The sequence below is a fragment of the Urocitellus parryii genome, chromosome 1 (genome assembly GCF_045843805.1).
Source record: "Urocitellus parryii isolate mUroPar1 chromosome 1, mUroPar1.hap1, whole genome shotgun sequence".
In the NCBI taxonomy this organism is placed as follows: domain Eukaryota; kingdom Metazoa; phylum Chordata; class Mammalia; order Rodentia; family Sciuridae; genus Urocitellus; species Urocitellus parryii.
Genome location: NC_135531.1, coordinates 283,088,756 through 283,157,320, shown reverse-complemented (window position 1 = coordinate 283,157,320; position 68,565 = coordinate 283,088,756). Strand labels below are relative to the sequence as shown.

The window sequence follows — 68,565 nt, the reverse complement described above, 5'->3', positions numbered from 1 at the left end:
AGACACGTTGACGTCCCTGAGAGAGATGGTGCTACTGGGGGCCTCGTCGCCAAGCAGCAGGGCTGCCGAGTCGGACCCTGCCTCTGCCCCAGCTCTGGCCAGCTCAGCATTGGGCGCAGTGCTGGCCTCGGCACTGGGGCCCAGGCCCTGGGACAGGATCTGCTGGATGGTTCTGCGCAGATTGGGGTGCAGCCGGCCCTGCGTCTGATAGAAGACCTCCAGCGCAAAGGACTTGAGGGCGCCCGTGCAGAGGTCCTCATACAGTGGGATGGTGTACATGCGCGACATCTGTGGGGACACCAGGTCACCTCGTGGGCTCCTCGGGCCTCTCCCACCAACCCCACCTGGCTGGAGCTTTCCAATCCCTGGACCTGCTCCAGCTACTTCACCAGCCCAGACCCCCACCAGCCAGTCACCCTGACCTCACATTCCCTGCTGGCTGGGTGTGGGGCTGGAGGGGTGCCCCAGAAGTCAGGTGCCACAGGCTGGAACCTGCCACTGTTGGGGAACTTGGTTGCCCCCGTGCCCACCTGGGAGCTGAACACCACAGGCTGGAGGCCCAGTCAGGTCCAGGCTGTGAGCGGAGACCCTTGGACACCGACTCCTCCCATCTTGGGCCTCCATGGTCTCTCCAAGGACTGGTACAGTCCAGGCTGCCTCTGAGCTTTGACTTATCCCCGTCTCCCCCGACTCAGGCTGGTTCCCAGCCCAGACCCCCAGACCTTCCCACCCAGCTCTCTGGTGTGCCTCCTGCCTGAGAATCAGGCTGGAGACAGAGGGTGGTGGGGCCCCTGAGGTGAGCCACCCCCAGCCACGACCCCAGGCAGGTGGCTGCACCTGGCTCTCCAGGAAGCGCCGCACCCGGTGGAGGTCTGGGTAGTAGTCGTTGCGCACGACGATCTGCAGCCAGCGGATGCGGATCTCGGCATTCATGGAGTCCAGGAGTGAGGAGTAGCACTTGGACAGGCTCATCACCACCTCTGTGGGGCAGCGGCAAGTTAGGCCAGGCCAGTGCCACTCCCCCCAGGGCCACCTGCTGGCAGAGGGACCCACCCTGAGGCAGCGGGGACCCATCCAGGAGCCGGTCCAGGAAGAGTGCGGTCTGGAAGGTCCTCCACTTGGAGATGTCGATGGCACTGGCTGACGCTGCCGCCTGATCGAGGGGCTCCGCCGTCCACAGCTGGAACAGGGCCTCCACAGGCCGGGTCAGGCTGGACCCCTGAGATAGGTCCGGCTCGGCCAGCGGTGGGCCCGTGGCATTGAGCCAGCGCTCAAACTCCAGCCCTGCCAGGAACAGCGGTCCTGTGGTCCCACCCCGCCTGCCCAGAAGACCCAGCTTGAAGGGGCTGGTTCCAGGGACTGAGGCTCCCAGGGACATGGGTGATTTGGGAAGGGTCATCTCCAGCCAGTGCCTGCCTCTTTAAGCCCCCGGAGAGACTCCTGTGAAGGTCACAGGGAAGCCAGAAGGACTCAGATCAGTGGCCATGTGACCTCCACCCTCTCCAGGCCCAGCCTGAGCACAAGACAATTGAGTCCTTTAAAGGTGACTTCACTGTGAGAGGTGATGACACATGCTCTAAAGCAGTGGTACCAGGCTGGCCACGCCCCTACCCCCCAAAACACTTGATGTACTTAGGGACCTTCCAGAATTTAGGGTCACCATGCCCAGATCTCCCAGCTGTGCCTAATTGCCTTCCAGCCAATTCTGGCCTCTCCAGTTCCTTCCTTGACCCCCCCACACCCTCAGACCCTCTGGGAAGTCCTCGAGGGTGTGGTGTAGTGGAGCCAGCAGGGCCAACAGGGCCCCTAGGATCCCGCTGGGCCCTGGTCCCCTGGCTCCTAACTTGGCCTGCTCCACCTAAGGGCCGCCTCCTCCAGGAGGCCCCCTCAGGCTGGGAGGCACAGTCTCCTTTGTTCTCATGGCCCAGGCTGGGGGTCCACGGGGGTCCGTGAGGGCTGGCTAAAGGAAAGATGTGACAGATGGGGCTTTTCTCCAGGTAGGGCCAGCAGCTCGGGCAGACAGGTCCCCACTCTCACCTGCCCGGCAGTCCACGCTCTGCTCCTTCAGCTCTGGGAAGAAGCTCAGGAAGGAGTCCAGCAGGTCCTGGGCCACCACGCTGGTGAACTTGTACTTCTCCACATAGGCCTGTGTGAGGAGGGGTGGCGCCTGAGCAGGCCTGGAGGGCTGGGCACGCCTGGCCCCTTCAGAGCTGGGGCCTTCACAGCAACTCGGGGTGTGTGCCATGGACGTGAGCAGCCCAGGGCCTGTCGAGCGGCCCACTGGGGTGGACAGGAGAGGAAGGACGTGGTGTCTCAGCAGGCCAGGTCCTGGGAGGGCTCTGGGTGTCCCGACCGACTCCACCCTCCCCCCAAGACAGGCAGCCCTGTGTGCTGGGGCGGGGCTCAGGCAGGGGGCGCAGGTGCAGTCTGCTTACGCGGAGAAAGTCGTCGAAGCGCTGGGGGTCTCCACAGAGCTGGGACAGGTAGTACACGAAGCAGTAGCCCTTCTCATAGGTGAACAGGTTCATCAGGTGGCTGGGGTTCACGCCTGCAGGGAATACCTTGTCTGGGCTGTGGCCTGCACTGAGGAGCAGGATGGGCAGAGGGCCACTGTCCCCCATAAGGTCAGGGTCCCACTAGCACCCTGGGTGTGCAGGGGTGGGCCTGGCCCTTCCCTGCCTGGGGGTTCGGGCACCTGAGGGTCGACATCTCAGGGATGGGCACTTGAAGGCATGAGACAGTGGCAGCCCAGGGTGGCCCAGAAGGTGTTCCCTGGGCTGGGAACACCCCTCCTGACCTCGGTGGGGACTCAGCCTGCCCTGAGCCAGCCAGAGGCAGGGAAGGAGGCCTGAGGGGTGGGTGGCATCCACAGGGCCCCAGGCACAGGCCTGGTGGGAGCAGGCACCTGGCTCCAGCTTGACCTGCAGCTTGCTGACTGGACTGTCCTCTCCAAGGAGCCTCATCTGCCTGTGTAGGGCGTCTAGGCGGAAGGCTGTCTCCAGGCAGGTGAAGGCGGCACCTGGGTAGGGAGGGCCAGGCAGGCGAGAGGAGGTGGTGGAGTTGGGAGAGCTGCCACAGTGGAGCCACGCTGGCCCTTTAGCTCCCTGCCCTGAGCCGGTGGGCCAGACCCCAGAGGAGAGCAGGACACAGAACACAGGAGGCTGGGCCAGCTCTAGCCCCCAGCACAGGGCAGTGCCCCATCTGCCCGAGGCGGCTCCAGACTCCTCCCCAGGTGGTACCGTAGGTCTCTGTGGTGATGCGGCGCTGTGCGTAGGTGGCCAGGCCCTCGCTGAGCCACATCTCCTCCCACGTGGCGTTGGTGACGGCATTGCCAAACCAGCTGTGGGCCACCTCATGGATGACATCAATGACCAGAAACTCGTCACTCTCCAGGATGGAGGAGATGATGAAGGTGAGGCAGGGGTTCTCCATGGCCACGATGGGGAAGGAGGGTGGCAGGAAGACGATGTCGTACCTGTGCCGTGAGTGCAGGTGACGGAGGGCGTTAGCAGGCCTCACGGGCCCTCCATCAGGGGCAGCACTCCAGCCCTGCAGGGAGCTCCCTTCTTCCCAGGAGATGGGGGACAGGGCCTCGGGCATGCCCCTTCTTCCTCCAGAGGGCAGGGACGTGGCCTCCCTCACGTGGTGGCAGGCCGCCAGGGGACAGGACGTACCTGCCCCACATGTACGGCCCGTAGAGCCGCTCTGCCGCACTCAGCCACTGCTCCACCACCCCTGACAGCTTGCTGGTGGCCGTGGGGAGGAGACATGGTTCTGCCCACACGCGGCTCCTGCAGAGGGTGCAGAGGGTGGGCTGAGGCCTTCCTTCTGCCTCCTTTGGCCGGGCTGACTGCCTTAGCCCACCACCCTGGACAGGGGCTACAGTGGCCCTTCCCTCCGGAGTGCAGGGGTGGCCCCGCACTCTGCGACCATTTGATCTGCTCTGTCTCTGGGTAAAGGAACCTGCGAGAGCATGTGGCTGCATGTGGCCTTGGAAGTTCAGGCTGATAGAGCACTGGACAGGTCAGGCTGTCTGGTCTGAGAATGTGTGGATGAGCAGGGCCTGGCAGCAGGCCACATACCTGCAGCCCAGGGGCCTGGGCAGGGCAGCTGTGGGTGCAGGGTGCAGACCCAGGCTGTGGGGGCTCTGCCTGAGGCCTGGACCACCTTGCGTGGGAGCAGCAGGACCGGAGGCCTACCTGGGTCCGATGTCTGCTGGCTTGAGGTCTCCAGCCACAAGGGCCACGAGGTAGGCGGGCACAGGGTGCTCCATGTGGAAGCGGTAGACACCTTCCTCCTCCAGGTACACACTCTGGGTGGCACTCATTAGCACCTGTACCCCTGATGGGGCCTGCAAGGGGGCCAGCTGAGGATAGGCAGTCTACCAGGCAGGGCACTCACCCCCAGGGCAGGAGACCCATATCTGTGATAGGGACCCAGGTCTTCACCAGGGAGCCCTATACCTTCCAGTGGGGGGGCCTGCACTGCCCACCTGGTGTCCCCACCTCTCCCCTGGGTGGGGGTCCCACAATCTCGGTCAAGGAGCTCCCCATCCATGAGAGGGAACCCAACATCCCATCAGACAGCCCTACAAGCCATGCTCCTGACAGAAGGCTTCTTGTCCAGGCAGGGCCTCACTGTGGTCTAGGAAGGGCTCTCATCAGGAATGCAACCTGGCCACCCTCCCTGCAGAGCTGTCCTTCTGCACAGTGGGGAGGTGGATTTCTCTAGGACAGTGGCCTAGTGGCATCTGGGGCCACAGCCCAAACAGGCAACAGAGAAGAAGAGGTAGGCAAGCTCCCTAGTGACTAGCCAGGCCAGTGGCCTCGGCCCTTCATGCAGCCTCTGAAGGAGGCACGGGTGGGCCCCGACCTTGACCACAGCTGAGTAGGTGCACTTGACGGCAGGTGTGTCGAAGCACGGGAAGAAGGAGCGGTTGCACACGGAGTGGCCCTGGGTGAAGACGAAGGGCTTGGCATTGCCGTAGGTCAGCTCTGGGTCCAGCCACCAGATCTGCAGGCGGGGTTGAGTGTCAGCAGTCACCTGGCCTGAGGCTGTAGGCCAGAGCCTGGGGCCCAAGGAAGGGGCAGCGGCAGGGGAGGAAGGCAGTCGGGGTCTGGAAGGGGACCACTGCTGGGCTTGTCACAGACCGCAGCTCCTGTCCATAGCCTGCACTGCCTACCTGGTGTCCTCACCTCTCCCTGGGTGGGGGGAACAGCAAGAGTCATTAGCTGGAGCATGGCCTGTGGCCTGCCCTAGTCCCCATAGCCAGGCCTTGCTAGGAAGGAGGCCATGTGTCTGGGTCCAGCCCAGTCCTAACAGGGAGGAGAGAAGAAAGCCCTTCCTGGCATTACCTGAGCTTTAAGGGGAGCCAAGGCACAGCAGAACCTGGTCCAAACCCCCACAGCTAGCAGCCAACATGGTCTCAGCCAGGATCACAGAAAGCGGGAGAACCAGAGGTTCCTGTGACCAACACTGCCAAGGAGTCAGCCTGTGCCCAGGGCCAGCATTCAGGCCAGGGCAGCCTGCCAGGAAACAAAGGCCAGACACCAAGTGCCAAGAGGACAGGAGTGGCCCTGGAGGGCTTCTGGCTGTGCCTGGAGGCAGGGCTGGAGCAGGTGGCTTGGTTTGCTCTTCTGGCCCACCCTCGGGGCCAAGCCTCCCTCCCACCCCATTGCTGCTGAGACTTTCTGTACCCCAGAGGAGGAGGCCAGGCCCACCCTGAGAGCTGCCACTATGCTGCCTGGTCCTGCACCCACCCTGCCAGCGACTGGGGCAGTTTGATTGCCGAAACAAAGTCAAACAAACAGGCCACAACTGGAAGACATCTCCAACTCTCCTCTAAGAGTGGGCAGATCTGCAATTGAAAGTGGCCACTATCATAGGGGGTAGTAGAGGCCAGACCTGGGAGTAGCCACCCCCAGACCAGGGGGCTGGCTGCCTGCCCTGCAGACCCCACGCTCAGGCGGGTCCCAGGTCCGGAAGTGCTGCCTTCCACACAGATCTGACTCCTGTCTGTTGGCAGATTTCTTCCTTCTGGCTGTCCTGTCCCTGTCTCCTCACCATAGCAAGCCTGCGGAGGTTCTGTTTCTGGTGGCCCAGGGCTGCCCTAGAGACCTGTCTCGGGACCTTGTGCAGCCTCCTGGTCCTGCCCCAGAGCTCTGGGGTCTGCAGGCCCAGAACCTAGGGACCTATGTGGCGGAGTGTCCCTGCAGTGCGTGAAGCCCTCTGCAGGTGTTCCCTGACCGTTCTCCACGTGCCTTTAGCCCCCTTCCTCCTCTGCACTGTCTCCACTCCTGGAGTGCCCTCCCTCCCTCCCCAGGGGCCCCTCAGGCTCTCCCCAGCTCTCACCCCTTAACCTCGGCTATCTGCTCTCCATTGAGAGGCTGGCCCCTACCCCAGAGGTGGGTCACTGAGCCCCAGCAGGGCAACCTGTTCAGCCGCTGAACATCTATCTGGTAGGCAAGGAACAGACACTGCGGGTCAGGAAAAAAGCTGTTCTTGCTGGGGTGTGAGGGCATGGACCAGAGTATGCAGCCCCTCTGGAGGGCCTACTGGCAGGGAGTGGGACAACCCAGCTGTCCCCCTGCTTGGCAGAAGGACAGGCTTAGTGGCATGACCCTGAGCTCTGCAGTGCTCACATGCAACAGTGAATGCCCAAAGCTAGAGGCCACTCTGCTTCTGCAAATAGACTAGCTCACACATCAAGCCTGGTCCCCAGCCACCACTCCTGGATCCACTCAGACTGAGGGGACTACATCACCATTCCCTGTCTGAAACAATCAAGGGACACCCTGCAGGGCAAGGGAAGCCCAGAAACAATGGCCACACTTTACGCACTGGCCCTGTCTGCACAGCCTGGCAAAAGCCCTGGCCCTCCACTTGGCTGGCACTGGTAGAACAGACACATGGGGTCCAAGTTCAAGATGAGGTCCAGGGAAGGAAGTTGTTCCTCAGTTCTCACTTGTCGTGCAGAGAGGCACACCTGACACCAGAGAGCCCTGGACTGCACATGCAGGGTCCAGTCCTGCGGGCCAGCAGCTGGCAGACCCACAGGGCTCTGGGAGGACAATGAAGTGGCAGGCTCTGCTCAGAGCTCCTGGGAAAGTGCAGGAGGCCCACAGGTGTACCTCCAATCTGGGCTTTTCCTGCCCAGTTGTCACCTTGGCCCATCCTGATTTCTGACCTGTCCATTTGGGTGTCCCAGGCAGTGAAAAAACAGACCCTCCAAGACTTCCAGAACTGTGAACATGCTGTGTATGCACACTGGATGTCATATGTGTGCTTTATGTGCTTCCTGGGGACCTGGCATGAACTACCATGCTTTCGAACTGAAAGGCTCTGCTCCATCCTGCAAGCCCCACCATTGGCCATGCAGTCACAATGCCTGACTTGGATCACGTGGCTTTTCTGGCAGGTCCTCTGGAGTGGTGGGGTGCCTTGTGCCAAAAGCCCTGCAGAGCCTAGTGCATCTGTGCTGGGAGTATGAGGCCCACCCACCTCAGCAGACTGCCGGCCCAGTGCTGGAGCCCAGAGCCAAGCCCCATGGTCCACGAGCCTCTCCTCTGCCTCCCACTGGGACTGGCCTTCCCTCAGCCCACCTCCAAAGAACAGATGTGGGTGTTTGAGCCCTCTGAAGGCTAGGTCACTAGGAGGCCCTTCTGCATCTTACATCCCCAGCCCCTCAATGCCAGGCTCCAGTATGGCTTGGCAGGTGCCCATCAGAAGCTGCTCTTGAGCCCAGACATGGACAGAACATCTGAACAGGGACCTCACTGGGTGACATGCTGTCACGGTCCCCACTGCCAACGGGCCTGGACCTGGAGCTCTATCCAAAGTTCCTAAGTGTTCACAGGAAGCAGCTGGGAATTGCAGAAGGCACTAGGGCAGGACTCCAGAGCCAAGCTGCCCCCACGTTCTCTGCAGGTGCCCCATGTGCAGGGTGCAGATTAAGGTCTCCTGGCCTGGCAGCGCGGCAAGAAGCCACCTGGAGAGCCCTGCGGACCACCACTACCACCCTGCCTTGTAGCCCCTGCGCGCACCGGGAGGGACTCACGGCGGGGGCGTCGGTCGAGGTGTAGCGCAGGATGACCTGGAAGGGATGGTGCGCCTGCAGTTCAGGCGGCAGAGTGACCGTGAGCGAGGAGCCATAGTCGGTGAACGGGTCCAGCCTGAAGGCCAGAGGGCAGGAGGCGGGCTCGGTGCCTGGACCCTCGGGGAAGGCGGGCAGCGGGGGCGGCGGGGGCCCCGGCCCCGGGGCGGGGAAGGCGAAGGCGCAGGGCGTCTCGGCGGCGGCGGGGGCGCGGCGGAAGGCTGCCGAGTGCAGGCGCAGGGCCGGGTGCGCGTCGAGCACGAGCGCGCGGGGCGCGGGCCGCAGCGCGCACAGCTCGAGCACCAGGCAGCCAGCCAGCTCGCGCGCCTCGGGCCGCAGCTCCAGGCCCAGCTGCAGGTGGCGGAGGCGGAAGAGCTGCGCGCTGGAGGCCGAGGCCACGTCCAGGGCGGGCGGCGGCTCGGGCGGCGGACGGGCGGGTGCGGCCTCCGCGCCAGGCGCCTTGCGGCAGCAGCACTGTGCCGCCATGGCCGCTGGCGCTAAGTGAAATCCATGTGCTGCGGCCACGCCGGGCCGCGGGCGGCGGGCAAGGGGCGCCGGGCTGCGGCGGCGGCGGCGGCGGCGGCGGCGGCGGGGCGCGGGCACAACAGGAAGTCGCGCCGGGAGCCGCCCGGCCCGGCCCCGCGCCGTGCGCCGCCCCGCTCGGGCTCCGCTCGGCCGCCGCCGGGGGCGCTGTGCGCGGGGCCCGGGCCTGTGCGCCAGCGGGGCGGGCCGGGCATCGGGCGCCGAGCGATGAGTGGAGAGGGCGCAGGAACCAGGACGCTGTGATCCCGGGCACTGTGTTGTGGGCTAGGGGCCCCGGCGCGTGGGGTACCTGTGCGCGCTCTCCAGCCCTGCTCTCTTCACTTTCCACCTGGCCGCGCAGGGGAGACTCCGGAGGCGGGGTCACCGCTCTTTCAGTTTGTAGCCGGCCAGCTACTGCAGCGGCGGCTACTGAGCCAGGCAACACCTGGGGTACCGGGAGGGTTGTAGCTTGTGTGGTCTGTGTCCGGGGAGTGCAATGTCGGGAACTCGGCGCTGACTGTCTGTTCTGGGTGCAGGCCCTGGGAGTGATTCTCGTGGTCCGCGACCCACCTACTCGCGAATCAGACAGTTGGCCTGTGTCTGGCACGCGGTGTTAATAGAGACCAGGAGCTTCAAGGATGAGCTAGCAAGTACCACAGCCCTTGCGTGTGTGGCTGTTTATATTTAAATTAAGTACAGCTGTCACTTACACAGCCGTATTTCGGAGTCTACCTGTGTGTTGCAGTCAGGGAATGGACAGCAGACGGGAAATGCTCCCATGGTTAGGGAAAGTTCTCTTAAGCCGGGCTGCCTTAAAAACTGGCCTGGCTGGAGGGCAGACTGTTTTGAAACTGCATTCTGTGCTGCTCAGCCACTTTTCCCAGGGCCTGCTTGTACTAGGCCTGGACTCAAGAGACCTTCTCACCTGGCGGGGTCTGCCTGGTGCCCAGCACTGGCTGTGGACAAGGGTGTGAGAACGCAGGTTCTTGGAGTGTCTTTTCTCTCCTGCTGGATCAAGGTGTGCCTGTTCATTCCTAGGTAGTGCTCAAGCTGTCTGGACCCAGTCTTTCAACCTGTAACCAACGTGGCCCTTCCTGCCGCTCTGGTGGAAAGACCCCTTCCCAGATGTGGCGTGTGAGTGCTGAGGCATCCCTTCACATTTCCTGTGGCTCCTCAGGTCTCCATGTGGCCTCTTAGCTGGGGAGCACTCCAAACTCCAGGAACCCCAAGGCTCTGTCAATGAGACACAGAGGTCAGCCCTGATCCAAGACAAGAGGGAAGAGAACTGAGGTGGGATCACTCTTGGCTGCCTTTCAGGGATCAGTTACCTGGGGTCCCAATACCCTGCCCAGGTGACAGCCCTGGATTAGACTGTTTTAGATGGCACTGTCAGTTCGGCTCATCTTCCAGACCCCACCCTGGCTAGTTGGCCTGGGTCTGGAAGTCTTCAGGCCCTTGTTGCCCTTCTTGCCATCAATGGAGCATGGGATCCTGCCACCCTAGTCTCCCCAGTTGGACTGGCAGGGGGCAGGGGTTGGGGACTCATCCCTTCCCTCCTGGAGAGCCCTGGTCACCTCCCCACAACTGGTTCTGCATGTTGGGAGGGTGGAGTGGGGCAACCCTGCCAATCCAAAGGAGCTGTTCTTTCTCTTCCCTAGCTGGGCAGGGCCGTGCCTCCATACCACATTTATAAGGTGCTAACACAGGAAGTCTTTTGAGACAAAACACTGTGATTATTGAAGTCAGCCCACCAGGACACCTTGCAGGTGCTGGAAGCTCTATGTGACTTGGGAAACCAGTAGGCTGCAGAGGCAAGCCCATAGGTGCCTCCAGTAGCGTCCCTCCCAACCTGAAACCCCACCCCCACCAGGGCGACTGCCTGGATTGCCCCCTGGCTGCTGGACTCAGCATTGCACCCTAGGTCCCCTGCGGTTTCATCCTGACTCAAGAGAAACCTGAAATCAGGACTGCCCCTGGTTTCTCCCAGAGGAACTCCAGCCTTTTGGTGATCAGGGTCAGTGAAGCAGCTCTGACAAGCATGCACCCAGGCATTCTAATGTACAGATGTTCTGCCCCCTCTTAACCTGGGCGGGCACCCAGGGGACCAAGTGGGTCCCTGGTCTCACTAGGAGGTGGGTACCAAGATGGGCAGGGCTCCAGCTCGCTGGCAGGACAGCAAAGGCCTCCAGAAGGAAGCAGTATTCATTCAGAAGGGCCTTACTATGCTTGGGACAGGTGCTGGGAGTCTGATAGGAGTAGCAGCTGGATAGCTCTGCAAATGGAACTGTTGGGATAATGTCTGAAGTGACCTATAAATATTCAGCCTTGCCTGAGCCTGTGGCTCTTCTACCCTTGTCACCTAGAGCAGGTCAGGGGGTGTGTCTAGCCCTGATGAGAGGGTGCTGGAGGCCTCACTGAAGGTGTCATGTGCAAGGATCATCCAGGCACACTAGGTAAAACCCCGGGCCAGGTTCCCCTTCCCAGCAAGCACTGCAGCTGAGCCAGCCAAATGGAGACAGGTCAGTAGCAACTACAGGGTTGATGGGAGGGTGGAATGGCTATGAGAGACCAGGGGACGCAAGCCTGGACACAGGGATGGACATTGCTGACAAGTAACAATGAGCAGGGTTGGGTGGCACCCTACACAGCAAGAAATCTAGGTCCAGGTGTACAGGGGCAAGGAGGGGTGGGTCCCTCAGTACTACCACAATAATTTTCACAAATTATTGTGAAACTGCTTCCTGTCCTTCAGTTCATTCCGTGGGTGGAAAGCTGTAGACAAGTGTCCTCTTTGCAGGAGGTTGACACCACCCAGCTATTTGGACTCCTCAGAGGCAAACCCAGGGCTGCTCTGCAGGGCGGGGACTGATTCTGACCTTCAGGGAGTGGTGCAGCTTTGTGCTGATCATGAGGCAGGAGGAAGATCTCCAGTGCCCAGGCTGTGTGATACAGGTGTGGAGGCCACTGCGCCCCAACAGAAGAGCAGAGCCAGGAGGAGCTGAGGCTCTGGACGAGGGTAGAACAGTGAAGGAATGGAGAGGCACACAAACACCAACTACAGCACTTTACTCTTTGCTTTATACATATTAGCCAAAGACTGCAGTATCTGTAATTCATGGAATCACCGAGTGCTGTTCTCCTTCCCCACTATCTTATTTAAGGAGTGTGGACTGTGACTAATTTCCTAGGAGTTTAAAGGCCAAAGAACATCAGATGGCCTATCTGAACTAGGGAGTCCATCCTCCACAAGGAGGCCGCAGAGGGCTGCCTGCTGCTGGGTCAGGCGCCACCTTGACAGGCGGAGGAGGCTTATCCAGCCTCCCTAAGCACTGAGGCTCCAGCAAGTCCAGCCTCCCTAAGCACTGAGGCTCCAGCAGGCCTGAGCAGCGCATGCCCTCAGCTGTGGGTCCTGCGCTCAGCCCTGGGAAAGGGCAGGAGGAGTTCTGGCAGCTGGGACCCGGTCCCCGTCCCCACCTCTGGTTTAGATTTGACCAAAATCTACGAACAAACGAAGCTGACCAAGGGTGAGAGGAAGAGATGGTCGGTCTTGGCAGCGGCTTCCCAGTCCCCTCCTTTGAACTGCACTTCAGGAAGACGCGGCTTGGGGGAAGTGGAGCCCGGCCGCGGCGGTGACCAGGGCACGTCCCGCCTCTCGTTAGCAAACGCCCTTCCCGCCCGGCTTCAGGAGAAGGCTACCGCGCGGCTGGCTGGGGTCCATGTCGCGCGCTTCCGGGGTCAGCGGGCTCCAGGGCCTGGCGGGGCTGGCGGGGCTGGTGTGCCTGGTGGACCTCGCGGGCCTGGTGTGCCTCGCGGGCCTGGTGTGCCTGGTGGACCTCGCGGGCCTGGTGTGCCTCGCGGGCCTGGTGGGCCTCGTGGGCCTGGTGTGCCTCGCGGGCCTGGTGTGCCTCGTGGGCCTGGCGGGCCTGGGCCTGGATGATCTGCTCGTACTTCTCGAGCTGACACCAGAAACCCGGATTGGGTTCGGCTACCGGGCGGGCGATCTTGACAGTCTGCGAACAAAAGAGGAACCCAACGTCAGCCCGCGGGGGTTTCGCAGAACTCCGGCCCGGGCCACGCCAGGCGAGACCAGCCGCGCGGAAGGCCCGCCCCTGAGAGCAGGCCCCGCCCAGCTAGAAGGCCCGCCCCCGAGTCGACCCCGCCCCGGCCGGGGAGGCCACGCCCAGTCAAGCCAGAGGGCTTTCTCTGGGTGGGCCCCGCCCCCGCCCCCTACCGGAAGACGCACCCTCGAAGCGGGCCCCGCCCCGGAAGCCCCAACCTGAAAGGCCCGTTCCAGGGAGAGGCCGCGGTATCGCATGAGGTAGGCAGTGCAGACCGCGGCTGAGCGGCTGCGACCGTTCTTGCAGTAGACCAGGCAGGCGCCACCGGCGCGCACCGCGGCCTCCATGGCGGCACAGGTGGGTTCCAGATGCACCAGCAGGTCCTCGTGCGGGTCGTCGAAAACGGGCACCCGCAGCTCGGCCACTCCGGGCGCGCTTGGGCCGGGCTGCAGGCGGGAGACGTTGACACATAACGTGATGCCCGAGCGCTGCAGCAGTTCCGTGGCGCCCGCGGCGCGCGCGTTTCCGAGGAAGAGCGCGGGGGCCACGAGCGTGAACGTCGGCGGCGCGACCTCGGGGGACCTGCTCTGGGCAGCTCTTTCCGGGCCCATCGCGGTGACCGCCCCGAGGGTCTACTTAGGGCCGATGTCCCGCCCGCGCCTGGGCCCGCCGGGCGGGGTTAAGGTTAGGGTCAGCTGCGGGTGGCTAGGGCGGGACCTAGCATTGGCCCTCTGATTGGGCGTGGCTTGGGCGTGGCCTGGCATTGACTCCGATTGGCCGTGGCGTGGGTGGGGCCTCGCTCCCGCTTTCTGATTGGCGGAAGGCAGGCGTCTCAGGACCCCACAGTGTTCCCTACTAGCTTGAGCCATGCGGCCCTGTGCTGGAAGGGTGGTTGGTAGACGTGGACATGGACTGGATCGAGTAGCAGCTAATCCAACACTGACCGGCGTCCTTCTGGCTTTCATAAGGACCTCTTGGTTGTCCTATGGGCTATTGACAGAAGGCCACTTGGTTTCCTGTGGGTTTTTTTTTTTTTTTTAATTCTCATCAGGTATACATGACAGCAGAATGCTCTTTGATTCATTGTATACAAATGGAGCACATTTTTTCACTTCACTGGTTGTACACGAAGTAGGGTTACCTTCATGCAATCATACATGTTTCTACGGTAATGATGTCCTCCTGTGGGTTTTTGTTATTGTTGCAGAGTTATACCTTTATCTATTTCCTAATAAATTGTCCTTTGTCATCTTTGAGTTTATTTCCCTTTTTATTGCAAAACATGGTTCATATAAAGTAAAACTATTTACCATTAGCTTTTTGTCATTTCTTCATAGTGATATACCTAGCCTAGTTATCTCATTAGATTAGAAGCCAGCTTGTCACAAGTTATGAAGGATTCATTTCTGTTTTCTGTAAAAATATCAGGATGTCTGTATGGCCTGGCCATTAGTTGATGTTGTAAAGCTGATTGGAATGCCTGCCCGTGCCCTGAACTCACCCAGGTCCGGTTTTCCCTGACCAGATAACCACCCTTTCCTAAACCTTAGTGACGCCTCATAAATTCTGGCCTTCCCTGGCCAGACAATGACCCTCTCTGAGTCTCTAAGATCTCCATAAATTCTGATGCCGGGGCCAGCAAAAATGTAAACTTGTGTTATGCTCCTCAGAGTGTTGTTATCTGTAACCCCCCCTTTGTGTAACTTTTTGGGCTATAAAACTGGGCCACAAAGAAGCCTCGGGGCTGTCTTGTTCCCGCCGTTTTGGGAGGGAAAGGCAGCCCGGCCGGTCGAAATAATAACCTTGCTTTAATTTGAATTTAATTGGAGTCAGTGGTCTTTTCTTGCGTCCTGGTCTAACATTTTGGAGTTCCCCAGCGAGATGACCCTGCCCGGCCAGACCACAAGAGCAGACTGCTGGAAATTCTGAAGCCGGCCTTCGCTCCAGGGCTCCGGGCTGGAGAGCCACTCTAGGGGGTGCGCAACTTGAGACGTTCCAAGGCCTCGGAGTGAGCCTTCGTCCCCGGAGCACTGCAGTGAACTGCCGCACTAAAACTCTCAGCAAGCACCTGGGGGAGGAGGCCTCCATAGGTAAGTGGCGCCTTTATAACATCTGGTATCCGGTTAAGGGAGATCTCTTCTGATGACAGAGAGGTGGCCTGGCGAGGCTCACATATACTCCTGTCCGGACAGTAACGAGAAATCGTTCTGTCTTCTGTTCTGTTCTGTAGGGAATTCCTCTGGAAGGGTAGAGAGGTGCCGACGGGCACGCACGCACTCCTACCCCGGAGCTTTGGCAAGACGTTGCATTGCTCTTCTGTTTTTCTGTTTCGGCGCTGGGTTTCTGTTTTCTTGTATTTTGTTCTGTGTTCTATATGTTTTTTGTTTGTTTGTTTTTGTGCGTTCTGTTGTGTGATTTCTGTGTTAAAAACTTAAGGATATTGGATGTGAAAATGGGTAATAAAGCAAGTCAGCCTGACACCCCTTTGGACTGTGTTTTAAGGAACTGCGATGAACTTTACCCCCCTTTGTTAAGCAGGAGGAGAGAAGCCCCTAGCTGGCTGCTTGAAGCACCTCCAGTGCAGAGGGCAATGCCTGCTGGGGACCTAAGAACTGAGTATCTCCCAGGTTAACAAGTGAAACTCCTTTAAAACCCCTTGTCCCTCCAGATCAAGAGAGTCCCCTGTGTTTCTCCTTTGTTAGCAAAGCAATAAACCTCCCTTTTTCTTTTTCTCAAAACCCTGTCCTCATTATTAAATTGGCATTAATTGGCTCTAAGGTCAGGAACCAAACTTTCAGTTACAAATTTTGATACCCCCCCACCCCCAGAACTGACTACTGAAATGTTAAGAGATGGAGTGTGCTTGGGGTGGAATCCTGTAAGTAAAAGGAGGGACTGAGGGACTCCCAGCAGCTGCCGAAGCCCTGTTGCTTCGGGGATTCCCTCCTTCCTTCCCTGTACTGTAAGGATTATGCCACCTTTGTCTTCTTGAAAAGAGAAAAAGAAAAAGGAGACACTTAATGCAGTAAAGTCGCCATGGAGACCCTTGATTTTATATTTCAGGTTGCCCCTCTGTGAAAACATCTGGTCCCCTTGTGGGGACATCTATGGTGCCACTGGTGTAGGAGATTTTTCTCTTATCTGCTCTGTTTTAAATGGTTTCTGTCTGTCAGCCATAGTCTGGAGCTCCTGTCTGTCCTGTGTCTTTGTTTCTGGCCCTTTAAGACATGTGCAATAGTGTGTTGATATTATAAATTGTTTCTTGGGAATGATCTTGGCTGAATGTGTGTCTAAAAGATGATGTTTTATTGTAACAATCTGGTATCTGAATGGGTTTTTAATGCATTGCACAATGCTGCAGTTAAAAGTTGGGTTTAGGTAATTGTTTAGTTTATGATTTCAGATAATTCATGCCAGAGAACTTAAATACTTAGGATGGAAAACTAAAGAACTCTACTTCCAAGTTGGCAAGTAACTTCCTAATCATTCAGTCTTTTTTTTTCACCAATTTTGAATTGGGTAGCCTGGGAAAATGTTACTGTGTGTACCAGTGCATTAATTTGGACAAGGATAGTAAATCATAGTATGGTATCTGTTGACAAAACAAGATGTAAAGATATAAAATTTTGTGAATTGTATCTTAAACTTGTATCATAATTTTCAACATCGGAACCTGAAAATTATGACTTATGGTTAAATTGCATTAGGCCTGAGGTGTCTGTTCAAAATAGCAGTTTTTCCCTGCTCCTTCAGACCTCAGCCAGGACTTATGTTGAAATGCAAATGAAAGAAGCCTGCAAGCTCAGTAGGAGACTGATCTGAGACCTAAGGAAAAAATGTAAATTGTATGGTATTTACTAATTACTGGCCAGTCATTTTTACTAGGACTCTTGTTTTTTCCTTAGATTCTGTATTTTTTGAGCTCATGATTTTGACCCTACAGACCTAGGTTAATGTTTTTCTGATCAGTTCTATCTTTGACCAACTGTGGAGTTTTTGAAACATTGCAATGGAGATTTCACCTGCGAAAATCTACTAAGGCCTTTACTATTGTTATGTGTGCACACTTTTGTTATGTGTTGTATGTCTATATATACATATGTCCGTATATCATATATATGATATACAAATTAACATATATAAGGAGCGCTCATAAAAACAAATTTAAAAAAAGGATCCAAAGATCTTTAATTCATGTGATTTAAATGGTTCAATTTAAATTGGATAAACAGATAAAAATAAATGTCTTTAAAATTTAAGCTTACAAGTTTTTCTAGGTGTTCAAAACCCTCATAAAATATTAATGTCTATAAAATGTCTAATATGCCTTGGTTCTAGGACTTTTCCTTCAACAAAAAATGGTTTACACTGTTCAATACATTTGTCTAATATTTTGATAAATAAGTAAAGTAAATTTGATATGGGATTATTCATTCATGGGTACTTTTGTTAGATATCTGATTGATTTACTATGGTCTGTATAAGTTTGTACTAAAGTCTGTATAAGATTGTAAAAATCAGTCATGTGTTAAAGAGACAAAAATTTCTTAAAACATAAGTTTACCCATAACATTGTGTTTATTAAGTTTTATTTTTTTCCTAGAGCAAGCAACCATAAAAATTAAACAACTGGTTAAATAAGAACTGTTATTTTAGAGCACTGTACTGCCATTTCTTTAAAAGTTAAACTTGGTTAATGTAGAAACATCAATGTAATTGTGATGCTATTAATGTGCTCATATTTTCCAGGTATACAAGTCTGTAAGGTAGAAACTTTGAAAGAGCATTATATCAAGCTGGTGTTCAGAAGTTGTATGGTAAAAAATATATTGGGGATTTATTTACCTGTTATCAATAAGATATGTAAAGTTTTGTTACTTCTTACATTGGGGAACAATTTAAATGTATTCTTAAGTTAATGAGAGCCTAATCTATGTAAAGGTTAAAAACTTTCAGCCTTTCTTTAATTCATGTTTTAAATGTGATATCATATGGTGTTAGCTAATGTTCATGTGACCTCAAACAATTTATGTAAAATTTGTAAAATGATAATTAAAAATACAAAGATCAGCTTTAGAACTAAAACACTTAAGATTTATAAAGAGCCCTGCCTTACCTGAGATGAGGCTCTGTGTCCCATCTTACTACATGTGAGAATGACTATGAAAACAGTAGGCCAGATTTTAGTTCATTTAAAGTTATGTTCAAAAGTTGTTTTTTTTTTTTTTTTTTTGTTGTTGTTGTTGTTTTTTCTGTCAAGATTACTAGGATCTCAAACAGGGGATATAATGTATAACTCAGCCAAAAATTCAGGGAAGCTGTTACACGAACTAAGTGTTTTTACTCTTGTTAATTTTATTTTGTAATTTCCTTATAAGTGATCTAAAGATTCCCTGTTAGTGTTTTACAGAAGTGTTGCTTTAAGAACACAACATGGGTTAGTTCGAGATAGTAAGCCATCACCTACAAGACAGATAGGATAATACAGATCCCAATTAATAAAAAGATGAATAATTATAAAGTTATAGACATTAAAGCCCAGTACCCTTAATATAAGGCTGTTAAAATTTATTTGCTGGATGTTTAAGATTAAGTTTTTAAATTAAAGTTAAATTAAAAGGGCCAGAAAAACCAATATTTGGCTCTTGCCCTCTAAGTCAGTCTGAATCCAGGGAACAGGGGACTTCTCTAAAGAGCTTTGCAACTCTGGGCCACATAACCTCCCGATCAGGGAGACTAATGAGACCACTGGAGAACAGAAAGCCAATCAGTGCATTTGCTATGAAGAGGAGAGTCATCAGAGAAGGGAGATATCCCTGGTGCTTCCGAGGGAAGCCACATGGTCAAGCAAGACCTAGACCCATCCTAGCGCAAATGGCACTAGCAGAACTGAGAAGTTTCCCCAGGAATGACTCCCATAAAAGCTCAGCTGACTGTTAACAATAGATAGAAACAAAAGTCAGTTTGACTGCTTCATCTTAAACACTTAGCAAAGACATTAAAACCAAAATACAGCCATTCCTGGGCATTTTGAATAATAATAATAATAATAATAATAATAATATTTTAAGGTATACACTTTATGTTAGCCTTCCAAAATAAGTAAGACTGGAGGCTACAAAGAAGGATTCTCAGACAGAAATGCCTGATAACTATAGAAAGAGACTATCAAGAGGAGCTGCCAGAGACAGAAGTTTTTAGTTTAAGGCCTACAGATATTCCTAACCTACACAGGTAGGCTTCGTGTTTGCTAGTATGATTATCCAGCCCTGAGTAACAGAATTAAAGGTTTCTCTATTAGACACAGAGCTCATACTAGTAGAAGAATTTTGCAAGATCAGATGAAATTAAATTATTAAACTGTATCTTATGGGGAGGGACAACTGTAACACTAAAGGTTAAATGTCATGCTTACAATCCTGATAACTGGGAATGTTAAAGCCTGGTGAGGGAACTTCTATACAGTGACACGTTCCGGCTGCTGCAACATTACTCAGTACTCAGTACTCATGGTTTTTGTTTCTCTCATAGAAGCACTCATCCCCAGATGTGACTTTACAACCTGTTCCTCCCCAACCAGACTTCAAACCGAACTGACTTCTAAAAGGCAACTCATGTCCCTCACGCCGTGCCCCCTCACGTCACCCTCTCTCAGCTCAGAAGAAGCCAAAATGAGTGACGCCTCTCTTCTTACAACAATGGAGCCAAAAATAAATAGATTATCAATATAAGTAATTAATTAAATCAGGTAAAATCAGGGAGACCAGTTTTGGGTGAGTTCTAAAAATTTAGAGACTGTTGCCTGAGGGATTAAAATTCCCTCAGTGCTCTTCCCCTCCCTATCAAAGATTTGAAAGGGACACATCAGAAAAGGGGGGAATGATATACCTAGCCTAGTTATCTCATTAGATTAGAAGCCAGCTTGTCACAAGTTATGAAGGATTCATTTCTGTTTTCTGTAAAAATATCAGGATGTCTGTATGGCCTGGCCATTAGTTGATGTTGTAAAGCTGATTGGAATGCCTGCCCGTGCCCTGAACTCACCCAGGTCCGGTTTTCCCTGACCAGATAACCACCCTTTCCTAAACCTTAGTGACGCCTCATAAATTCTGGCCTTCCCTGGCCAGACAATGACCCTCTCTGAGTCTCTAAGATCTCCATAAATTCTGATGCCGGGGCCAGCAAAAATGTAAACTTGTGTTATGCTCCTCAGAGTGTTGTTATCTGTAACCCCCCCTTTGTGTAACTTTTTGGGCTATAAAACTGGGCCACAAAGAAGCCTCGGGGCTGTCTTGTTCCCGCCGTTTTGGGAGGGAAAGGCAGCCCGGCCGGTCGAAATAATAACCTTGCTTTAATTTGAATTTAATTGGAGTCAGTGGTCTTTTCTTGCGTCCTGGTCTAACAATAGGACGGGATTATTTCTGTTTTTCTTAATAACTTTAGGCGTTAGCCCTGTGACTTTTTAAATTTATTTAGAGTCTTTTAGGATTTCTTCATCCCAGCGTTGTGGCACATGAATGTAATCCCAGCAATACGGGAGGCCAGACAGGAGCATTGCAAATTCAAAGCCAACCTCAGCAACTTAGTGAAACACTGTCTCAAAAAGAACTGTTGATATTGCTCAGTGGTTAAGCATTCCTGCTGGGTTTAATCCTCAGTATGGAAAAAACAAGAAAGAGAAGATCTCTTGAGTCGATTTTTCTGATATTTAGTATTTCTCAGGGAACAGTCACAGCGAAGAGCAACTCGTAGCCTCACAGACATTTAGTTAATTGTAGTTTCAATTTTATTGTAATAATAGTAAAAATAGTTCCTCTTCCTCTCTGTGCTTTGCTTAAGATTTGAAATCATTCTGCCAGAAATCATTCTTCATCCTTCCCCCAACCTAGTCTTACATATATCACACAAAATGTGTCTGTACAGTCTTCTGGTGGTCTGCATTCTCTCCTGCAGGTACCAATTGTGGATAACTGGTCAGATCGTTATGGCAACCTGGGTCCCTTTTGAGCTAAATACTCAAATATCTTGAAGCCAGTCTTCACTGGCTGCAGTCTCATTCCCTGGAGGCCTTACCAGCATCCATTTCCCTCTTCTCCATCCCAAGGAAGGGGCCTGCTTTCCTGGGATGAGAAGGGAATGGTATCCCCCTAGAGTTCATGGGATTCATCAAATGAGATGGAGATTCCCCGTCTACCAGCTCCAGGAGAGGTTCTGATTGCTCCTGCAAATCAGTGAAGGCCATACTCTCTTCACTGCTGCAGGATTAGGTCTGGTCTCTGATATGGGCCAATAGGAGGGAGGAATTGGGAAGGCACCTCTGTTCTTAAGGCCAAAAGGGGAAGTCAGCTTTAGGGGAAAGCAAAGGAAATGGGGAAAATTGGATCACAGCATCCAACCAAACCTGAAAGCCCCTCAGCTCCTTACTGGAGGGTGTTTGAGGTGGGTTTTCTGTTCTAAAATCTCCTATGTCAGACTTCATTCCTGTACCCCACTGAACTAACAGACTGGTCCCCAAATTGTCCCAAGTGCCACCACCTCCATTGCCATGCTGTAGTCTAAGTCACTGGAGATCTGGCTCTGGAGCCCCCTCCTGGCTGCTGAGGTACAGCTGGAACATGCCTTCTGTGGTGACATTCCTGGAGATTTGTTCCCACTTAGCAAGTCACGGTGATTCACAGGATTCATTTCCTAAGTTATTAGTCTGCTAAATTTGCCAGGCTTGCCAATTTACCACAAACTTTAATATCCCTAAATATTTTCAGTATATTAATATTATGAAAACATTCCTTTTGAACATATTTGTAGTGATATTTGTATCAATTTGTGGAAATAGAGCTCTTCAATCTTGCTATGCCTAGTTTTAAAAGGCATTGGTGCATATACTTTATGAATATAAGCAAAATCTCAGCATTTCATCTTGAATTATCCTCATTGTGTAGAAGTTTCCAGAACACCTTTTCTTTTTTTGCCACATTGTACTTTTCAGACCCTTTCTAATCTGACCAAATTGTCAAATTCTTTCTAATCTGACCAAATTGTCAGGCTAGAAAGTTTGCCACGAAGTTTTTTTTTTTTTCCCCTCCACACTTTTTTCCTCCTATTGAGTAGTGTATTCAATCCCTAGAGCTGCTGTGGCCACACCAGATGGTTGTCTCACAACAGAAATGTCCTCCCATTGTGTCTGTGTCTCTGCATCTCATAGGGACACTGGACGTTGGTTTAAGACCCACCTCAATAGCCTCATCCTTACTTGATCATGTCTGCAAAAGCTACCTCCAAGAAAAGGCTGCATTCCCAGGACTGGAGGGTGTAGGATTTCACCTTATCTTTTGGGGGACACTATTCAATCCACAACAGATGGTTTGGCTTCACAGATTTGTAGGGTGATTTGAAGTTTTAGTTGACTGTTTTCCTTCCTTCCTTTCTGTGCTGGGATTTGGACCCAGAGCCTTGAGCAAGCTTGGCAAGCACACTATCACCGAGCTATCCCCTGTCCTTGACTGTTTTACGTCTCTCAATAACAAATGGATCTTAAACAACTCAGTTTGCCTCTGCTCAGCTCCCACGATGCAGCTGGAGAGAGGGGGGCACCGGGAGATGCCAGGGGTTGAACGGTCAAAAATAGAGGACCCAGGAACCAAGGTGGGTACCGAAGGGCTAAAGATGTCCAGGGAATAGGCAGGAACTGGGAGAAACTAGAGCATGCAGGAAGGGACCCTAAGATGGCAGAGTCCTGGCTCCGCTGCTTTGATGCCCAGAAAGCTTGCCTTTGGGGAGGCCTGGGGGCGTGGGCTTCTCGCTCTTCCCTCTGGTTCTGGCAACCACCCCATCCTTGCCTCAGAGGGCCGCTCCTTGTTGCAGGACGCCTTCCCACCGCTGGCGCCTCTCCACCACCCAATCCAGCTCCTGTAACGCACCTGTGGACGTACACTCCTGCGCACCCTCTGAAGCCCTGCTCCAGAGTTCCGGGTCCCTAAGATCTTCCCCAGGCCTTGCCCTGCACCAGGTTGCAGCTCCCGCTGTGCCCTCTGCACACCTATTCCCCAAAGCCCTGCTTTGCAATCAGGCGGGGCTTGATCAAGCCTTGGTCGAGTCCTAGAGTACCTTGGTTCTCTGCTTCCCTGGTCTCCCTTCCGCGTTCTCCCCCTAGCAGGTATTGGCAGTACCTGGCCCAGACTGAACCACGGTGTTCCTGGGGACACTTGAAAGCCAGCAGGCTGGTGCAGCTACCGCACGAAGGGGGGCGGGGCTGGAGGGCGGACCTGGAGAGGAGGGAGCGCAGCGCCTTGCGGGGATTGGTGGAGGTGGAGAGTGGCGTGGCACGGGGCGGGGCCGTCTCCAGGGGAACCTGACGCTTTCCGCTAGCCTGGACTCCACTGCGTGGGCGTCCTGCTGGTGGCCTCGGTGCCCGCTGGTGCTAGTTCTCCGAGCTCGGGTGCGGCTCCAAGGGCCAGGGCGGTGGCGCGGGGCTGGTGTTGGAAGGGACGGTGGCGTCCCTGGGCGCGGGCAGACTTTTCCCGGTGGCTCCGACCTTTGAGGGCCAGCTGCAGGGAACACTGAGGCGCAGCTCCGGGAGGAGCGTGATGGCTTGACCCGGGCGGGGGCTGTGGGCGCGGTGGGCGCCCCCGGTATCCGCAGCATCCTGAGGGCGGATTGTGGTCCCTGGGTCTGCTTCCAGGTTCGGAGAACAGACACGGAACGTGGTGGCTTCTAGATCCCCCTGGACTACGCAGCCTCAAAGGCTTACAGCTCCAGAGGCGCGCTGGAGGGGCAGGACGGCCAGTCCCCTGCTGCCAAGGGACTGGACAGTTACGCCTTCTTCACCGAAAGGTGCAGGGGACCCTCGGGCAGGGAGGTCAGACCATGACCCAGGGGCCAGAATTAGCCAGGTTTCACAGTTGGGGCCAGACTTAAAAATCACTAAATATTTTACAAAAACTGGTCTCTGTAAAGAGAGAAAAGCCTCAAAATTGTATTAACAAGCGCTGAGGGAAATGTCATATGTTATGGGTGACTGGAATCCTATGCCCCAACTCGCTGCTCCCTTTTAGCCTGCAACACTGCCTGCGGGTCCATTTCACTTCCTAGTACATGGAAGGAACTGTTCCCCAAGTTGATACAGCTCCCTTACTGCTGTGTTGTTAACAGTAGGGGCTACTTTGGGTCAAGGACTGCCCCAGAGCCTTATCTGTAGCATCTCATGAAATCTACCTGCAACTGGCCCTATCATGCCTGTCTTTGTGTGGATCCAAGGCCTCTGGACCCCAGCACCCTCAAGTTGAAGCTCCAACCCCAGTGTGATGGTCTTCAGGGGTGGACCCTGGGAGATGAGTGGGTTGAGGTGAGAACAGGAGGGTGGGGCACTATGACGGGATCTGTGCCTTATAACAAGAGGAAAACAGCCAGAGCACTCGCTACTCACCCTCTCTCTGCCACTGAAGTCACTTTGAGAAGGTGTCATCTGTCAGCCAGGAAGAGAGCGCTCACCAGGAACCAAGTCCACTAGCTTCATGACCTCAGACTTCCACACTTTAAACCTGTGAGAAATAACTGTCATTGTTTAAGACCTGACCTCATCTGTCCCCAGTCTGTGGTGGTTTGTTATAGCTACCTCAGCAGGACTAACAGAGTTTCCGTCTTACAGAGGAGGAGACAGACCATCAGGAAGGGTGAGGAGCCCATATAGGACAACCAGTGGGAGGTGCCAGACACAGGTGGCCACTTCCAATGACCCTATGGTGGGTTTTACAGCTGACTGCTTGTGTTACGATTGTTTTGATTGACCTCAAAATTATTTCCATTTTTCTCAGGAAAAAAATAGAGTGAAATTTCTATTTCTCCTATTCCTACCATAGATGATCTTTCCCCATTATGGTTAACTTTTATTAAACAAGCAGTACCTATCCCATGTAGAAGAATGAGAAAAAAACAGGTGTATTAGTTTGCCAGGGCTGCTGTAACAAGCACCACACAGACCAGCTCTGGAGGGGGAAGGCCAAGTTCAAGGAGCCAGTAGGATTGGCTCCTTCTCTATCATTAGCTGGTAGATGATCATCTCCTCCCTCCACCCAGTCCCGTCAACTTCACCATGCCCAGGCTTCCCCCTTCTCATGGAGTAGGGCTCATCTAATGACCTCACTTTAAAGGATTAACTCTGTGAAGACCCTATCTCCAAATAAGGTCACATTTGAGGTGCTGGGTTTGGGACTCCAACATTAAAATTTTGAGGGTGAACACAACTCAACTCAACCTGAAATAGCAGGTAATCCATGCCCCAGCCACTCTCCTTGCTGTCTTGGGTGTCTGTCCTCTATAGTTAACAATATACCAAATGTAGAACTCGTGTTCTCAGCAGCAGATCTCTTGTCGGCAGATAATATTCTTGGCCTCTGTGGGCCACAGTTGGCATTCCAGGGCTGGCTGGTGGAGGGGTCAGGACCTGAAGGTTCCCAGGCCCAGAGGTATAAGCCAGACATCAGGACAGGTCTGTAGCCCAGATACCAGCTTACAGCATTCCCCAGGGAGTTGGAGGGCGGCAAAGGGGTGTGTGTGTTGGGTATCCGTGTCTAAATCATGATGTGTACCTTTAGATAGCAAGGCAGGAAAGAATAAAATGCACCTTGTGCACACCCCTATGCACCTCGGAGTCTGCCTGCAGACGCTCTGCCCTCAGTGGTGCATCTGGAGGTGGAGTACCTGCTGTTGTGGTCGCCCGTCCCGGCAGGCGCTGGGCAGGTGTTTCAGCCTGTTGTGACTGCCTCCCTTTGCTCTGTTCCTAGGGATGGGACAGTGCCCCCCAGAGACGAAGGTGAGGAGTCTGAGGGCCCCCTGAAGGAGCAGAGCCTGAAGGGGACCTACATCCAGCTTGTCCAAGGGGTGCAGGAGTGGCAGGATGGCTGTGTCTACCGAGGGCAGTTTGGGCTCCACATGAAGCTTGGATATGGTGAATTCTCGTGGCCCACGGGTGAAGTAAGTGCCTGAGCGTGCTCCCACCACCTCCCACAGGAGCTAGGGGCTGGGCCTCTCTCCCAAAAACCAGGTGGTGGGTGTCTTTGGACACCTTCCTAGGGAGGATGCCCAGAGGAAAGTCCCTCCAGACTCCCCACAGTGTGTGGTTTCCTGGGGTGCGTGGGAAGAAGTCTGGGAAACTGATGTAAGAAGACAAATTCTTATTCTGGGCAGATGTTTTAGAATTGTGAATTACTGCAGCAACTTGTAGGCTTATACTGGTGAAATCACCTGTGTTCAAGATGAAACAGATGGGGAGCACATTCTTAGAGACAGAATGAGGCACATTCTTGCACTCTGCGCTAGGCCATGCCCAGGACTTCAAGGGCTGAGACCAGGAGCCCAGAACCCTTTGTGTCTGCTGGTGCCCCTGGCTGGGAACAGTAACTAAGTGGGCAGCAATTCTGGGGCATGTGCTGAGTTCTGGGGGCTCAGACCATCTCCCCTGTGGGACGGAGGGTCTTGAAGATGTCCAGGTGGAGGATTCTGCCCTGGCGGTGCCTAGCCATGGTGCAGTTCAGCTGAGACCTCATCAGGAGGCGATGCAGGGCTGTGTGGGGGGTGGGTTGTGAAAGGGTGCAGAGTGGTCGAGTGCTGGAGCCCTCTGGGAAGGTGCTGGGTGGTGAGGCCTCATGGGGGATCACTGATTCACAGCTCCACCCATCTGTTCCTTGTGTGAGTCTGCCTCTGGACACCTGGTTTCTCTGACTTTTTGGCCCAAGGATGGGGACACCTGGGCCAGCCCTTAACGTTGGCCCTGGCTCCCCAGCTAAAGAAACAGCAGGTGAAACAGGACCCTCTCAGCCCAGTTCCAAAGTCCTGGGGTCCTGCTGGCTAGCTTCAGGCTGGTGAATGCTCCTCCTGGCACGTGCGGTCTTGCATGGGACCACAGCAGACACAGTTGCGGCCACCTGTTCTTTTCAACCAGGGCGGTTCAGAGTACGGGTGTCACATGGAGGGTGGTCAAGCCACGGGAGGGACACACTTGTCCAGAGGAGAGCGGCAATGGGGAAAAGATCAGCCATCTCCCAACAGAGTCTGAAGAATGGCCAGGTGGAGGGCCAGGAGTCCTCCAAGACCGCAGAGCGGGACTGTGCATGGAGCACCCGAGACCAGTGCCTGTCCACCTGGAGTGTGCCCCCAGCACAGGGAGACCCCAGCCTCCTCAGGGCCCTGGCGGGTGCCGAGCCCCGGCACAGCCGTCCTCAGGCCTCAACCTGTTTTACTCGCACGGTGGCTGCAAGGTCTGGTTCCTTGTCCACAGTCCCCGGTTCGATCCTTCCAGCCCAGGTTTCCCCCAGGGATGGGAGAACGTGGCCGGTGTGTTTAGGTGGGGGTCAGCTTTTCTACCCTGGGGCCTGGGCCATTGGGTGCAGGGCACAGATGCGTCCAGCTGCAGCAGCTCTTAAACCAGAGAAGGAGGGAACAAGAGCACCCTGGAGGACCTGAGCGCATTGACTGTCTTTTGAGACACGTGTGTAGCCTGGTCCATTCTGAGGACCAAGGAGGGGCCGAGAGATGACCCATGTTCTGAGGAGGATGCAGTGGTCTCTCGGGTGTGGAAGTGTGAGGCCCGAGAGCTGAGAGTTCCCCTGACAATTTCTTTTAAATGATTTGCACTTGGTTTTTGTTGGTGAAAGGTTGGACTCAGATAATCTGCTCCAACATCCTACAAATCAAGTGAGCATTGGCAGAATGGAGACTCCATCCCGACTGCCTCCCTACTCCCCGAATGTCCTTCATGGGCCAAACTCTGTCACTAATGGAACCCAAATTTAATCCAGTGGAATTAAAACAGGTCTTTCTTGGTTCTTGTTACAAAAGTTCAAGGGTAAAGTAGCCTCAGGCTGGGCTGGATCCAGGAGCTCATCATCCAATCAGGCAGGCCCTCGATCTTCCTTCTTCATATGGGGGGCCAAGACTGGCCTTCTACTGTCTGGCCAATCTCTAAAGGTGGCTGCACATGTTCCTAAAATAAGTCCCTAGCTGAATGCAAGTGTGCCTTAGAGTCAGGTTATGTGACGAAACCAGTCCAGGCTGAAGCTGGGGTGAGGAGTCCTTGCGTGGGGCCAGGGTCACATGGGGGCTCGCGTCTGCAGAAAGGGCATCATCATGGCCTCCTGTGGGGCACCGCGTCTGGCTGCCTGTCAGGTCTAGCTGCTGGAATGCCCGGGCTGGGTGTGGCATCAGGAGTGGCGCTGAGCACACCCACTGGGGTTCCCGAGCTGCGGGGGGAGCCCCCAGGCCCAGCCCCCAGTCCAAGTCCTAAGAAATCCCACCTCCCCACCATCCACCTGTGACCTTATAGGAGGCCCTGTGGGGTGGGGAGGGGGTCCTGACCGGTCAGTACCCCAGGACAGATAGTCCACCCTTCCTGATGCCCCATCTCTAGCCAGCTCTGAAACCTCCAAACTCCCCACCCGAGTCGAAGGTAGGAGAGGGGCACGGTCACCAGGGGCCTCACTGCCAGGCTCCCCGGGTGCTTGGGGTGACCACGCTCAGGTTCACGTTGGCCACCTGGACTTCAAGGGGGGCGGTGGCTAGTGCAGCCCTGCAGCCCCACTCGCAGCACAGAGGTGGTGTCTGGGCTCTGAGGTCCCTGTCACAGCCTGGGTGCCTGGGGCGGTGGTTCCCAGGCACTAGGCCTACTGACCTCTCCACTTGACAGTCCTACCACGGGCAGTTTTACCGGGATCACTGCCACGGCTTGGGCACCTACATGTGGCCTGACGGCTCCAGTTTCACGGGCATGTTTTACCTCAGCCACCGAGAAGGCTATGGCACCATGTACACCAAGACCAAACTTTTCCAGGTGAGGGGCGTGGCTGCCAGCAGGGGTGGGGCTGCGTGGGTGGAGGTGAGGAGCAGGGCCCTGCCTTCAGGTGAGCCCGGGTGTGCTGTGTATCTAGACTACTGGATAAAGAGATATCTAGGTCTTGGCCGGCACGGTGGCGCACACTTATAATCCCAGTGGCTCGTGAGGCTGGGACAGGAGGATCATGAGTTCAAAGCCAGCCTCAGCAAAAAGCGAGGCGCTAAGCAACTCAGTGAGACCCTGTCTCTAAAGAAAATGCAAAATGGGGCTGAGGATGTGGCTCAGTGGCCAAGTGCCCCTGAGTTCAATCCCCAGTACCCCCCCCCCCCAGAAAAAAGATATCTAGGTCCTTGAGGAAGTTTATTTACATATAAGCATCCTTCTTAATGACTGTAGTGATACTAACAGTCAGGATATAAATAGCAGATGAAAACCTTATTTCATTTCTCAGAAGGATGTTAGCAAGTCATACATCCCCTAGATTAATGGAATATACTCTGCATTTAACTTTCAGTATATAAACTGGATCATTCTCTGCATATTATTTGAAACTTGCCTTTTTCCAGAGAACATGCCTCGTCTTTCAAACACACAGGCCCTTTTCTCCCCTTTAATTTTATTGCAGTATAATTTTTTTTTTTTTTTGGAGAGAGAGAGAGAATTTTTAATATTTATTTTTTAGTTCTCGGCGGACACAACATCTTTGTTGGTATGTGGTGCTGAGGATCGAACCCGGGCCGCACGCATGCCAGGCGAGCGCGCTACCGCTTGAGCCACATCCCCAGCCCCTGCAGTATAATTTTTGATAATTTTTTTTAATATAGAGTTCTGAGCCTTTGGACAAGCATGAGGCATGTAACCACTGCCCAGAGAAGGATGGGGAAGGCCTGTCTCCCCCGCCCGCCGCCTGGACCACCCTTGCCCTTTGCGGGGGTGCCGGGTGTGGAACCTGCCGTGAGCCTAGGGGTCCCCGGCCTCTGAGATTCCACCTCCTGGGCCTCTTCTCAGTCTGTTCCTTTTTGCATCCAAACAGTTTTCCATGCTATGAAGCCACCACAGCTCAACTCCTAAGACACTGAGGTTGTTTCCTGTTTGAAGGGATTAGGATAAAGCTGCACTGGGCTGGGGCTGGGGCTGGGCTCCGTGCAGAGCGCTGGCCTGGCATGGGTGCAGCCCTGGGTTCGGTCCTTAGCACCGCATAAACATAAACAAACGAAAAAAGAAATGCCATCCATCGACAACTAAAAAACACCTTGAGAGTAAAAGTGGCTGTGAGCATATGTATTTGTGTGAACAAGCCCACATTAAACCTAGGCTGGGGCTGGGGCTGGGGCTCAGTGGCAGAGCGCTTGTCTACCATCCGTGAGACACTGGGTTCAATCCGCAGCACCACCAAAAAGTAAATGGATAAAATAAAGGTATTGTGTCTATCTACAACCAAAAACAAAGTTTAAAAAAAAAGCAGGTGTTCACTTCACCTGGGCCTGGGCGTGTGTGTCATGTGGCTGGTGAATGCTCTGTGAGTTCCAGCGAACCCCCACTCTGCACCCCATGTCCTCACCGGCTCTGTGGGGGCTCCAGTGGTGGGCACCCTGGCCCTCCGTGTTGCCTGGTTGCTGCCTTCTCAGCAGCTCCAGTGGTGGAGTGACTCACGGGGGGGCTGAAAGGCACGCCGGCCGCAGTGCCTGCCTTTTCCTTGGCCAGTCCTGCTGGGGGTCTCCAGTGTTATTCTTCTTTTCCCCAGAAAATCAGCTTCTGTCTCAATGGATCTTCTCTGCATTTAGTTCTGTTTCGTTGCCAGTTTCTTTATTATACCCCCTGGATAATTTGCTATTCTTTTCTAATTCATTGACTTTCTGTTTTGCTTTTTATCTAATATACATGTTGGCTCTGTTTTGATTCTATCATGTTAGTGTTTATATTCAGTTCAAAACATATTGTGACTTCTAAGGTGATTTCTCTTTCACCCAAGGGGTCTTTGACAGGAGTATTGCTTCCTGTTCAGAGTTTGGGCTCGGGCTGCCGTCAGGCTGGTCCCCTGTGTGCTCCTGTGCCTGGGGCTGGTCCCTGGGTGCTCCTGTGCCTGGGGCTGGTCCCTGGGTGCTCCTGTGCCTGGGGCTGGTCCCTGGGTGCTCCTGTGCCTGGGTGGTTTCAGCTCTCTGGGACCTGGGAGACTTGCTCTAGGACCCATCCTGCCTCTTTCAATGTTTGTGGGCCATCCAAGGCAGGTGGTGCCCGTCTGAGGTTGACTAAATCTTATATAAACTCACCAAGGTTTTTTGTAGGCTCATTCTGCCTGTGACAGAACCAGAATCTCCCACGATGACTGTCGCTTCTTTATTACTCCCGAAATTCTACATTGTATGTTAGATATTTGGAGACAATGTTATCGGATGAGGTAGAACTTTAGACTCATTGTATCTTCCTGGTAGGTTGAACATCTTATTATTATAAAGTAATAACTTTTGGTTTATGATCCAAAGTCTGATTTTTAGATATTAATAAGGCTGTATCAGCTTTGGGGGTTTATTTTTACTACGGTATGTCTTTCTCTATGGTTTTACTTCCAACCTTGGTTTTTGATTTGGATATCTCTTCTCTTTATTCTTAAAAAGTGTTTGTGTGCTGGGGTCATGGATCAGTGGCAGAGCACTTGCCTGGCATGTGTGAGGCACAGGGTTCGATTCTCAGCACTGCATATAAATAAAATAAAGATCCAGGGCTGCGGTTGTGGCTCAGTGGTAGAGCGCTTGCCTAGCACGCATGAGGCACTGGGTTCAATCCTCAGCACCGCATACAAATAAAAAATAAAAATATTGTGTCCACCTAAAACTAAAAAATAAATATATTTTTTAAATTAAAAAATCCATTGACAGGTAAATTTTTTTAAAAAGTGTATGCGTGCACAATAAAATTCTGACAAATCACATACAAGAACATATTAAAAAGATAATGCACCACGATCAAAGGGGTTCATCCTAGGAATGCAAGGCTAGTTCAACATACAGAAATCAATAAAAGTAATTCATCACACCAATAGACTTAAAAACAAGAATAATATGATCATTTTAATTGATGCAGAAAAAACATCTGACAAAATAAAACACACTTTTATGTTCAAAACACTAAAAAAAAACTAAGAATAGTAGGAACATAGCTCAACATTGTAAAAGCTATCTATTCTAAACCCAAGGCCAGCATCATTCTAAATGGAGAAAAATTGAAAGCATTCCCTCTAAAAAATAGAACAAGACAGGGATGCCCTCTTTCACCACTTCTATTCAACATCATCCTTGAAACTCTAGCCAGAACAATTAAACAAAATAAAGAAATTAAAGGGATATAAATAGGTAAAGAAGAACTCAAACTATCACTATTAGTTGATAACATGATTCTGTATTTAGAAGACCCAAAAAACTCCACCAGAAAACTTCTAGAACTAATAAATGAATTCAGCAATGTGGCAGGTTATAAAATGAACACCCATAAATCAAATGCATTCCTATACATCAGCGATGAATCCACTGAAAAAGAAATTAGGAAAAGTACCTCACACATAGTAGCCTCAAAAAAAGAAAGAAATGGAAGAACATCTCAGAAAATGGAAAGATCTCCCATGCTCCTGGATAGGCAGAATTAATATTGTCAAAATGGCCATACTACCAAAAGTGTTATACAGATTTAATAAATTCCTATTAAAGTCCCAATGAAATTCTTCATAGAAATAGAAAAAGCAGGGCTGGGTTGTGGCTTAGAGGTAGAGCACTTGCCTAGCATGTGCAAGGCTCTGGGTTCGATCCTCAGCACCACCTAAAAATAAATAAAATAAAGGTGTTGTGTCCAACTACAACTAAAAATAAATATTAAAAAGAAAGAAAAAGAAAAAGCAATCATAAGGGGCTGAGACTGTGGCTCAGTGGTAGAGCACTTGCCTAGCATGTGTGAGGCACTGGGTTCGATCCTCAGCACAACATAAAAATAAATAAAATAAAGGTACATAAAAAAAGAAAAAGCAATAATGAAATTTATTTGGAAAAATAAGAGACCCAGAATACCTAAAGCAATCTTTAGTAAGAAAAGTGAAGCAGGAGGCATCACAATACCATAGAGCTATAGTAACAAAAATGGCATGGTATTGGTGCCAAAATAGACTTGTAGACCTATAGTACAGAATAGAGGACACAGAGACAAACCCACATAAATATGGTTATGCCACACTAGACCAAGGTGCCAAAAACATTCCCTAGAGGAAAGAGCCTCCTCAACAAATGGTGCTGGCAAAACTGGAAATTAACCCTCTATCTCTCACCCTGAACAAGAGTCAACTCAGAGTGGATCAAAACTTAAGCACTAGAATAGAGACCCTGTGCCTAATAGAAGAAAAAGTAGGCCCAAATCTTCACTATGTCAGCCTGGGATCTGACTTCCTTAACAAGACTTCTAAAGCTCAAGAATTAAAATCAAGAATCAATAAATGGGATGGATTCAAATTAAAAAGTTTCTTCTCAGCAAAGGAAACAATAACGTGAGGAGAGAGCCTACAGATGGGAGGACATTTTTATCACATGCACCTCTGATAAAGTATTAATCTCCAGAATATGTAAAGAACTCAAAAACTTACACCCCCCAAAAAATCCAATCAATAATTGGGCTAAGGAACTGAACAGATACTTCACAGAAGAAATATAATCAATCAGCAAACATATGAAAAAGAATTCAACATCTCTAGCAATTAGAGAAATGCAAATCAAAACTACTCTAGAATTTCATCTCTCTCCTGTCAGAATGACAATCATCAAGAATACAGGCAACAGTAAATGTTGGTGAGGATGTGGGGAAAAAGGCACACGCATACATTGCTGGTAGGACTGCATATTGGTGCAACCACTATGGAAAGCAGTATGGAGATTCCTCAGAATATTGGGAATAGAACCACCATTTGACCCAGCTATTCCACTCCTTGGTTTATACCCAAAAGACTTAAAATCAGCATATTACAGGGACACAGACACATCACTATATATAGCAGCTCAATTCACAATAGCTAGACTATGAAGCCAACCTAGGTGTCCTTTAATAGATGAATGGATAAAGAAAATGTGGTATATATATTCAATGGAATATTACTCAGCTTTAAAGAAGAGTGAAATTATGGTATTTGCCAGTAAATGGAGTTGAAAAATAATAATCATGCTAAGCGAAATAAGCCAATCCCGAAAAACCAAAGGACAAATGTTTTCTCTAATATGGGATGCTAATTCACAGTAAGGTGGGGGGAGGAGGAACTAGAGAAGAATAGCTTTATCTTAGATTAGGTAGAGGGAAGTGAAGGGAGGGGAATGGAGAGGGGGTGTGGGGATAGGAAAGATGGTGGAATGAAACAGACATTATTACTGTATGTATATATGTGACCGCATGACCAATCTGATTCTACAACATGTACTCTCAGAAAAATGAGAAATTATACCCCATCTATGTATGATCTATCAAAGTGCATAAATGCATTCTGCTGTCATGTATGACTAATTAAAACAAATTTAAAAATAAAAAAGTGTATGTGCATGTGTGTTTATTTAAATATGGTCCATTAGCCACTTTGGGATACTTAGACTTGCGTTGTCCCCACGGTGGACCAGCCACACTTGTCTATGGAACACCCGAGATGTGGCCGGTCCAAATTAAGGTGTGCTGTACACTTGAGGCTCACCCTAGACATGGAAGACTAAGCAGGAAAAAATGCAAAATATTTCAACAATGAATATAAAGCATATGTTGAATCGATAGTTGAAAAGATTGAGTTAAATAAACGTATTATCTCAAAATTAATTCCACCTGACTTTTCACTTTTTGTAAGTGGCCACTATAAAATTTAAAAATGATATATGTGGCTAATGGTTTTCCAGTGGCCTGGCTCTGATGCAGACCACGGACAGTTCCTCTCAGTTGGAGTGTGTCCGAGATTAATCTGCCCTAGGCATTCCGTTCCCACCCGTTCTCTCCTGTCTAGCCTCCATTTGGATTGATACTGTTTTAGAACTCGGTTGTTCTCAGATCATCCGTGGGGTGGTGTGGACATGAAGTGTGTTGGAGCTCAGTCTCCAGGTCAGCATGCCTGGATCGCACACTAGTGACTGCAGGTCACCAGCATCAAGGCCTGCGTCAACTGACCTCCCTTCCCAGGTTTGTCCCACAATAACTGTGCCTAATTCAAACGTGGGAAATGAAGTTAAAATAACCTGAGATTCTTGCATTCTCCTGGAGGAAAGGAAAGGTGTCATTCAGAGTAGAATCACTCGTCCAGGACTCACGCTGGGGTGTCTGGATAGTGCTAGAAGAAGTGAAAGAGGTCAAGGTCTCAAACTGATGGTGCACGTCAGACTTTTGTCGCTGTAACAAAATATGTGAGGAAAGAAGAGATGTATTTTGGCAAGTGGTTTTGGAGGACTCGGTCCACGGTCAGCTGGTGCCATTACTTTGGGCCTGCAGCAAGGCCATGGTGGAGGAAGGCTGGTCAGCTCATGGCAGCCCCGAAGCAGCGAGAGGGAGGACCAGGGTCAAGATACAGTTCCCAAGGAGACAGCCCCAAGAACTCACTTCCTCCAGCAGCGTTCCTTCTCCTGCGGTTCCTACTACCTCCCGGCAGTTATCAGCCAGGAGTTCCTGGATTAATCCACTGATAACCAGATTAGTCCACTCGTAAGGTGAGAGCCCTCGCGATCCACTCCCTGGCACCCTTCCTCTCTAAACCACCACGCTGACAATCTGCACACAACCGACTCTTAAAGATGAAATGTCAGTCCAAATGAAGGAGAGACATAGAAGGGCACAGTGGGAACCGCGTGCACAGGCAGACCTCACGTCAGACACACGACTGCTGATCTGAAACGAACGTGGTCTAAATCAGAGCCAGGCCACGGGGAAGTCATTACCACATACATGATTTTAAATCAGTGGCACATTATAAAAAGCAAAAAAAGTCTACCCTGACTCATCCAGTGTGCACATGAAATCTGCACAGCTCTCACATCCCTCAAACATGGGCTTTGTGGGATGTCCCAGAAGTTGCCACCATCTCTGCTCTCCTCCCTTCCAGGTCATTTTCTTCTTGCCTGAATATGACCCTTAGAATCTAAATGTGTCCTGAGATCAGCTTTGCCACCTCAGTTCTTCAGGACCGTCTCTCAAGGAAAGGCTGGGAGACTGGCGGCTGATGCCCGGGCACAGCTCAGGTTCTGTGCAGTGGTCCCTGGACATGAGCTAACAGTCCCTCTTTGGAATATAATCTGTCTTTGGCTACTTTAAGGTTTTCTTTGGGTTCCTAGAGTTTCATTATGATGTTTTCACGGATCTGGAAAATTCTCAACTGTTATTGCTTCAAGTGCTGCTTCTGGTCCTCTTCCTGGGAGTCCAGCTACAGGGGTGCAGGCGCCTCACGGAGCAGGAGTCTGCTCCTCACTTGTGTGTCTCCGTTTGCTGGGCAGTGGCCCTGGGGATTGAACCCAGGTCTCACTCTTGCTAGGAGATTCATCACCAACTTTTATTTTGTTTTCGATTTTGTTTTGAGACAAGTTGCCCAGGCTGCCTGGAACTCGGGGCTGCCCTGCCTTAGCCTCCTGAGTCACTGGGATCACAGGTGTGCCACTACGTGGGGCCACATCTTCCATTTTGATGCTATTTTATTCTTGTAGTTGAATGATTCTCCTTTTTTTTTTTTTGGTATTTTTAGCCCAATTTTATTGAGTTATAATTGTACAGTAAAATTTATGGATTTTTGAGCAACTCAGTACATTTTGGACAGAGGCGTATCAAGGCCACCACCCGGATCAGGACTTAGCCCATTTCCTCTGCCTCTCTGGAGCTTGCCACCCTGTACCCTCCAGCCCTAGGCAACCACACCTGGCTCTTCATCTCGGCAGCACCCTGTTTTCTGTGAGTGTCACGTTAATGGGATCCACTGCTGATAGCATTTGGAGTTCCCCTCCCTGCAGTGTGGCGCTGTGGGCTCATGCATGTCCTCCTGGTTCAGAGGCCACTTCCTTCTTGTCATGCAGTGTCCACTGTATGGCTATCACATGACATTTTGTTTTAAATTCACCAGCAGATGCACATTTAAGTCCTTTGAATCCTTGGTTATTACAGATGAAGTGGCTGAGAACGTGGAGTGCAGATCCTCTGTGGACACGTCTCCATTCCTACCTAAGAGGGGTTGCTGCCCCTAATGAGAGTCCTACAGCAGTGGCCACCAGGCTCTCCCCAGAGAGGCCTTGCCCTTTGTGGTTCAGCCTCTGGGGACTGGGGACTCCACGTCCTTGTTAGCACTGACCTGGCTGTGGTTTTGATTTTGGGGGTCCCTGTGGTGTTATTTTGCTATGGTTTGATTCTGCAGTACCCTAAGTTGGAAATCCAGGTGCCACAGGAGTCCAACACATGCTCAGAAGCCGCTCAGTGAGGCCAAGGTTACTTCTGCAGAAGGCGTGCTACAGAATCTGGGGACCAGCACAGCTGGGTGGCAGTCCCCCACTCTGATCCCTAATGCTGCTCTGTCCCCTGCTCGGATAGGAGGAACCAGTGCTACAATCTGCACGACTGGCTAATTTTAAGTTTGGGAGGGCAAAGGGAAGGGCTACAGTTAAAATGGCTGTGACTGGATCTTACCTCCCAGTTAAGGCTGAATGCTGTATTCTGAGGCGGGAACACGGAACTTTCTCCTTCTCACTAGTCCCCCTTTTTCTTTCCTACCTTTTGGTCTCATTTTCATGTTTGTCCTTGTGTCCTTTGGCATTGCCATCCATCCTAGACATGTTAACGTTTTGGGGTGGAAGTGACCCTCGGTAATGAGCTCGCCCCTGGTTAGTCGTTGAGATGGCTGTCCTGATGATCGGGAGCACGCGGTGAGGCCCTGCCCAGCTCCGTTGTAGCTGGTCTTCTTTCCAGGTCTTGATTAAAATCAGGTGGCCAGGGTGGAAGTGATGAGTCGCCAACTCCAGAGGGGGAGTCTGAGCAGCAGCTCATAATAATTGTAAGATCAGGCGAGGTGGGCGGCGACCAAAGAGGCAGATTTTAAAAGGCCGCTGAGCGAGGCTTTATTGAGATATCACTCCCAGACGGAACTCCATCAGACCCACAGAGGGGACAGGAGAGGGTCTGAGGAGAAACCGCGTGGGAGCTCAACCGAACTGGGATTTTATGGGGCTCACAGCAGGAAGGGAAGGGCTTGGGACAGGAAAAGGTGTTTCTAGCGTCCCTTGCTCCTTGGAGTTGGTCAGGGGAGCTGGCTGAACTCCAGGATTGGCCAGGGGGTTCCTGTTGATTGACAGGCGTTAGTCAGGAGATCTGGCTGATTGACAGGCATTTCCGCTGGCGCCTGATGGATGTTCCTTTCCCGAGTAGGCTGTTTTGTTCTAAGTCACCACCACCGACCTAACATCCCGGCCTTTTTGATGATACAGGGTGGCGAATTTTGTCTAGCTACTTCCTGCTTGCTTAGGGGCACCCAGGGAAGGGGTGGCTTGGGTGTAGATTCGGTGGGGAGGCGACTGTAGGGGTGTAGGAGCATCTGGTTGTAGGTCACTCTGGTGATTTCAGTCACGTGCTTTGGAGCGAACCTGAGGAGGCAGGGAGCAATCATTAGTAGAAGTCCTATTACTAATATAGGAGTGAGAATGGGGGTCAGCCTCGCAGTGAGGGTTGAGTTTAGCCAGCCTGGCCAGGGGTCATTTGATGGTTGCTGTTTAAGCCTTTCACCCAAACGACGGAGGGTGTCAACATTCTCTTGGACCAATCCCATTTGGTTGATATAATAGCAGCATTCTTCTTTTAGGAACAGACAGGTTCCTCCTTTATTTGCTGTGAGGAGGTCTAGAGGTCGAAGGTTCTGCCATGAGACTTGGGCAAGAGATGTTATTTGCCTTTGTAGGGAGGTGAGAGAGGCGGCTGATGCCTCTACTGCTTCCCAAAGTTGTTGTTGAAGCTTCTGAGTAGCGGTTACTGCATAACCAAGTCCTCCTGCCCCGAGTCCAGTGCGGGAGGAGGCCAGGGAGAGGCCAACTACTTACTACTGGTAGGAAGACGGCCCTTCTTGTCCTGGGAAGGGAGGTGGTGACAAGCCACTTTAACTGAGCCTCAGTGGACAGTTAATTGGGGGACCAAGGTGGAAGGAACACACAAAGCAAACGGCATGTTGAGGCTTAGATTTTTCTCAGGTACCATTGCACCGGAAAAAGAACCCGGGCAGAGCAAAGGTTGGGGAAGAAATTCAAATGACCTGGTCATAGGGTGCTGAACCTGAGGAAGTGTAGCAGCAGGGAAACTCCCTGAAGAGTTACGAGAAAGAGGGACTTCCTCAAAGGCTGGAGAGGGCGGTCCTTGGGGTCTAGTCGAGGTATTGAGCGGAAAATCAATGGGAATCGCAGTTAATGGAGTACGATCCAAACCTGCGCAGAGGAGACCGTCTGAAATGTGATTCACTTTGGACACATTGGGAAGCTGAAGGCCCTGACGTATTAGGGCCACCCATGAGAAGGGGTCAGCCCTAGGATGGGCACCTGCATCCAGCTGGTGTTGGAGTCCCTCTCCTGCTCCTGGGTGGTCATGTGAACTTGAGGAAGCTCATGTATGTAAGTTCTCCAGATTCTGAGAGAGGCTGAGGGGTGTTTGGAAAAACCCCAGGAATAAAATTTACCATCAGCACCAGAAGCCCATCTTGGGTCCCATGGGTCCCAAGTAGTCAGCTTGGTGTGTGCTCGATTCTCATAGCCAGGCTCATCTAGGAGGCGTGTCTTGCATGAATTGTAAGGGCACCCGCCGTAGTGTCAGGCCAGTGCTTACAGGGTTCCTCAGTTTGGTCTGCTATGAAGCAGAGCATTGCTGTGCACAGGTGGGACGAGGTGGCCCTGTTGAGTCCAGTAAGGATGACCACCAGATTGCCAGCAGTGAAGGGACAATCACCTTGACCCATAAACTGAGAGCAGTGGTGCCACCCTGCTGCCATGTGGCTTGGATGTCGACGCGCCATCTGTGGTTGGGTTGGGATAGAAGCTTGAGAGAGATTAATGATTAGTAAAATTAGAACAGGGTTAGCGAGAAATAAATATGACTGTATGGGGTCCCGTCCAGCGAGGTGGCAACAATTGAGGATGCAGCTCTTGAAGTAAGACTGCGTCACCCGGTTGAAGAGGGTCCGGTTCTGTTCCTGGTTGCGCTGGGACAGAGGTAACGGATGGTGCAGGAAGACACCCGTCTGCGTGTTCCCTTAGGGTCTGTGTAGAAGAGTGAGATAGGGCAGGTAGGACACAGGGGAGGAGGAGTGATGGAAAAGCTTTGGCTGATCAAGAGAGGGTGCCATGGAGTAGCTCAAGGGGGGCTAAGGCCTAAGGGAGCTCTGGGGGCTGCCCGAATTCAGGTGAGGGCCGACGGCAGGAGACTGGGCCAGGACAGCCAAGTTCAACAGCAAGTTCAGTGAGATGATCCCTGAGAATGCCGTTAGTCCTGTCAACCTGACCGGAGGATGGGGGTCAGTGGGGGATGTGGGGCCTCCACGTGACGCTGAGGCCTTTGGAGATGGTTGGGCAACCCAGAAGTGAAGGCTGAACCTTGTCTGACTGGAAGGAGGCGGGAAGTCCGAACCTGGGATGATCGGCGACGCTGTCAGCAGTTTCCCTGGAGGTAGGGAAGGCTTCTGTCCAGCTGTAAGAGAGTGCTGTCCCCAAGTCACAGCAGTTAGATCCTGTGTAAGGCCTGACCAAACAGGTAGGGACTGTCCCTGAAGCCTGGGGGTAGGCCTGTCCATGTCAGCTGTTGAGACCTAAAGGAGGTAGGGTCTTTGTGAAGGCCAAGAGGTAATAAGAGTCAGGTGTCGCCGTCTGGCTGGGCACAAATCACGAGCCACTCGAGCAGGAACAAACTTTATTTCTGAACTCCACCAGCACACTCCACACACGCTCCCCGGGAACTCTCCCGAACGCCACCCACGCGGCTCTTCCAGGCACACCACACACCCACCGGAACTCCCACCACCGGAACTTCACCCACCCACGCGAACTCTTCAGGAATCCCCGGGAGAGCTCAACCGGAACTCAAGGGGAATTCCGCGAGAACTCAAAAGTCATCATCGTCATGGCTCACTGGCGTCACCTCTCAACCACTACTTCCGGCAAAAATGCCATGCGTCATCCCGACTCGGCTGTGGCCCTCAACAGTCAGGATGGAGGGGCGCTGTCAAGAAGGCCAAAGGGGGATATGAGAAAGAAGAGTGTGAGGGTTGGGAACCACTGGGTGGGTGGGAATGACGCCTCATTAATTAGGCGCAGGTCCTGGACTAAGGGAGAGGCTCCTGAGGGTTTGCGCACCAGAAATATGGGAGTGTTGGGGGGGATGTCTTGGGGACACAAAGGAAATTTAGTTTGGGGTTTTAGCTGGATACAGACTGGCTTGTGGTAGGAGGCTATGACCGGCATGGAGATGTCCCAGTCAGGGGCAGTGGCACAGTAGGTACTGTCAGGTCATTAGAGAGGGTAAGAGTTAAAGGCAGAAGGAGATGGGCGGTAGTGTTCTTGGGGTGTAATGGGAGGGTGGCTCCTAGTAATTGGAGAACACTTTGCCTAGGAGAGGAACCGACAGGATGGAATGACCACAAGAGTGAGTGAATGGGTGTCCCTCCAGGGCACAGGCCAGCTTTACAGTTCTGTTTGGGGAGAAGGGTTTGTCATCCATCCCCATAACTGAGACCTGGGAAGGAAGCAGAGGCCTGGAGTGGGCAGGCAAGACAGAATAGGTAGCCCCCGTGTCCACAGGAAGGTTATGGACTTACCCGCTGCCTGGAGCACTACCCTGGGCTCAGAGAGTGCTGAGGGGGTCTTTGAATCTGGGCTTCTTCAGTCTTCTGCGAACCCCAAAAGTTCAGGAGAAGGGACCGCCTGACTGGTCACACCCCTGCGTAGAGGTGCCAAGGAAGGGCCAGCCATGGGGCAGTCTCTCTTCCAATGTCCTGTCTGCTTACAGGTGGGGCGTGGCCTGGGAGTAAGCCGTGGGTCTGGGCATAGGCGAGCCCAGTGACCTTCACATCCACATTTGAGGCAAGCCCCTGGTGGGGAGGGATGCTGGGTCCCCTCTGAAACTTCTGCTGGAGACGTAGGCCTCAGGGCTGCTGTTAAGGCCTGGGTTTGGGGCGTTACCTTTTTCTGCAATGGAGCCTGCTTTAAAGCCATCTTCAGCAGATCTCAGACAGGGGTCTGAGGGCCCTCCTCAGCTCATCGGGGGCCGATTGAGTGCTGAAGTGGGTTGCTAACACTGTAGCCCTGGTGGGAGACCCAGGATCCAGCCTCGAGTGTTTGGTGAGGGCCTCTGTAGGACTGTGGAGAACTCAGGCTGGATCTTCATCTGGATTCTGGGAAAGATCTTGAAGTGAGAATGGGGCGTGTATTCGAATGATCCCTTCAGCAGCAGCCATTTCCTGGAGAAGACAAAGGAGCTTGGGTGAGCTGGTGGGAGGGCCTGGTGGGACTGGGGGTGGGACTGACGGAGCAGAGAGGCGCAAGTGGGGGAGGGGAACGGGCTTGTCAGTAGAAGAGGTGAGCAGAGCGGGGAGGAGGCTCCGAGAGGGAGAAATAGAGAATGTCCCTGCGCTTCTGCCCCTGTCAAGGCTAGTGACAGCCATTCCCTCTGTGCGCTAGGTTCAGAGGTCTTGAGCCTGAGGCTTTAAGTCCAGCAGATGCACACGCACTCGGAGTGTGACCAGGTCCGGGACCAAGGCGGGCTTTTCCTGGTGTGGCGTGGATGACTGGTTGATGAGAGGGCCGTATGAGGAAGTGTGACTCTCACCAGGGTCCAGACCAGGTGGCAGAGTTTGAGAGCAGTGAGGATCACGCAGAGGATCCGCAACGGTGACAAGTGACGGGATGTCAGGTCCTCATCCTTTTTCGGCTGGTGAATCCCTGTTCATTTGCTCTGTCATTTATACTAAATGTTGAGGCTTTTGACCCCTCTTTCCATCCTCATCAGCTACCACTGGTTGCTCAGTGACATCATTTACCCGGGTCTGGTGTCCCCCCATCTTCTCCCCTCTCCCTCTTATCAGGTGAGGACAGCTCAGGCCTCAGGCCATGCTCACACCTGGCCATCGGGCCCTGCTGCACCTCCCCATGACCTGGAGAACCTGGGTGGCCTTGGGAGCCACTGAGAGGCAGCATAGGACACTAGAGTTCTGGTGTTCCCGCTGCTGCACCTATTCATGTGACTCTGCCGTCTGGCTGCCTGGAGGGGGTGTGGGTAGGAAAGGCTGACGGCCCCGCCCCCCTTGCAGCTTTCCGAGCCACCCCCTCAGTGCCGATTGGGGGTCGGCTTCTCTTCAGCGTCTCACCCTCTGGTGTTCAGCGCCCAGCCTCAAGGTGCTTTCTGGTGCCCGCTGTGCCCGCTGCGGAGCAGGGGGAGCCCTGTCGCTGCCCAGAGTGGGCACGTCCCTGGCAAGCTGGGTGCTTTCTTGCTCACTGCCCTGGCCGGGAACTACAGGCTCGGTTGCGAGTTTTCAGAGTTTTTACCTAACAGCGATCCCCTGGGTTTGTATTTCTCTTAGGCTGAAACACTTCGTTTTTAACCATCAGCAAGTATTTTTTAGACCTTTATTTTATTGCTTGCTTGATTGATTGTATGTGGTGCTGAGGATCAAACCCATCACCCCCCAGGTGCTAGGCGAGTGCCTTCCGCTGAGCCACAATCCCAGCCCCATAGCAAAGATCTTTGCTTGTTGTATTTCATAAATGAGGCTCAGGGCTCCCAGAGCACAGCGTGGTGGCGTTGCACCATGATCCTGTTTGCACAGCTCAAGCTCCTCCACTCCTCCCGCCCGTCCCTCCGTGGTCCCACACAACACAGGTCTGGAGACACACGCGCAGTTCCTCTCGGTTCATCCACCACCTGTGCAGAGAGCTTTCATCTTCTCATCTTGCCTTTCTTTGGGGTTTTATTTTTTAAGTCTTTCTTTAATTTTATTTGTAATAATGTAGAGAACCGACATTCTTCCAAAGTCGATCCAGGACACAGTTTGCCCAGCACAGTCCTGCACGGAGTCCTGCCTTCCCCTGGTGACCATTTTCTGAAGTTCTGAGTGTATCTTTGCATTGACAAAGACAAGCAGGTGTTGGTGCCAGTTCCTCCTCTTCTCCGGGAGGTAGGAAGGGTGCCCCCTGCAGCTTCCAGGCCCTGCCGCAGCTGGTGTGAAGGACGGGCCTGTGGGCTTTCCTCATGAAGGCTTTCCAAGCCCATCTTTCTGCATTTTCGTTGGTGATCCCTGGCAGGGGATAGTTTGGTTAAAAGTGAGTGCACTGTGCCTGTCGTGTTCTGTGGACAGGTCTTCTGGATTAACATTTGGGTCATTAGTTTTACTTGCTGTTATAGATACTGTTGTGGGGAGGAACTGGTTGCCTGGGACTCTGGGACACCTGGACTGTTTCCTCTTGCTGGACTCCTGGGAAGAACGGCCCGCTCTGGTGTATGAGCACTTTGGCTCTGCTCAAGTCACTTGCCCCTTGCTGGCTGCCGACACACTGCCCTCACCTACCTATTCTTGCGGCCCACACCCCAGGGCTCCCTAAAGCTTCCCAGGTAACAGGTACCCCTGGCTGCGCCTGCCAGACTGGCCAGAGCCCTCCTCCTTGCTCCACTCCACACCCCTGTGACCTCCTGCCCCGCCGACCCACTGTACAGGCTCTTTTGGAAGTGCCCCTGCTGCCCGCCCCAGCTCCCTTGCCCATGGAGGCCACCCTCAGTGCACTCCTTGCCTCCAGCTCATTGCCCAAGGCCTCCCGCAGACTGCAGCTCCTTGTGGGCAGCACTGGGCAACGTGAGGCCTAGGATCCCCAGTGCCCAGCCCAGGACTGCAGCCCAGGGTGCTCTGGAGAACTGACCCAGGAGGCTCAGACGCTCCTGTCTCAGATTCCTCCCCACAGCAGTATTTATAACAGCAAGTAAAACTAACGACCCAAATGTCAATGCAGGCGCAGGCTCCTGGGGGGGTACAGGTCCACCAGCTCTTGGCCTCAGGCTTCTGCCCCTGGTCTGGGCTGCTTCAGGCGTCCTGAGGGCGTCCCAGGGAGGCACCTCCTCAGGAAGCTGGGCGCCTTGCTGCATGCTGCACACCTGACCCTGGGCCAGAGACCCTCCTGGTATCCACAGGGTGGGAGATGCTGCCCCGTCCCATGGGAGCCTCAGGAGAGGCCTGAGGAAGCTGCTGTCTGGTGGGGGTTGCCGGAACCCTCCTTTCCCCCCTGCTCCTTCTCCCCTGCTGTCTTCTCCCCTCGAGGCTCACACCTGGCCTCAGGGGCTGTCAGACCCACTGCCCACACCTCCACCCCCTTGCCACTGCCCAGCTGGTGGGGCTGTGGGGAGGCCTGCAGTGTGAGTGACAGCGTCGGGACCACGGGAAGCCGAGGCAGTGCCAAGACCCCTCCTCCAAGCCCCCACTCTTAGGATCAACTGGGAAAGGTTTCACGCGTGGCTCCGAGTGACAGGCATGACTTTAATGAAGGGGTGGGAAAAGGGGAAGGGGATACTCGAGGGAGAGAGCGTGTCCTCTCAGAGGGGAGAGGGACACATGCCTGTCCTGCACGCCACTTTTCCTGGGGTCCCAGAGAGGTTTCCAGAGAGTCCTGCCCAGGTCCACCTCTTGACTTATGACTGACATTAAGATGACATCAGACTTTTAAGTCCCACTGCCATGGCAACTCCAGGTCCCCCTGCCCATGCCGACTGGTTCTAACTGGATTCTGACCATACCTTCTTACGGATTCTGTGGTTAGGAGGAACTACCCTTATCTCCTGAGTTTCAGGATCTGGTCTGTGTAGGGTCAGTTCCCCTTCAGGGTGACTCGGGTCCCTCCACAGGCATGGTTCGGGGCCTGCATTTCTCCTGCAGACAGGCAGTCTGCTGAGGAATGGGACGTCCTGTCCCCTGAGGCCAGGCAGGGCTGTGGGCAGTTGCTTCTTGGAAAGCAACCCTTGGGGGTCTGCGCGGTGGGCCCAGTTTTTGGCCTGACTCCCTTAACCTCATGTCCTCACCATCCTCATCTGTCTGTCCCCTGTCATTAAGGGACCAAGTGCAACTGGTTCACCTCTCTGCTGTGCAAAGCAAGCACGTGACGTCAGGAGTGACCGTGGACAGAGGCGAGGAGAGCTTGGAGGGACTCTCAGCAGGGCTCTCCTAGCAGAGCCAGCTCTCCCAGGGGCCTGTGCATGTTGACATTGAAGAGCTCAGCCACCTTCTGCTGTCACGTCCCGGAGCTCCCTCAGTGCCTGGTCATAATCACATGCCCAAAGGAAATGGCAGAGGGACCGCTGGGGGAATGAGTGACATGTGGTCAGGCCACTGGAGAAAGCAGGCGTGGAGGGGTCCCGTGGTGGGACGGGGTCCGCGCAGGGTTTTCTGAGGGGCCTTATCTGGAACCCACAAACCAATGGGAAGCAACTTCCAGTCATTTGAAGGGGTAGCTGCTTCTCCCCGGGTGGGAGCTTGTCCTGAAAGAGCTGCCTGGTGGCTGACCCTGGTCTACAGCTACCTTGTGTCCCCCCGCACCTTCACCTTGAAGCCCTGGGTCCTGTCCTCACCCAGCAGAGCGGTCCCCACTCCCTCCTGCACGCCTCTCTCCAGGGGTGCCCCACATCTATGCCGCCCTCTGTCTAAGAGCCAGCCTGTCTCGGCCCCTGCCCAGTGCATCCCATGCCTCAGGGAGCGAGTGCCGAATGAACGAGCACATTTCTCAGGAATACATTTTCTTTTGATTTTACAAAGCTGGTCACAAAGTGGGCAGCTCTCTCAGCGTGTCACTTTCCCCTGCAGGGGCTGTATAAAATGGATGTTCGGTTTGGGCCGGGCGTGGAGACCTACCCCGATGGCAGTCAGGACGTGGGGCTGTGGTTCCGGAACCAGCTCATCAAGCTGTGCACGGAGACTCCCAGCAGCTTCTCCCTGCTCAACTTCCCGGAGTTCTCCGCCTTTCTCGGGCACTCGAGAGAGAGAATCAGCCTCTCGGATGAGCAGAAGGCCGAGTGGGGCCTGCCCGAAGAGCAAGACCCCTTCTTCTATGAGTACAAGCGATTCCTCCTGAATGACAACCTGGCGCTTCCTCCAGAGATGCACGTCTACTCCACTGACCACAGACACCTGCCGCTGACGGCTGCGCTCGCCAGGGAGCTGGACGCCCGCGTCTTCGATAACGAGATCCCACCCTTTATTGAGGATGGAGAACCCTGGTTTATCACAAACCAGACTCCATTATTGGTCAAAATGCAGATGCAGACTTACAAGTTCAGGTGATGGGTCTGCTCTCCCTGGACAGGCACCCCTCTGTGTGAGGCTTGAAGTCTCTCAGTGCCCAATTGTCGCTACTCAGGGCCTGCATGATTCTTGACCTTGTTCACCAGGTGAACATGGGCATACAGCTCTTTAAGTGGCTGATACAGTCCAGGAACGAAGGTGGACAGGATGTCCCCACTGGGGAGGGGCTTCCTGAGAGTAGGGCCACGGGCCACCTGTATCTACGCAGGGAAACAGGGACGGGAGCACTGCTTGTCCACTCTCTGGGGAAGGCATGGTGTGAGGGTGCTTGGTGAGTGGGCAGCCAGGGTAGTCCTGAAGCTGTGTGGGACCTCGGAAGGGGTGTGGCTGAGGATAAACCCCTGAGCTCAGAGAACCAGAGCAACTCCTGGCTCTCGACCTCTGCACGCTTCCCTTCTGAAGGTCAGAGTTAGTGTCCCCCAAGTCCAGGAGCATGTCTGTGATTAGACGTCCCATGAATCGAGTCCCTGCATGTTCACCATGAAGAGAAGGGATTGTATTTATCATCACCTCAAAGCTTGGCCTCTGCCAAGCTTTCATTCATGCACCCAGCTATCCATTCTCGCAGTCATCATTCTATCTGCCATTACCAAGCCATTAAAAAGGCCATCTACCCACTCATCCATCCACCCAAGCATCATCCACTCATCCCACCAACCCACCATCCATCTACCCACTCACTCATCCATCCATCTATCCATCCATCCATCCACTCATCCATCTATCCATCTATCCATCCATCCACCCACCTATATCAATGCATGCATATATCCATCATCTACCCACTCACTCATCCATCTATCCATCCATCCACCCACACACTCATCCATCCATCTATCCATCCACCCACACACTCATCCATCCATCTATCCATCCATCCACCCACCTATATCAATGCATGCATATATCCATCATCTACCCACTCACTCATCCATCTATCCATCCATCCACCCACACACTCATCCATCCATCTATCCATCCACCCACACACTCATCCATCCATCTATCCATCCATCCACCCACCTATATCAATGCATGCATATATCCATCATCTACCCACTCACTCATCCATCTATCCATCCATCCACCCACACACTCATCCATCCATCTATCCATCCACCCACACACTCATCCATCCATCTATCCATCCATCCACCCACCTATATCAATGCATGCATATATCCATCATCTACCCACTCACTCATCCATCTATCCATCCATCCACCCACACACTCATCCATCCATCTATCCATCCACCCACACACTCATCCATCCATCTATCCATCCATCCATCCACCTATATCAATACATGCATATATCCATCATCTACCCACTCACTCATCCATCCATCTATCCATCCATCCATCTACTCATCCATCCATCCATCTATCCATCCATCCATCCACCTATATCAATACATGCATATATCCATCATCTACCCACTCACTCATCCATCCATCTATCCATCCATCCATCTACTCATCCATCCATCCATCTATCCATCCATCCATCTGCCTATATCAATGCATGCATATATCCATCATCTACCCACTCACTCATCCATCCATCTATCCACTCATCCATCCACCCATGCATAATCCACTCATGCCACCAACCCACCATCCATCTACCCATTCACTCATCCATCCATCTGTCCATCCATCCACCCACACACTCATCCATCCATCTGTCCATCCATCCATCCACCTATATCAATGCATCCATCCACCCATCATCTACCCTCTCACTCATCGATCTGTCCATCCACTCATCCATCCATCCAGCCACCCATCCCACCAACCCTTCATCTGTCCATCATCTACCCAACCCTCTGTCTATCATGTGAATGTCAACAGAGTGCCCTAATCAGTGACAACAGTTGAGTACAACAGTTGTCATAAACCATGGGCTGTGGATTGCAAAATGGGGCTCTGTGCACACAGGCGGCGTCAGTGCTGTGTGGTGTTTGGGCCTGGGACACGAGTTTTCCCAACGGAAAATAGATGAGCAGAGGGCAGAAGGTGGGTGCTTGGTGCTGAGTAGTGGACCCATGTGTGTGCTGCCTCCTCCCCATCCAGGGCCCTTGCTGTGGGAGTCTGTTTCCCATCACCCATGAGTGACCCAGCTGAATCAGATTCACAGGGTCCCTGACAGCCAGCACACTGCTGCTGGTACAGGCACTTAGTGTGAGCATCTTTACGCCCAGGTGACAAGTCCCCACCGCCGTGTGCTCCGTCCTGACTTGACTGGCTGGCAGTGCAGCCACTAGGGCTTAGGCTGCTCACGGAGTGGATTGTTGGAGTATCTGAGGATCCAGGAGAGCAGGAGTCACAGGGAGACAGCGCTGAGCGCCCTTTCTCATGGACGGTGTTGGGCTGTCGAGTGGTCCAGGGCCTGGTCTAACCTCACTGAAGCCTGCTCTGTTGCCAGGAACACGAAGGCTCACACCAGCTGGCACATGGATGCCATCCTGGAAGGGCACCGCGAGGGCTTTGCACGCTCTGGACCTAGGGAGCGGCTTTCTAAAGAGATGATCCTGAAGGCCCAGGAAGGGGACCTTGATTGGATCTATGGAACCCTGAAGGACGACCTCGTCCATCCTGACGTGGCCGACGCCAAGGGCTACACTGTGCTTGCGGCTGCTGCAGTAAGCCCCCACTGCCACCTGGTGGATGCCCGCAGGAACGTCGAGCGGGGAGGTCACTGCGGGCAGGAGGTCACTGCGGGCAGGGCCCTCCCTGCTGCTCTGGAGAAGCCGAGGCGCAGGAGTGTCCACTCCTGCTCCCACAGAGGGCGCGGAGGCACCCGCCCGGGTGGGGCCCACAAGGTCCTGTGGAAGGGGAGGGCATGACCTTGTCCCTTCACCAGAGCCTGCCAGGCTGCCACCTCAGAGGGGCCTCCGCAGACCCCAGCGCCACCTGCTGTCCTCTAGGCACACTGTCACAGCCGCATCGTCAGCCTTCTCCTGGACCTCGGGGCGGACGTGAACAAGCGCACAGACGAGGGCCTCACGGCGCTCAGCATAAGCTTCCTCCTCTACTACCCCAGTGGGTCCTTCAAGCCCAACGTCGCCGAGAGGACCTTGCCCCAGGTCAGCCCTGCCAGCCGCTGGCTGTCTGTCTCTGCACCCAAGTGTGCACCTGCACCACCCTCCTGTGCAGACCAGGCTCACACTGGCCAAGTGACAAGATGAGGCTGGGGGAGGGGTCAGAGGATGGATGTGGCACTGCCTGATGCCTCCTGAGTGCGACAGCACGTCCCAGAGACACTCTCTGCAGCTCAGCCCGACCCTCTCTGTGCTGGACAGGGTGGCACCACACAGCTGCCTCCGGGCAGTGCCCTGTTCCTGCCAAGTTCCTGGTGGGACGGAGCTGCAGGTGGGATGGCACTGTGTGCCGTGGCTTGACAGGGAAGCCGACCCAACCAGTGTCATTTGGTGGGAATCGGATGCAGGCCACAACATGACCTTGAACCTGTAACTTGAACTTTTCACATTAAAAAAGTAAATTTGGTGCATGGTACATTGTATTCAGCTGACAGTACCTTTCTGTGTGTAGTCACTGGGAACAGCGTGGGTGGGGCCCTGCCTCGAGATGTTCTGTGAGCTCAGGAGCCATGTGTGGCACTGGTGTCCCCAGTGGTGGCCAGCTGACCTCAGGCTTCTGGTGGGTGCTGCAGGGCATCTGCCTCTGAGGTCTGTGGTGAGGTGGGAGCCGCTGCTGTGCTTGGCTGCGCTCTGCGTGGCTCTGCAGGGTGCCGCCCTCGCTGCGCTGTGTGGGGGCTGCCTGCTCTGGCCTCCCCTGACCTGCTTTCCTGGCACTCTCCAAAGGCACCTCCCAAATGCCCGGTCACCCCCAGCTGTTTTCTGGATGTGAACGTGGAGTCTGTCCATGAGGCCAGCAGGCCCGCCCAGGGCCTCGAGGAGGGCAGCCTGTCCCCGAGTGCACAGCCGTCTCCAGAGTCCCCAGGCCAGCAGGGCAGCCCTCCAAGGGAGGAGTCGCCCGCCGTGCAGGGCAGCGCCAGCGACAGGGACAGAGAGCTAGGGGAGAAGGCCGAAGACCTGGGCGTGTGCACCCTGAGCAGCGAGGACTCCAACTTCCAGTCCATGGCTTCTGTGTACGACTACACCCTCCGGCTGTCCAGGGAGGTCTTGGAGAGGAGCGCCCAGGCCTACAGCTTGCTGCGGGTGCCCTGCATGGACAAGGGCACCGTGCGGAGGATGGCACAGGGCATCATCAAGTAGGTGTCCGCCCGTGCTGCCGGGGCGGGTGCGCTCTGAGAGCCTCCTGTCCCCGGGGCGCTCGCCACAGGGTGTCTCCCGAGGTGTGAGTCTGTCCTTTGAGCCTCCGCAGGGCCAGCGTGGACACTGACGAGGCCTGTGCTGAGCGCCACAGCAGCGCGTGGTGTGTGGTGTTGTCAGTGTGCAGTGTGTGAGGTTTGCTGGATGTTGTCTGTAGTGTGGTATGTGTTCTGTGTGTGGTGTGTGGTGCGTGGTATGTCGTGTGTGGGGTGTCTGTGGGTGTGTGGTGTATGTATTGTCCTCTGGTTTACGATGTGTGTGGCATGTGGTGCGTGTTCTGCGTGTGGTGTGAGGTGGTTGTTGTGTACGGAATGTGTGTGTTGTTTATTGTGGTATGTGGTGCGCAGTGTGTGTGGCCTATGTGTTGTGAGGTGTGTGTGTGGAAGTGTGTATTATAGTGTATACCACATGGTATGCATTCTGTGGCATGTTGTGTGTGGTAGGCATGTTGTGTGTTGTGGTGTGTGGCGTGTAGTGTGTTGTGTGCACGGTGTGTGCTGGGAGGAGTGGGTGCAGGGTGGCTTCTTGCCAGACTGGTGTGGAGTGTGGCTTGGTCCTGGAGGGGCTGGCCTACCCCTGTCCCCAGCGTCTGGTGACATCAGGGAGGCTCAGCGGCCCCCAGGCTGCAGCCTGCAGTCTTTTGCCCCCAGGGGATGGTTTGGAGATGGCCACACTGCCCACCTCCCCTGGTGGGGACCAGGGCCTTGGAAGGGGGTGACCTTGGGTGTTCTCCAAGTCTATGAAACTTGGGGCTTGGGTGTCTGTGGTGCCCACACCCCTCCCAGAGCACCCTCCACCCTGCAGCACGGCACACCTGTCCTGGGGGTCCTGTCCACATAGTCGGGGTTGGGAGGCCCTCACCTTCCCTGCAGCCTGTGACCCCTGGCGCTGACCCCTGCAGACAGAGAAACCGGTGGCTGACCATCCAGCTGCTGCTGCGCCGCGGCGCTGACCCCAACCTGTGCAGCGTGCCCATGCAGGTGCTGTTCCTCGCGGTGAAGGCGGGCGACGTGGACGGCGTGAAGCTGCTGCTGGAGAAGGGGGCCCGCACGGACGTCCAGTACCCGCTGCAGGTAGGCCACCGGGGGCGGGGACGAAGCTCAGGGCTGCGCCTATGTGCAGTGGAGCTGTGGCCCGGCGGTGGAGGCTTGGTCTGAGTGCACCTAGGGAGAGGCCCGTGCTGGGGTCGCCAGAGGGTGCGGGAGCCGTGTTGTTTCTGGCGGTGCCGTGGCTTCCCAGCCCCAGCCAGGACCCAGCGTTCAGTGCTGCGCCTTCTGCAGGAGCCTCCTGGGGGAGCGAGGCCACGGCCTTCCCAGGGCTGGAGCACTGTCGCCCGCAGCTGCAGAGCCGTTGCTTAGCTGCGGAAAACAGGGCTTTCCCACACAGAGCCCTGCACGCTGCTTCTCACGCACTCGCCCGCGGGCCTCCTGCTCTGCCCACCACAGCTTTGGGGCCATCCCGCCGTGCAGGCCCAGCCCTCTTCCTGGCCACATGGAGGCATTGAGAAGGGTGTTCAGGAGGGTCTTCCTCTGAGTCAGCTGAGCCAGAAGTGCTGTTCTGTGAAGGTTTAGTGCCTCTCCTGCAGGCACTGTGCCCCTGGGCAGTGGTGCCCTCCCAGCCCAGCTCTGGGGCCTTCCAGCTCTCTTCAAACCACAGCTCTGGAAGGACCTCCAGGCCCTGCCTCTGCCTGTGGGCCTCCTCTCCCTCGAATCTGGTGTTATTCACCTTATTTCATCCTGTGGCTCAGTTCTGGGGCCCGAGTGTCAGAGGAGCGACATCCAGACCACAGCAGGGTCCCCGGGGCTCGTGCTGTAACCCCAGCAGGGGCTGGGTGGGCTGCCTGGAGACCCATGAATCAGTAAAGCTAAAATGGCCTCCAGCCAGTCCACGTGCTGTTGAGATGAATTTGCACCACACTTGGGAAATCTTGAAGAGAGAAGACGTCCTGGTCTCAGACTGTGGAGGGGGACCCTGGGCTGTGTGGTGCCGGCTGCTCCGAGTGGCCCTCGCCCCTGGACCACTGCACACGCACACACACTTCTGCTGCTTCTAGGGTGACACCGGTCTCTGGGGATCTCCACTCCTCGGGTGCCTCTTTGGTCCTGGTGGGTGGATGTCCCACCTTGCAGCTTTGCTGAGACGAGGCGCCGTGAGTGCAGTGGCAGCCCCCAGGGCACTTGCTCAGTCTTCGCTGGGAGAACATGTTTCCAAAGCCCTCTTCCTGGCTGCGTCCCCTGGAAGTGAGCCGTCCTGGTAGGCGCCCACCTGCAGAGCAGGTGCCCACTGTTCTCTGCCCACCTGTGAGTGAAGAGTGGCACCTCAGTGAGCTTTGACCTTGATTTCTCCATGGGTGCAAGTTGAGCCTCTGCTCCTCAGACCAGCCTCCTATGGTACCACCACAGACCAGAGGCAGGGGTCTTAAGGGAAGAGGCCATCAGGCTCAGGGTTGGACGGTTCCTGGGCCTCACTGTTGGACCTGGGCCAGGGTGGCACCTGAGGAGCCAGGAAACAGAGAGCAAGGACAGCCTTGGATCCCACTCGCCTTTCTGAGTCACAGCCCTAGAGACCTGAGGACCTCCCACAGGGCCCCCTTCCGGAAGGTTCCACCTTCTTCCCACACCACCTGGGACCAAGCCTGTGACTCAGGCCCCCTGGGGGCCACTAAGCCTTTTTGAACATAGTATTCACATACTGGAGCCACCAGCGCTTCACTGGGAATTGCCCCAACACGGCTCCTTTGACCCTTGGGGCTGGTGGTGGACTCACTGCAGGGCATCGTGGGGATTCTGTTGGAGAGCTGGGCACAGTGACCTTGTGGGCAGCAGAGCAGGGCCCTGCTCTTTCACATGGAATGGCTGGGAGTTCCGGAGCACGGCCAGGTGTGTGAGCTTGTCTGGGCGTGGACATTGGCGCGATGGCATAGCTGTCCTCTTGCTCTGGCCAGGGCTGTCAGAGATGGAGTGCCGGCTCCTCAGCAGTGCTGGGCCAGACGCTTTTCTCCACAGGACGTGACAGATACCTCAGGAAACCCAAAGCCAGGGAGAGGCTCCGCCCCTGCCCTCGGCCGCCGCCTCTGTGCGTGGCACCTGCCTGCCCTCACGTCACAGCTCTGGTGACCTTGATCTGGGGTCCGTCTCAGGGTCTGTGCCTGGGGACCTTTCTTGGGCATTCCTCTTGGCTTTCTCTCGTGCTCTCTGCAGATCATAGTCTGAGCCTCCTGCCGAGAGGCTCTGGGGTGGGAAACTGACCCTTGTCGTCCTTTTGCCCTCTTGCTTACCGGGTGATGGAGGATTGTGGTTCAGAACCTCCCCTGAGAGCTCTGGTGGTGGTGCCTGTATCCGTGGCCTCAGGCCAGTGTGGCCCCCTGACTCGCCCGGTCTGCCGGCCACTCTCCCTGGGCAGCGGTCAGCCCGGGGGATTTCCTTCTCTTTGTCTCACGAGTCCTTGTCTTCGTCTTCCTCTCTGCTGTCCTCTGGGCACCCCTTCTTTCCTTTTGCTCTGTCTGGATTTGGGGGTGTGCTTTCTCTCCATTTCTTTTTAGCTCGATTGTTTGGTGGAGCTCCCTTGGGCCTCCTCATACCGCGGTTTTCCCTTCCGTCAGATCCATTCTGCCTTTCAGCTACTGTCATTTCAGTGTTTTGTTTGGAAGTTGGAGACCGCCAGGTGGTGCTGTGGGTGTGCGATCCTGCTGACCTCCTGACAATACCAGGCCAGGGTCACTGGGAAACCCCTTGTGGTGCTCACGTGGGCCAGCGCCTCCCGTGGGCCAGTCCTTGGGCCCTCAGTGCCGGCTTCTCCCAGCATCGGGCAGAGGCTGGTTCTCACCTGCGTCCTCGTGCTCGGGGCTCCGTGGAGTGCTGGCTCTGGCTGCCCTCAGGCTGTGGACTCCTGTCCTCCCCAGGGTCAGCACCTGGAGCCCACCAGTCCCCCACAGGAGAAACTGTGCCACACTGCCCCTGCTCCCCAGGTCCTCTGACTGGCCCTCCCACCGCTAGCTCTGCCTGCTGTCTGAGTCATCTGCGTCCTGCCCTGAAGGGCCTTGGGGTGCTTAGCTCTGGGACACCTCCTGATGAGCTAGGTGCTACTTGGAGTGCTGTGCTGGGGCTCCATTCTGACGCAGGCAGGGCGCTCTCAGTGCTCCTCTGAGGGCCAGGTGCCCTGTGCCCATCTCTGTGCGGCCAGTACTCAGGGACAGTCCTCCAGGGACCTCAGCTGATGGTCAGAAGGACGTCCGGGTGAGAACAGGCAGATCAGGAGGCCAGACAGGAGCCACATGACTGTCAGGGTAGGGGCACCTGGGCCGGGGCCGGCCAGGGACAGGGCTTCTTAGGAGAAGGTGTTGGACCATTGGTCAGTGTGGTCCTGACCAGGATGTACTGCATGGCCTGCCAACAGTTCCCGTGCACATGCTCCGTAGTGGGCACGGCCTCCCTCTGCCCTGGGGGCCTCCTTGTCCTGCACGAAGTGGGGCTGGTGAGGAGGTGGGGCGGTGGGGATCTCAGACTGGTACGGGAAGAATGTGTCCTTTCCCCTAGGTCAGGCAGAGGGGTCCTGCACTGGCCCCACCCACCGGGGACCCTCACCTGCTTGGCTCCAGGACGGTGTGCCTTACCCCATCCGTACTTCCTCTGCAGCTGGGGGCCCTGACCCCGCTCCATATCGCTGCTGCTCTTCCCGGGCAGGAGGGGGTCAGGATCACAGAGCTGCTGCTGCATGCCATCACCTGTGTGGATGCCAAGGCGGCTGACGAGGCCCACACGTACAAGCTCAACAAGGTGCGGCTCTCTGAGGCACAGGGCGGGACGGGGACCTGGCTGGTCTGGGTTCTCCCTGAGTGGCTCTGAGCTGCAGAAGTGCCTGATTGTCAGGGACACTTGCTCCACCTTGGCCTGTGTCCTTCTCCTGGGGAAGGTGCTGGCCTGGCCTGGCTCCTTAGAGCAGCAAGGACACAGATGTGCTCGGGGCTCAGGGGACTCAGATCTCCCAGGCTGGGGTCAGGCTGGGCTGGTACCACCCACCAAAGGCTGTGAGGGGGAGTGGGGGCAGGGTGGCTTGCTTCTGGCTGGGTTTCCCTGGGGTGCAGTGGCAGCAGCCTCTGGGCAGCTGAGGTGGGGCTTGAGCTCTGGTGTGCGTGGGGGACAGGTGTGGGTGTCCAGGTGAGCACGTGGCTCTAGTTCACATTGTGCTGTGTCTTTTCCACCTGCAAAGCCTTCCTGAGCCTCCTGAGCTCCCAAAGACCCCCACAGGCCACTGCAGAGGTCTGAGACCAGACCCCAAGGGTGGGCTGCTCCTCGTCTCCTCCTCACGCCCACAGAGCCTCGTGTACCACCCCCGCTCCCCGCACCAGGTGTGGCGGACAGGAGGTGTGGTGTGCAGCTCTTGGTGTGTGGGAGCCCTGAGCAGAGGAACAGGGTGCCTGTCACCCCGTGGAGTCAGGTGGCTGTGGCAGCAGGCAGAGCCAGACACAGCAGGGCTTCGATGCAGAGTGGGCAGGAAGCTTGCTGTCTTGGTGCTCACGGCCTCCCTAGCCAGCAAGTGGCATGTCCCTGGGTGTTGGCCAGGGGACCCAGGCCAGTTCTTGAACCCTCCTTTGCACACAGATGGACCTGCCACCCTCAAGCCTGAAACTCAACAATGAACCAGGCCCACCCAGCACCTACTATACCACGAACACCTGTGTCCCCATAGAGGGCGGCAGGACAGCTCTGCACGTGGCCTGTGAGCGGGAGGACAACAAGAAGGCGAGTGACCACAGGGCCCTGGCTGGGGTCCGCTGGCCTGCCCAGAGCTGGGGTACTTTGTGGAGAGCGTGTGCTGTCATGCTGGAACTAGGCCATGGCCCGGAACAGGACCGGAAGAGGGCGGGCAGGGAACGCAGGGTCTGTGCCCAGAGCCTCCTGAGGTTTCTGTGCCACCACTGCATGTACAGGGCTGTGTGCAAGTGTGTTTGTGAGCAGGTGTGTGTGTGCAGGTGTCCATGTGAGCAGGTGTGTGTGTGCAGGTGTGTGTGTGAGCAGGTGTCTGTGCATGTAGGTGTGTGTGCAGGTGTGTATGTGTGCAGGTATGCAGGTGTGTGTGTGCAGGTGTGGGGGGGCAGGTGTCTGTGTGTGTAAGTGTATGTGGGGACAGGTATGCAGGTGTGTGTGTGCAGGTGTGTGTGTGTGCAGGTGTGTGTGGGGCAGGTGTCTGTGTGGGTAGGTGTGTGTGGGGGCAGGTATGCAGGGGTGTGTGTGCAGGTGTGTGTGTGTGTGTAGGTATGTTTGTGTGCAGGTGTGTGTGCAGGTGTGTGTGTGTGTGCAGGTGTGTGTGTGACCAGGTGTGTGCATGCAGGTGTCTGTGCTTGCGGGTGTGCAGGTGTGTGTGTATGCAAGTGTGTGTGGGGGGGCAGGTATGCAGTGTGTGCAGGTGAGTGTATGCAGGTGTGTGTGTGTGTGTACAGGTGTGTGTGGGGCAGGTGTCTGTGTGTGCAGGTGTGTGTGGGGCAGGTATCTATGTGTGTAGGTGTGGGAGGCAGATATGCAGGTGTGTGTGTGCAGATGTGTGTGGGCAGGTGTGTGTGGGCAGATGTCTGTGTGTGGGCAAGTGTGTGTGTATGCAGGTGTGTGTGTGGGTAGGTATGTGTGTGTGCAGGTGTCTGTGTGGGAGCAGGTGTGCTCATACGTGTGCACAGACTTGTCTGTGAGCTTGTCCTTGTGAATCAGTGTGTATGTGAGTGCAGTGGGCAGCTCAGCTGGGGAGTGGGCACTTCCCCATGGGGGTCCTGGCTGCTGTGGTCCAGGCCAGCAGTTCTCAAGATGCAGCCCCTCCTGTGAGGTTGGGGATCAGTGCAGTGGGCCGCAGGCAGCACTGTCTGGTGGAGCGGAGCGCAGCAGGTCAGAGTGGAACCAGCAATGGCAGAGGACACATGGGCCACTCAGGCACTGGAGCCTTGCACACAATGTTTTTGGACCCACGCCACAGGCAGGCCACGTGCACACAGGGATGGGGCCTGTGCTGACAGGCGTGGGGGCTGCTGTCCGGGGCTCTGGCTGTTCTACCCTGCCAGTGTCCCCTGGCCTGGCGGCACTTCCTCTGGGAGCAGTCCCAGCAGGTTGGGTGCTGGAGGCACCTGGAGGAGACCACGTGGCTGAGTGCATGTGGGGAAGTCAGAAACCAAGCCTGTGCCTCGGGGCCTGCGCAGTTTGGGCCAGTTAGCCACGGGGCGCACGGGACGCGGAGCCTCAGTTTACCCACCTACGGCCAGGGTGATAACCTAGTGGGCAGCCCCTGGGGACAGGCGCAGGGGTGATGCTGGGCAGGGGTGTCGGAGGCAGTACCAGGCCTAAGGGGGAAGGAGCAGATCCACAGGGCCCACTGCTGGCCACATCTGGAGGGCTCAGAGTGCCCCGCGAGAGGGCGCCTGGGGGAGTTCCTGCTGTGGGGGGCAGAGGTGGCCACCTGCTACACTCCTGGGGAAGAAGAGGAAGAGGGAGGCACCGAGGGCTGCCTGTGGCTCTGCAGGGCTTGGGCCTGTTGCTGGCCTCTGAGCCGGAGAAGCAGAGGCTTCCCCTGGGCAGGAGGGTGGCCACCTCCCAGCCTGATGGTGCCTGTCAGGCTGGGCCTGGGGAAGACCATTCCTCCGTGACACCTGCCAGGAGCCAGGCCCTGCTGGTGTGGGCGGGGGCCCTGACGCCCCTGCTCCTCGGAAAGCAAGCCCTAGGTCACTTGGGCCTCGGGGCCCTTCCTGCTGCCCATCTGGAAAGGAGGAGCGTTTAGAAGACATCTTCTCAGTGTGGGGAGCTCTGACCTCCCGTAGTCTGGGACAGTGTGCGCCTCCTAGTGCTGGTGGGAGGAAGGCGTGTGGCTCGGCGGGCTCCAGGCCCCCGCGGGCTGCAGTGCAGGGCTCCTGGGGATGGCTGCCTCTGGCACAGGGGCTGCTCTCTAACCTGCATTGCTTCGTCCCCCACAGTACGCCAGGGACGTGGTCCAGCTCCTGCTCTCCCATGGAGCGGATTCCAACCTGCTGTGGAGTGGCCACTCCCCACTCTCCCTCTCCATCGCTAGTGGGAATGACCTGGTGAGCACTCCCACCCCAAGGCATGCACCCTGCCCGTGGTTCACTGAACTCTTCTTTATTGGGCACCTGCTCTGTGCAGGCAGCACGGCCACAGGCAGTAGGTGTTGAATAAGATGGACTCTCCGCTCCCCAGGACCCCACGTGCTAGCCGGGGAGCCAGACCCTCGCCCAGGGGTAGCACAGTCGCAGGCTGTACAGTGCTGAGAGGCAGAAAGCTGGGGCAGGGCACACACGGCCTCCGGTATGTTCTTGACCTTGTGCTGGGCCTGTCAGGGCTTAGCGCTGCCTGGCTAGAAAGCAGGACAGGAGTCAGGGCTGTTGGAGCCGCCGTGTGGACTGTCCATGAGACAACACCAGAACTGGGCTCAGGGTGGAATCCCGGCTCTTCCCTAAGGAATCTCCATGTGACCCCATGACATGGTCCTCTGGATATGGGCTCCATGGAAAGTGCCCAGAGATGGCCGCAGGAGACTGCAGTGAGGGGACGTGACATGGTGGCCTCTGTGGAACCCATCTGTTGCAGATCGTGAAGGAGCTCCTGTCCCAGGGAGCTGACCCCAACCTGCCCCTGACCAGAGGCTTGGGCAGTGCCCTGTGTGTCGTGTGTGACCTGGCCTATGAGCATCAGAGGAGCGTTGACAACAAAATAGCGCTGGTGAGAGGTGGACAGGGGGGCGGGAGGGGCCTGGGATGGGAGGTGGAGGGTGGGCTGGGCCTGGGATGGGGGCGGAGGGCAGGCTGGCCACCCTGTGCCTGACTGAGTATGGTGGGCAGCAGTTCAGAGGGCTGGAGCTGCTCTTGGGACGTCAGGCCGAGGAGGGAGGGAGCAGACCAAGTGAGCGGCTGTGGGGCCTGGGAGCTCAGAGGGGGGCTGGCCATGCACTGCCTGGCCCAGCTGCCTGGTGAGACCTGGTGCCCACTGAGGAAGGCCCAGGGCTCCTGTGCCTGAAGGCAGAGCTGGGGTGGTTAGCCCCCAGCATCATTGTGCAGGACAGGAGGAATCATTGTCCATCCACCTGTCCATCAGCCGAGCACCTGCAGCTGCCTGCACCCCGTGGCTCACCCACGATCTGCCCCTGCCTTCTGGTCATGTTTTTGCATCACTGGGGACTGAACCCATGGCCTTGTGCGTGCTAGGCAGGGCTCTGCCACCAAGCCACACCCTGGCACTCTGCTTTCTTTGGAAAAGGGCAGACAAGGTGGTAGACCTTGGAGGGCTGTCCAGCACTGGCTCTTTTGGAAGAGTATCATGGCTCCAGCAGGAAGAGGGGAGAGGGGAGTGGGGAGAGGGATGGGGGTTCTTGTAGGGGGGTCAGGACAGTGGGAAGCTCGCTCTTTGCCCGATACGCAGCACAGTGTCACTGCTGCCTGGTGCAATCTGGTATGCTCCACCCTCCGCCCCTGCAGAACCACACGGTGGACACTGCTCCGGCCAGACTGCTACCCCCAGTGCCAGGTGCCACACCCGCGATGCTGCGCTCACAGCCTTGTTGAGAATCCGGGGCTCCTGTGTTTGTGCAGGGTGAATGCTAAACCAGGCACAGGCGTGGGACAGCTGACATGCATCCCTGAATCGGGGTCCCACTGGCACTTAGTTAGCGAGGAGGCCACATGTCACCTTGTGTTCATCCAGCCACACTGGGCCCCCAGGGCGTCCTCCTGGTCTGGCTGGGGTGGGGGTGGGTGGTGCCGACGGTTAGGTGCCATTTGCTTTGAGTGTAATCCGTGGTCAATGCTGAGCCAGAGAGCATTGCTGTGGCGTGTTGGCAACGCATACACGCGTGTGCACACACACAGTACACATCTGTCCACACCCACGCACACAGCATGCCCACCCCCACAGTGCACACATGTTCAGAAATGCACACATCTGCACTCAGGTGCCTGAATGTCGCTTGCAACCCCCAGTGTGCACGTGTGTGACCACACACTTGGACCTACACACGCCCACACTGCACGTGAGCGCACACACGTCATCACAGATATGCGTTTGCAGTGTCACCAGCACCCCTGCCTTTGCCTTCACACTGCGTACCTTGAAGCCTGGCAGGACCCCGTGGTGCTGCTGGGCGGTCTTCCAGGGAAGTGCCCCAGGGAGTGGTGTCCCTTGGACGTGTGTGGGAAGGCCACCACACCACGGCCACCACGCCACGGCCACGGCCACCCAACCAGGGAGTAGTGTCCCTCGGACGAGGCTGAGACCAGCCTGTTTTCCTGTTTGCCTCTGGTTCTCCCTACACCCAGAAAGTGGCCTCTGGGCAGAAGGCAGGGGACCAAGCCCTGTGGGCAGCCCTGCCCTCTCCCTGTGCTGCCGTCTGGCAGCCTAGAGTGTCTGCAGAGCCTCCGGCTGTGGGCAGGGGCTGCCATGCACATAGCCTGATGCCGTGGGTGGCTGTGAGGGCCCCGCTGTGGCTTCTGAGTTTGAGGGGTTCTGTCTCCCACAGATTGACCGGCTCATTAGCCACGGGGCTGACATCCTGAAGCCCGTGACGCTCACACAGGGTGACAGGGTGGCCGTGGGCACAGCGGTGGACTACGGCTACTTCAAGTTCTACCAGGTAAGGCTTCGTCTTGAGCAGGGCCACCGGGGGACTTGGCTTCCCTCTGGTGGAGCCAGGCACACCTGCAACCCACCCTGGTCCTCGAGGCAGGAGGCCCCACGGTGGTGAGCGCGGGCTGGTGTGCACCTCACAGTCCCTCGTCACTCTGGATGGAGGTGGCCCCTCACCCAGTCACTCTGCAGCTCAGGCTCGGGGAGGGGGGCCCTTGGTGACTCTAAGACTGTGCCTTGGGTGGGGAGATAGCCTGAGTCTGTGGTGACCCCATAGTGTGTCACAGGACCGGAAGATCGCCCACTGCCCCTTCCACGCGCTGATGCCCACGGAGAGGGAGACGTTTCTGGCCCGGAAGAAGCTGCTGGAGCACATGGGTGTGCAGCTGCGGCAGGCTGTGCTCACCAGGGAGCAGCAGTGGGACGCCAGGGCGCTGCAGCTCAGCAGGAAAGGTGTGCCGGGCAGGGCACCTGGGAGGGCCACCACCCCACGGCCACCACCCCACAGCCACCATACCACCCCACGGCCACAGCCAGCACACCACAGCCACCACACCACGGCCACCACCCCACAGCCAGCACACCACAGCCACCACACCACAGCCACCACACCACAGCCACCACACCACTCCATGGCCACTACCCCACGGCCACCACCCCACGGCCACCATACCACCCCACGGCCACCACCCCACGGCCACCACCCCACGGCCACCACACCACGGCCACAGCCAGCACACCACAGCCACCACACCACGGCCACAGCCAGCACACCACAGCCACCACCCCACGGCCACCACACCACAGCCACCACACCACGGCCACAGCCAGCACACCACAGCCACCACACCACGGCCACCACCCCACAGCCAGCACACCACAGCCACCACACCACGGCCACCATAACATGGCCACACACCACCACCACCATGCCATGGCCACCACACCACCCCACAGCCAGCACACCACAGCCAGCACACCACCCCACGGCCACCACCCCACAGCCACCACACCACAGCCACCACCCCACGGCCACCATAACATGGCCACACACCACCACCACCATGCCATGGCCACCACACCACCCCACAGCCAGCACACCACAGCCAGCATACCACCCCACGGCCACCACCCCATGGCCACCACACCACAGCCACCACACCACGGCCACAGCCACCACAGCCACCACACCACAGCCAGCACTCCACTGCCAGCACACCACAGCCAGCACACCACGGCCAGCACACCACGGCCACCACACACCCATGTCTTCAGCCACCTGCCCACCTGTGTCCATGGCAACCCACGCCCATCCAGGCACACTCACACCTTCCACACCCACCATCCAGGGCACTCCCAGGCACATGGCCACCAAGCACTCCCAGCCCTGGTCCCTGCCCACAGACGCTCACTCCTGCCACACATGGGCCTGCTGCTGCTGCTGCGTCCTGGCCGGTGTGACTAGAAGTGACCTTCACTCACACACGCCCACTGAGGGACCAGCTCTGCCCTGGGCATGGCACCCCTAGATGGCTGGGCTCTCGTACAGGACCCAGGCTGGGAGCAGGAGGAGGAGACCAGAGCCTCTGCCTCCTCTGTTCTGTCAGAGGGTCCTGCACCGAGTGTCACTCGGGAGATGCCTGCCATGGCTGCCACCCAGCTACAGAGCGTTGGTGTCCAGGCGCTGCCCAGGGAGAGTCCCCCTGTGAAGTCGGAGCTTTGACAGAGAAGCTGAGTGCATTTCCAGCAGCACATGGACAAAGTCAGGCCCAGAGGGAGGCAGTGGGGGGAGAGGGGGTCCATGGGAGGCTGAACGGCAGCATGGCCCATGGCCAGAGAGCTGGGGAAAGAAGAGGAGTGGCCATTCAGGGCCAGGACAGATCCCAAGCACTCACCATGGGGACAGTCCCCCAAGATCTCTGATTTGATTGTCCCTCTAAAGGGCAGGTTATGTCTGCAGACATTTTTGAAGCCTGGGAGCAATCAGCTCAGCACAAGTAGAGTGATATCTAGGTATGCTCACGAAGACAGATGGCCATCCAGGGTGACCTGGGCATACAGACCCAGGCCTCACCCCGGAGGTCTGCATCAGGGGCCTCATGCTATGGAGTGGGGGTCGACGCCCACCCAGTTGGCCACTGGACAAGCAGCCGGCAGCAAGGGGAGGTCAGCACCCCAGCGGCTGCTGCGTGTCAGGGGAGGTGCTGTTTCAACGGGTGACCGCGAGACAGGCAGAGAGGTGCCAAGGCACACATCGCCCTGCAGGACGGCACCGGCAGCTGCCAGAGACCAGAGTTCAGTGGGACAGGGAGGACTTCCCAGTAGCCTCACGGGCACGTTCAAGAGTCGGGGAAACCATGGTTAAGAGGCAAAGGAAGGTGCGAGGGAACGTCTTGCCAACAGAGGAGATCGATGCAGGGGAGAAGTGACCCAGAAGGGCAAAGTGGACATTCTGGACTTCAAAATCCCACACTCTGAAAATGGAACAGTCTGCGAGAGAGTCCCAGCTGTGGCAAGAGGAAGGAACCCATGGTGGAGACGGTGCCATCTGCGGAGAGGAAAAGCACAAGGACAGACCACGCTTGTTGGCGTGGACGCCTGTGGTGGCACTGCCCGAGCGAGGAGGAGAGAGTGCACCAGAGGGCTCAGGGGGGTGGACATGGGGCCACACAGGTGCCGGAGGGCTCCATGGAGACCCTGAGGAGATCTGGAACTCCAGGAAGGACAGGCCACGTCTCCAGGGCCCCGGAGGAGGGCACAGGGAGCCAGTGAGGCCAGCCTGGACATCAGGTCTTCTCCTCTCCCGTGAGTCTCAGCTCTGACATGGATGTCACTGTCCCAGCACCCCCTCCAGAGCCATGGCTCAGGGAAGGGCCCAGAGGAGACGCCCATGACAGAGAGCGCTGACTGCCCAGGGAGGCCACTTCCTTCAGCTCACTATGGAGAGGTTCAGGCTGATGGTGCGCTCAGCCACTGGGGTCCTGGCAGACCTGTGGCAGAGATCCGCCCAGCTGCCACGCGGCCAGGTGCCGACAGCTGTCGAGTCCGCCTGGTTGGAACCTCGGGAGCCCTGACTTGATTGGATCAGTCTGGGAGCAATTTATGTCCCAGGGTTGAGTGGACCTGGAACATCGGTCAGCAGTTAAGAGAACTGCATGGCAGGGTGTGGTAGGGGCTGGTCAAGGAGAGCCCTGCCCAACCACTGCCAGCCCAGGGTGACCATGGCATCCCCCAGGTGTAGATGTCTCCAGTGAGCTCAGCTGGTCACTAAACAGACAGGCAGAGAAGCATGGCCACTCTAGGGAGGACAGGAGAGGTGTGCAGGGCCTCAGGCAGAGGGCGCTGGGGGCGGGGGCTGGGCAGGAGGGAAGGAGGCCCTGTGCTGGCCTGTGGCCATGGCACCGGGGCGGGGATGGTGCAGGCTTGGCAGGAGGCCTGAGGGGGCCTGGGGGAGGCCCTTCCTGCAGGCCTGCTGCGGGGCACTGAGGGCTCGGCCTGCCCCGGGGCTTAGGCGGGTCTCTTTCTGACACAGAGGAGCTGGCCCCCAGCCACAGGCTGAAGAAGAGGAACTCCATTGTGGCAAAGATCCCAGCCAAGGAGGAGCAGGAGAAGTGAGTGCTGGGTGGCCCCTTCCCGGGGACAGCGTCTGTGGCTCGGATGTGCTGCTGGACCTGGCCTCCCGGTCAGGCCGTTCCCCTTGTCCTGAGAATCGTGGCCTCCCCAGGCAGCCCTGCTCCTGGGCAGGGGCTGCAGTCAGGGTGAGGGTCTCAGGGCCCACTCCTGGAGCTGCTCTGGCTGCCCTGGTCAGGCCACAATGGGCTCCATGTCCTGCGGAGGGCAGCCTCCTCCCTGGAGAGCAGGGCTGCAGCCGAGGCTCTGCTCTCCGGGATGCCCCAGGAGTCTTCTCTGTGCTCACATGGTGTCCCCAGGATGAGAGAGCAGGGGCTGGACCTAACTCATGGGGACGTCCTCACCAGTCAATCCCTAGGGACCCGATTCAGGGGGAGAGGTGACCAGGGCAGGCCTGAGGTCTGCCCCCGAGGAGCCAGCTTCTCTCACCAGATCGGCACCCAGGCATTTCCCCCTGTGTGTGGGGTCCCCTCGGCCCTCACACTGCGGCCACTGTCTCCAGGTAGATGTCCACTGTCCACGTGGCCAGCCCTCACGGGAGGAGTGTGCCCGTGCCTCCCAGGGCTCCCAGCGCGTCTGTCTCCTGTCTGGGGCACTCACTGGATGCCTCCACCTGTGGCAGCTGCCCGTGGGTGGGGGTGGCTGAGCAGGCCCCAGCAGCTCAAGTGTCCCCCGCCAGGGGGCACCTCCTCCTGACCCTGGGCTTTCCCACAGCCTCCCCTTCTTCAAGTTCTGCTACCAGTGTGGCCGCTCCGTCGGGGTCCGCCTCACACCCTGCACCCGCTGCTATGGGATCCTGACCTGCAGCAAGTACTGCAAGGCCAGAGCCTGGACCGAGTTCCACAGGAAGGACTGCAGTGACATTACGGCCACAGGTAGGCCAGAGGCCGGGAGGCGTCCGAGAGCCCTTCCCAGAACTTCAGCAGCACTGGGGCCCTTCCTAAGTGCTCCTTGGGCCATGGCACGTCCCCATCCCCACAGAGCTGGGCCTGCTCTGCTGACCCCTGGGCTCTGTTCTCAGGGGTCAGGAGCTCTCCTGGACACCAGTCCCCAGAGACCACAGTCCATGGGCCTCTGGTCAATTTCTGGAGGCTTCTTTGCAGCACCCCCTCTCAGACATCGTGGCTCTGTAAAGGTGGACAGGTGTCTTCTGGAATCAGCCTGGTCTGCCCACCCCACCCTGCCTCGGTGCCATCAGGGCCAGCAGAGGGAGGGGCCCGGTGCACACCAGGAGGGGGTTCCAAAGGGAGCAGAGACTGGAGCTGTCTCTGAGCTGCCCATGGGCCCTGCCCTGGCACACTGCTGAACACCTTCAGGTCATCCCTCATAAAGTAGGACTTCTAGTGACGGCCCCTGCTGGGCGCACGCAGAAGTGGGCCCTTCCGTTTGCAGACCTGGCTGCAGACAGCTCAGGAAACACTGGCCAGGGCACACAGGGCCACTGCAGGCCCCCCTGGGGGGCTCCAGCAATCCCCTGCTGGGGGGGGATTGGCACAGCAGCCCTTTGACCCAGGTGGCAAGGCTCCGTGGACACTGAGCCAGGCTGAGTCCCCAGTCCTGGGCCTGGCCTCCCTGGGGCTGGTCCGGCCCCCCCCCCCCCCGCAGCGCCTCTTCCCCCTGCAGCATCCCGCTGGAAGGATGTGTTCAGGGAGGCCGAAGACCGTCAGTGAAGGAGCAGCACTGGACCTGGGCCAGACGGGGCAGGGCTGTGCCCACGTCTCACTGCCTTGGGCCACCTCCAGGCTGCTGGCCCCTGTGGGAGCTGATATAGGAAGTCACTGAGGCGCCTCGCTCCTGACCCCACAATAAAGTGGCCCCCCCGCCAGCTCTTCCCGTCTGCGCCCACTCCGCCCGCACAGGGTGACGTCCCAGGCCCTAGGCCTGTGTGGGCGCCAGCCGTGAGGCCTCACCGGCTCCCACGGGGCCTGGGCTGGCTGTGCTTTGTCTTTCAGGTCAGGAGGAAGGCTGGGAGTGTTACTGGGAGCTCAGTCCGTGTCCCCCTTGCTGCTCCAACACTCAGGTCATAGTTTTGATAAAAAGGAAGAGGAAGTTTGATTGCTCTGCTAGCCAAGGAGGAGCGCGGGACTCAGATCCCGGGCTGGGGCTCTGCCCCTCAGGGGAACGGAGGGCTTTTACAGAGCCGGGCCAAGGCTGCTTCCCGGTGGGCAGGGCCACCACTCACCGCGGCCTTGAGAGCCAGCCGCTCTGGGGTCTCTGAGCACCGGCCCTGAAGCCCGAGTCACTCCCTGGTGTGCTTGGGGTCAGGCAACCCGGCCTGGGCTGGAGAAGGGGGGTTTGCTTCTCCCAGGGCTGGGGAGGTGGGGGGAGAAGAGAGGAGAAGCCATCAGCTTTCAATAAGCCCCGTGGCAGGGCAGCCAGGGTCATGTCCAGAGCGAAGCGGGCCCTGCTGCAGGAGGATGAGCGGGTAGGGCTGGACTGTGCTGCAGAGATGGCCTCTGGACCCAGGAGTTCCCAGTGACTAGCAGATCCCGGCTCAGAAGGGAGGCTGCATCTGCGTCCTTCCCTCGGCACAGGGTCTGAGGGGGCCCAGGGTCCATTTCCTAAGTGTCTGTCATGTGCTGGGGCCTGGGGGCAACCTGTGCAGCACCCTCAGTGACCTCCTTGATGAGAGGGAGGTGGACGGCAGCCACGCCATGTAGACCAGGGCTGGCGGGACACCCCGTCCTGCCTTGGTGGAGACGGGAGGAGGGCGGGCAGTGACCTGGGAGGGGGCTTCCGGGGGCTGGGACCCTGAGCTGAGGTTTGCTGCGGCCAGCAGAGTGGCCGAGGGTGGGACCGGTGGCAGAGGAAGAGGTGCGCCCTCTGGGGTCTGGAGTGGAGCAGTGCGGGGGGCCGTCCAGATGCTGCGTGAAGGTTCTCCCTGTCCTGATGGGCTCCACGGGCAGCAGTCTCCCTGGGGCTGTCCCAGCCAAGGCTCCAGCAGGGGTGAGGAGGGCCCCGGGCAGAGCGAGGAGCCCCTGCGCGGAGCTCTGCCTCCCGGGTGCTCAGGGCTCCAGCAGGGGTGAGGAGGGCCCTGGGCAGAGCGAGGAGCCCCTGCGTGGAGCTCTGCCTCCCGGGTGCTCAGGGCTCCAGCAGGGGTGGCAGGCCAGGCTGGTTGTCAGCAGGGGTGAGCTGGAGGGTCGCCGCTGGCCACGGCCAGGTGGGGGCTGCACTGGGGGTCAGCAGCTGTCCCTGTGGGTGGGGAAGA

General features: G+C 55.8%; 3 protein-coding genes and 1 non-coding gene across 4 annotated transcripts in view; 2 read left to right on the top strand and 2 right to left on the bottom strand.

Annotated features, from left to right (window-relative positions):
• Positions 1-8,660, bottom strand: part of Rnpepl1 (arginyl aminopeptidase like 1) — a 9,394-nt gene extending 734 nt beyond the window's left edge. The window contains exons 1-11 of the mRNA XM_026414755.2: positions 8,057-8,660; positions 4,873-5,013; positions 4,200-4,351; positions 3,675-3,791; positions 3,240-3,475; positions 2,906-3,019; positions 2,436-2,548; positions 2,038-2,146; positions 1,054-1,284; positions 838-980; positions 1-288 (exon numbers count right to left, since the gene is read on the bottom strand). The exon at positions 1-288 is cut by the window's left edge and continues 734 nt beyond it. Of these exons, the coding sequence (XP_026270540.2) occupies positions 1-288; positions 838-980; positions 1,054-1,284; positions 2,038-2,146; positions 2,436-2,548; positions 2,906-3,019; positions 3,240-3,475; positions 3,675-3,791; positions 4,200-4,351; positions 4,873-5,013; positions 8,057-8,578 (2,166 nt within the window). The 5' untranslated portion in view covers positions 8,579-8,660. The remainder of the gene's footprint in view (positions 289-837; positions 981-1,053; positions 1,285-2,037; positions 2,147-2,435; positions 2,549-2,905; positions 3,020-3,239; positions 3,476-3,674; positions 3,792-4,199; positions 4,352-4,872; positions 5,014-8,056) is intronic.
• Positions 8,661-11,690: 3,030 nt separating this feature from the next.
• Positions 11,691-13,375, bottom strand: Dusp28 (dual specificity phosphatase 28). Its single transcript, XM_026414769.2, has 2 exons — positions 12,891-13,375; positions 11,691-12,624 (listed from the first exon to the last, which is right to left on the bottom strand). The coding sequence occupies exons 1-2, from the start codon at positions 13,281-13,283 to the stop codon at positions 12,307-12,309; spliced, it is 711 nt and encodes a 236-aa protein (XP_026270554.2). The 5' UTR covers positions 13,284-13,375; the 3' UTR covers positions 11,691-12,306.
• Positions 13,376-22,239: 8,864 nt separating this feature from the next.
• On the top strand, positions 22,240-67,027 carry Ankmy1 (ankyrin repeat and MYND domain containing 1). The gene is made up of 18 exons (XM_077795292.1): positions 22,240-22,314; positions 23,387-23,502; positions 25,452-25,641; positions 28,349-28,492; positions 46,323-46,795; positions 49,251-49,467; positions 49,753-49,911; positions 50,650-51,059; positions 52,022-52,193; positions 55,755-55,895; positions 56,721-56,861; positions 59,069-59,176; positions 59,700-59,831; positions 61,621-61,734; positions 62,015-62,182; positions 65,262-65,338; positions 66,072-66,232; positions 66,981-67,027. The coding sequence occupies exons 1-18, from the start codon at positions 22,240-22,242 to the stop codon at positions 67,025-67,027; spliced, it is 3,045 nt and encodes a 1,014-aa protein (XP_077651418.1).
• On the top strand, positions 31,219-31,291 carry Trnaa-agc (transfer RNA alanine (anticodon AGC)). Its single transcript has one exon. It is a non-coding gene; the product is annotated as a tRNA-Ala (tRNA).
• Positions 67,028-68,565: the final 1,538 nt, after the last annotated feature.

What these genes read in the sequence shown, in the direction of transcription:
- Dusp28 (XM_026414769.2), bottom strand. Translation starts at nt 13,283, where the DNA reads ATGGGCCCGGAAAGAGCTGCCCAGAGCAGGTCCCCCGAGGTCGCGCCG. An exon ending in CCCTGGAACGGGCCTTTCAG is followed by an intron (nt 12,625 to 12,890) that starts GTTGGGGCTTCC and finishes TTTTGTTCGCAG; the next exon opens with ACTGTCAAGATCGCCCGCCC.
- Ankmy1 (XM_077795292.1), top strand. Translation starts at nt 22,240, where the DNA reads ATGCAGCTGGAGAGAGGGGGGCACCGGGAGATGCCAGGGGTTGAACGG. An exon ending in CCAAGACCAAACTTTTCCAG is followed by an intron (nt 28,493 to 46,322) that starts GTGAGGGGCGTG and finishes TTTCCCCTGCAG; the next exon opens with GGGCTGTATAAAATGGATGT. An exon ending in ATGCAGACTTACAAGTTCAG is followed by an intron (nt 46,796 to 49,250) that starts GTGATGGGTCTG and finishes CTCTGTTGCCAG; the next exon opens with GAACACGAAGGCTCACACCA.